The 71243-nt window shown below is 32.8% G+C and overlaps 9 protein-coding genes, 2 long non-coding RNA genes and 1 pseudogene across 13 annotated transcripts in view; 1 reads left to right on the top strand and 11 right to left on the bottom strand.

Annotated features, from left to right (window-relative positions):
- The window catches only part of LOC108826463 (uncharacterized), a 960-nt gene extending 219 nt beyond the window's left edge, over positions 1-741 (bottom strand). The window contains exons 1-2 of the long non-coding RNA XR_001945455.1: positions 635-741; positions 1-556 (exon numbers count right to left, since the gene is read on the bottom strand). The exon at positions 1-556 is cut by the window's left edge and continues 219 nt beyond it. This is a non-coding gene — a long non-coding RNA (uncharacterized LOC108826463). The remainder of the gene's footprint in view (positions 557-634) is intronic.
- Positions 742-3556: 2815 nt separating this feature from the next.
- Positions 3557-4229, bottom strand: LOC130500386 (uncharacterized). The gene has a single exon (XM_056995386.1). The coding sequence runs from the start codon at positions 4149-4151 to the stop codon at positions 3741-3743; it is 411 nt and encodes a 136-aa protein (XP_056851366.1). The 5' UTR covers positions 4152-4229; the 3' UTR covers positions 3557-3740.
- Positions 4230-6234: 2005 nt separating this feature from the next.
- On the bottom strand, positions 6235-7336 carry LOC108825758 (blue copper protein). The gene is made up of 2 exons (XM_018599110.2): positions 7110-7336; positions 6235-6755 (listed from the first exon to the last, which is right to left on the bottom strand). The coding sequence occupies exons 1-2, from the start codon at positions 7264-7266 to the stop codon at positions 6382-6384; spliced, it is 531 nt and encodes a 176-aa protein (XP_018454612.2). The 5' UTR covers positions 7267-7336; the 3' UTR covers positions 6235-6381.
- A 1383-nt stretch (positions 7337-8719) lies between these two features.
- Positions 8720-10081, top strand: LOC108825870 (RING-H2 finger protein ATL54-like). The gene has a single exon (XM_018599225.2). The coding sequence runs from the start codon at positions 8974-8976 to the stop codon at positions 9937-9939; it is 966 nt and encodes a 321-aa protein (XP_018454727.2). The 5' UTR covers positions 8720-8973; the 3' UTR covers positions 9940-10081.
- Positions 10082-12676: 2595 nt separating this feature from the next.
- Positions 12677-15433, bottom strand: LOC130494715 (transcription factor bHLH96-like). 2 transcript variants are annotated; one of them, XM_056995521.1, is made up of 3 exons: positions 14570-15384; positions 13660-14064; positions 12677-12936 (listed from the first exon to the last, which is right to left on the bottom strand). In XM_056995521.1, the coding sequence occupies exons 1-3, from the start codon at positions 15041-15043 to the stop codon at positions 12841-12843; spliced, it is 975 nt and encodes a 324-aa protein (XP_056851501.1). In that variant the 5' UTR covers positions 15044-15384; the 3' UTR covers positions 12677-12840. The 2 variants fall into 2 exon arrangements, with proteins under 2 accessions (XP_056851501.1, XP_056851500.1); XM_056995520.1 differs by lacking the exon at positions 12677-12936 and having other exon boundaries at positions 12961-14064; positions 14570-15433.
- Positions 15434-26338: 10905 nt separating this feature from the next.
- LOC108824551 (receptor protein-tyrosine kinase CEPR2-like) lies at positions 26339-31037 on the bottom strand. 2 transcript variants are annotated; one of them, XM_056993570.1, is made up of 5 exons: positions 30810-31037; positions 30603-30733; positions 27257-29688; positions 26966-27174; positions 26339-26879 (listed from the first exon to the last, which is right to left on the bottom strand). In XM_056993570.1, the coding sequence occupies exons 3-5, from the start codon at positions 29614-29616 to the stop codon at positions 26518-26520; spliced, it is 2931 nt and encodes a 976-aa protein (XP_056849550.1). In that variant the 5' UTR covers positions 29617-29688; positions 30603-30733; positions 30810-31037; the 3' UTR covers positions 26339-26517. The 2 variants fall into 2 exon arrangements, with proteins under 2 accessions (XP_056849550.1, XP_056849549.1); XM_056993569.1 differs by having other exon boundaries at positions 30603-31037.
- Positions 31038-36907: 5870 nt separating this feature from the next.
- Positions 36908-38905, bottom strand: LOC108826121 (uncharacterized). Its single transcript, XR_001945362.2, has 3 exons — positions 38597-38905; positions 38229-38338; positions 36908-38140 (listed from the first exon to the last, which is right to left on the bottom strand). It is a non-coding gene; the product is annotated as an uncharacterized LOC108826121 (long non-coding RNA).
- Positions 38906-42897: 3992 nt separating this feature from the next.
- LOC108824147 (uncharacterized) lies at positions 42898-44655 on the bottom strand. The gene is made up of 5 exons (XM_018597517.2): positions 44446-44655; positions 43533-43732; positions 43368-43469; positions 43219-43270; positions 42898-43138 (listed from the first exon to the last, which is right to left on the bottom strand). Exons 1-5 carry the CDS (start codon positions 44534-44536, stop codon positions 43026-43028), a joined length of 558 nt encoding a protein of 185 aa, XP_018453019.1. The 5' UTR covers positions 44537-44655; the 3' UTR covers positions 42898-43025.
- Positions 44656-44872: 217 nt separating this feature from the next.
- On the bottom strand, positions 44873-46116 carry LOC130500392 (MICOS complex subunit MIC10-like). The gene is made up of 3 exons (XM_056995418.1): positions 45896-46116; positions 45615-45724; positions 44873-45068 (listed from the first exon to the last, which is right to left on the bottom strand). Exons 1-3 carry the CDS (start codon positions 46026-46028, stop codon positions 45054-45056), a joined length of 258 nt encoding a protein of 85 aa, XP_056851398.1. The 5' UTR covers positions 46029-46116; the 3' UTR covers positions 44873-45053.
- Positions 46117-61151: 15035 nt separating this feature from the next.
- LOC130499984 (patellin-1-like) lies at positions 61152-63490 on the bottom strand. Its single transcript, XM_056994642.1, has 4 exons — positions 62251-63490; positions 61966-62093; positions 61737-61872; positions 61152-61650 (listed from the first exon to the last, which is right to left on the bottom strand). Exons 1-4 carry the CDS (start codon positions 63409-63411, stop codon positions 61393-61395), a joined length of 1683 nt encoding a protein of 560 aa, XP_056850622.1. The 5' UTR covers positions 63412-63490; the 3' UTR covers positions 61152-61392.
- Positions 63491-69318: 5828 nt separating this feature from the next.
- Positions 69319-70501, bottom strand: LOC108824550 (protein NRT1/ PTR FAMILY 5.11-like; annotated as a pseudogene).
- A 267-nt stretch (positions 70502-70768) lies between these two features.
- The window catches only part of LOC108827218 (protein NRT1/ PTR FAMILY 5.11-like), a 2125-nt gene continuing 1650 nt past the window's right edge, over positions 70769-71243 (bottom strand). Inside the window, exon 4 of the mRNA XM_018600579.2 lies at positions 70769-71243. This exon is cut by the window's right edge and continues 313 nt beyond it. Coding sequence (XP_018456081.1) covers positions 70791-71243 — 453 coding nt within the window. The 3' untranslated portion in view covers positions 70769-70790.

Raw genomic sequence — 71243 nt, 5'->3', positions numbered from 1 at the left:
TTGGGAGATACGGCGTTGGGGCAAGAGTACTCCTTCTAGGAGCTGGAGCTGGTAGAATACGTTTTGGAGCTGGTAGAATACGTTCTGCAACCGCTCAACCATGTCTGGGTTGTTTTCCTTTTCAATGAGGTCACTATACTTGAGGCCACCGTTACTTATAATCAAAATCACCAACCCTAGCCGTCTGATACAACAAAACCTCCTCTTCGCTGCCAACAACAGCATCAGTCCTCACAGTGCCACCTCCACTGAAAAACTCATCCTTCAAGAAAGCCACATCAGCCACAGTCACACCCTCGCTCGTAGAGCCCGAGTTAATACTTATCACAGGCGTCTTCGTATCTCCAGGTGGAGAAGGCAGCTCGAAGGATGACTCAGGAGACGACAGCGCCTCAAACTCAGTTGAGAATCTGAGCTTCTTAGCAATCTCCGGCGAATCTACGTAACTGCCACGTGGCACATCAGGCGTTTACGCCACAGTTGACTAGATCGGGATCGCTAGATTGCTCCACCTTCGTCAACACAGGGCTTGATTGTTCCATATCAACAACAACATCTACAATGAAATCCAGATATTCGTATTAAACTATAACTATTCCACAATACATAAGCTTCGAGTTCCTGAATGGCTTACCGTTACTCAATTCGTAATATGAATTGAGATCTGTCATTGTCAGAGTCCTTGAGAGCTCGATCACTATTTTTTTTTTTGCGTGTAGAGATTGATGAGTATGAAGAAGAGCTCATTAAACTAAAACTCGTAAAATATATTTTTATGAATAATACTTCCATAATAATAACAACTGATCATGTTCTTAAATTAATAGAACACATGGATTAAATTATTTAATTTTCTTATAAAACAACTGTTTATATTTATTATTTATCTTAATTGATTCATGAACTTTTATTGTATTTGGTCTAAATTTTAATCTGTTTTGAAAGCTATATATTATTAAGTTATATATTTGCTATGATTTTTACTCATGGGCTGTTGGTAGTTATTTATCATGACAATAAAAAAATATTTATAATTATATGTTATAAAGCTAACGATGACAAAAATATTATCAAGTTAATAAATAATATTTATTTTTGTCTAAAACTAACAAAAATATTAAAAGTGGGTTTGTATCTGGGTTGTATAGTTATTTCTATTAATAATTTGTATGTGGAAATCATCATCAAAAGAATATTCCATAAAGTCTATATAATCACATAATCATACCAATGAATAATATTATACCTCTCAATTTTTAATAGTATGATAATATATACTTCATGAAATATCAAAGGCACGTTACAGTAGTTAGTTATACCTCTCACGTATGGTAGTTATTTATCATGATAATATCAAAGGCACATTACGGTTACTTCTAAAAAAGAAAGAATATTACGGTTGCATAAAATTTGTTGTTAGTGGAAGTGGTTAATTTAAATGCAGTTATATTTTAAGTTGGACACAACTAATATCAATAGGTCATACAGCAAAATTAATAGAATATAGATGTACAACTATAAAAACATTTTACAAAATAGATTTTTTTTCCTTTGAATATGGTGTTCAGAATATTTTCAAGATGATTTTTTTTGGATTTTCATAAAAAAAAAAAAGTTTGTCTTTCAATCAAAACCAGATCTTAGAAAACAGAATAGAAGGAATATCGGAAATATGAGAATGATTATTGAATGTTGTAAGAAGGTATAAATCAAGGATAGATTTGTATTGGACTCCAAGCAACATAACTGTCTTATGATAGTATATTTTAAATTTATTTTATTTTAAAAACCTGAAGAATATTGAACAAAAAAATAAAAATAAAAAATAAAATCTGAAAGAATAAACCTTTTTTATCAAAAAGAAAGAAAAGAATAAACCTTATTAGTTTTCAAATCTACGGTTGCATATTTTCTATTCTTCGGAGACCGGTTCCAAGACCGGCACTAAATAGTAAATACCAGTAAAATGTATATGTAGAAACAAAACTAGACAAGGATGGTCTAAATAAAATTAGACTAGTAGGTCGCTTTTAAGAATGTTCATTTAACTTAACATATACGCATATTCTAGAAAACGTATTTGGTTGACTCACATTTATTTTCATTGAATTCATACGTACTTGATTGATAATGTTAATTATGGTTCTTCAGTTGAATATAACTAAAACGCTAGTTAATGATTACTGCTGAATTAGAAATGTATACTAATGTTCAAAGAACTTTCAGCGGACTTCATGGTGATCATATAGTATCTTGGAAGTTCCAAGACGCGCAACACACACATCTATCTGTAAATATATATGATTGTATGCATCAGACATCAGTGGTACGGCTTAATTAATAGTTAGAACAGCTGTATACGATATGAAGTGAATCATATGATATGGAAGTACAACACGTCTTTGTCCTCTTACCGTACATTCTTTCTGGCAACTAGAGTAAAAGTCATGCGCCAGCCTATCATGTCATAACTCTTATTTATTATTCATTTAATTTCCTTAAACATATCCCATAAATGTGCATTACACTGATGAAACGTGAAAGTAATTATTTGGGTTTTTTCCAACTGTTGTTCTGACACATACTGCGTGCTTATGACAAAGATGGCATACAAGTATATAGGAGTATAAATAAGTTATTTTGATGTGTTATTAACCAAGAACCTGTGGCTTAATTGTTTGTTCGAGACTTCGAGTAAATAAAAGACTCGTCACGTAGGTCAAAATCACATACCAGATTACACTCTACGAATATTCTTGTGTATTTTAGACTTCTAGACTTGGAAATGATATTGGACTTTATAGATATATATATATATATATATTTAAATTTTCATTAGTGCTTAGGTTTCAAACTAAAACTATCTTGGGTTATATATATAGAATAAATTTTGACGTGTATATTAATTTCATTATGTGTGAAATATGTCAATAGTGAATTCATTTATATAAAATTCACTAAAAATGCTGACACCATGCATTAATTTTTTATTTTCCAATTAACGATATTCACAGTTCACGCACAATTTTTGGCAGAAAACAGTATGATAATATACTTTTTATGAAAACAATTTAATAATATTTGATCTTAGTATATTATGGTTCCGGATGTAACACCGTATTCGAAGTTAAAAATTGAGAAAAATGAAAAGTAGTTTTAACCACGAAACTTTGTTGTAATTAAACAAAAAAAAAAGCACAATATATTACCACCGACATAGTTTACAACCAGAGACCTGTAAATTTTTGTGGAAGCTCTGCACTTCGTTAATTTACAAGTTTGAATTAACGCAATGTGGTTGATTTATTGCATAGATTTTCAAATTCAATAATGTTTCTATTTCAAAAAGCCTAAAATTCGTTTTTTAAAAGCCTAAATTTCGTTTTTAAAAGAATGATTTGTTGCATAGATTTTCATAAGACATTTCGAATTGGTATATGGAGATTTATAAAACATATAATTATCTGCTGTAAAATCATTTAGGTAAATTTTTAACAATTATAACTTCATAATAATTTAGCATTAGAAAAGATGTGTAAAAATTGCTCAAAAAAAAGATGTGTAAATTTGAACTTCCTTTATTGGGTCACGTACAACAAGACTAAAATATTAAAATCCAATTCTGTAGTTATAAACTTAGGCAACTTTACTGATTCTCTGCATTTTCCTAGTGACCAAGAATGAATACACAAAAGGAATATACTAGTAGTACGAATAAAAAACTGAAAATAAATTAAAAACTAATCTACGATGGATCCAAGCAATAATCTGAACAAGCTGTGTTTCTTTCCATCCTTCTTCTTCTCTCTGTACCGATATTGCAATGGGGACGAACAAGAAGAGACGGAAGAAGATGAGTAACAAGACGAGACCGATGTGGAAGATGATGCTGTTGATGAGCAGTAAGACGCCGCCGTTTGAGCTGCGTTCTTGGTGTAGTCGTAGTACTCTACCTTGGAGAGCCTCTCGGTGAGACATAGGGAACATACTCCAGGAGACTGTCTGTGTTTCGTGTGCTTCTTGCATGAGAAGTTACTGTCCGAGTTAGAATTGGGATTGGAGTTTGATCTCTTTCCTTCATGGTTCTTTGATTTCATTGCTCTTCTTGTTCCTGATCTTGATCCACTGGCGATGAGGAAGATGTTTGCCATTGATTAGAATCTCGTGAGCTCTGTGTGTATTTTAATGTTTCTTGTTACTTTTGTTTTCTCGTCTCGTGATTGTATTTATAGGTGCTCTGTGTAGTTAATGCAAAGCTGGTTTTGATTTTCCGTGAAGTTTCCAAGACCCTTCTCTTCATTTCTTTTAAACTTTTTTCATTTTTAAAGAAGCAAGAAAAAAATGATTTTTTTATTAAAAAGGACTAAAGAAAGAAATGTTTTGGAGAAATCAATGTAGGGTGGCCCCACGTTTTACTTTTTAATTGATTTTTCCGTCTTAATTTTTTTTGTCTTTTTGGTCAAGGATTATTTGTTATGTTTACTAAAGATACATACAATAGTAACGACACTAATAAAAAAAACTTCTTTAAAATCAAATTTGTTTACTAGTCCCCATCAAATGGTTCGAGTTTATAAATAGCTAAAATAACTATAGATTTTTGTTTGTATATGTGAATAAAAAAAGTTGGTAACTTGGTAAGTAGATGCAGACATTATTAATTCTGACCAAACTTTATGTTCTATTGTTGTGTTTGGTTTAGCTATGAGATCTGGAGTGGTTAGAGTGTATTTTCTTAAGATGGACGGCTTTGATGCATTGAAGCAAGCAGCCGGTAGGTCCATCTAAGTAGGTAAGTCGGTGGGCTAATTTTATTGGGCCTTTATAGGAGATCAATGCCCATCTGGCCGTGTCTTTCACGGTGTCGAGAACGTGTGTCATTTGCTCGTGGCACATGTCAATCTTCAGACAATCGTTCGTGATCAAAAGTTCAGCACTTATGTATTCACACTACTAAAATATTATTAGTATTCAGAGGTTCACACTTTGTCTCCAAAAATCATCTATTTATGGAGAGAGACTTAAGTAAATATGTTATATTAAAAAAAGAAAAAAAAAGAAATTTATCTATCTTATTAAAACATTAAAACAGAAACATTACAACTTTTTATAAGTAGATTTTAAAGTTGGATCTTATGTAATTAATGCTATATTAATCTACTTATTATTAGACATGCCTTTTTATAAATAACTAATATCAACATTACCATAATTTTTTATTTCTTACCTTATTATTATATCCACTACGCATGTTTTTTTATATTGCATATATTTTACTATAAGCTATATACATCCACACTAGCATATTATACTATAAAATAGATTATTAATAATACATCTACTAACATATAATACTATACGACAGATTACTAATAATACAATATATTATATGTATTCATTAACTTGCATCTATCAATATTAACAATACTATGAAAACGACTAACTTTATACTTTGAACCTATAAACCATGATATACTAATTTATAACAAAAATAATATTACTGTTACAAATTAGTTTTTATAAAAATTATCTGTAGCAGCAATTTGTTATATAAGATAAATTTAATCAAGATCCAAATTTTTTTTTCCTGTTCAGAAAAAAAAACCTACGAATATATATATATATACCAATAAGTTAACCAAAAACCTTCCGAATAAATAGTAAATCTCACCAACCCTTAAAATGAATTAAAAATATAATAAAAGATATTATGTTTGAAAGTTAGCTCACTGGGTCGGGTATAAATCTGTTCATTTCAGGTATGAGTTCTTCGAGTTCTCAATATTTGGATTTAAGTAGGTATTTGATTTTTTTTGTCCGGGTCGATTTTTTTTGGGTCCGGATCATTCTAATTTTTTATATTATAAATCTTAAATAATATACAACATGTATATAAAATATGTGAATCAAAAAATAAATCCGCGCAGGCGCGCGGATCATGATCTAGTGTTATATTATAAAGCGTACATAAGTACAGACGAAAATATGAAATATCAATGAATTGTGCAAAGTTAATTTCATAATCTGTGGGCCGCAAAATGAAGTTGCACTGTGGCAATTGATTCACGTTTTAAAGTTTTGAATTCCGGGCAAGTGTTAGAGCCCTTTATAAACAAATACTATCTCAGGCAATGTCTTCAGGATCAGTTCACTGCCTTCAACTGCGTAACCGGGAATATATTGCGCCACCTCGCACGAACATGTAACTAATAACTAACTTATAAAGAAATATAATCGTGAGAGAGAAAATGTAAATACGAAACAGAGGAAAAATAACATAGAATAATTAAAGCACAACAATACGCAATAATAGGGCTAACAGCACTGCCTCTAGCCTGACTTTCAAACGAGTCAAACCACACCGAAACACTTAAAAGGTAACTAAGAAAGAGCCAAAGCATATAATAACGCAACTACACAAGTCACAACCAAAGCCTCAAACGGCTTCATCACAGCAGGGGCAGAAGCAGTAGGAGCAGCCTTTCCACCTTCTAAAGTCGGAGAAGGTGTAGTTTTGGCGGTGGCACCGTCCCCACCACCACCGGAAGAGACTACTGCACCTACGTTGACAGAGAGCTTCATGCCACCAGTGCAGTGGCCGGGGATAGCGCAAATGAAGTAGTGAGAACCAGATGTCTTGAGAGCTATGCTTGTGGTTCCACTACTGTCGGAAGAAATTGAGTTCCCCAATGTGCAACTTTTGTAGTCACTTTCACTCACTTCGTCCACCGTATGACCCGCACCGTAGTTGAACACTATATACAACACAATGTACACATACATGCATGATATATCACATTTAACCTTTCAAACAAAAAAAAAATTACAATCTGATTTCATACATATAATAATATAATCAGATTGTAATTTTTTGTTTTGTTTTGTTTGAAAGGTTAAATTTTCCAAATGTCATCAAAGAAATTTATTTCACAGAAAATATAATATCAAGAAACAAGAATACGTGTTGATCAAAAAGAAAAAAACAAGGATACGTTTTATCCTCTTACTCTTAGTGTGAAAGTTTATGATGTTAAATGCATATCAGCACATAATAAGCATAATAAGCATATCAGCAAAAAAGTTACGAGGTTACATATATATATATATACCGATCGTATCGCCAACGGCATAGGGTTTTCCGGTAGCCAAGGAGCTATAGTCATTCCCAAGCGACCATTCCACAGAATGAGTGGCTGAGGAGGCAGGTGCCACATATGTGAAGAAGAAGATGGCAAGGCAACCAACAAGTGCACTCGAGTTTGTCATTCTTGTGTATACAGTTTATTTTAAATGAATTTTTTTTGTGACTTAATTAAAATCCTTGCGAGTTGTTAGTAAATTTATAGGGAGAATGGAACCAAATATATATGTTGGAGTTAGTAGAGTTGGGTCCACTTGCCCTCCAACTAATGTTTTCATCATTTCAGTTTTGAAACCTTTTCATATTTTGGGATAAAGACTTGTTCCTCCTCTCCTCTAGCTTTAAACATACTCAACAAAGGAACACCTCAAGAATATGGGGTCATGGGGTTTGGTGACAGATCATGAACACTCAAAGGGTCTTTTTTGTAAGAAAGATAAATGATGATGCAAACCGAAATAGTCACGATGTGTCATCAAATCCCCTTAATGATTCAATACAATTGACCAAACCAAAAGAAAATGAGGCTTTCCAACAACTGAAATCAAGTATTTGACGTAATTATATTACTTTAATTATTTTCTTAATACTAACAAAAGAAAGTGGATACGTAATAATGTTACCTTAATGTAATCTAGAACGCTTGCTCTACTATAGCTGATTTCTCATAACACTATGTAACAAATATTTAATTAGTATGACAAATAAAACAAAAGATGTTTCTTCTTCCAAAATCAGTTCTATGCAAAACGTGTAATTTTCTTGAAAAATGTATAATAATGCTTCAGTCATACTAAATCTAGAATCTAAGTTACTGAAAACAAAACTTTTCTCACCAGAAAGCTGAAAGACAAAGCATGGATGTGATATGCTAGAGACTCTACAACTAACTCAACTGGCCATCAGACTGCTCACATAAAAGTAATATATCAACCAGACCATGATTTATGATTTGTCTTCTGCTTTTGCCAAAACACTCGATATTTATTTTAGCAGATTCATAGAGGCCTTGCTTCTCTTTTTTCTTTTCTTTTTTTTTTCTGACAGCAAATAGTAGTGGACTATAGGCCTGTATAAACTGTGAGAATAGGTTTAGTTTAGGCCCATGAAACTGTCAAGAGTTTGAAATTGTCAAGTATCTAAAGAAGCTTCCTGAAAAAAAAGAAATCAAGCCAAATCTGAGTAAAACATTTAGTTTTTGGACCAAATTGAAAGTTAAAATTTGTAATCTACAAGTACAACAATTCACACATGTGTTTTCAGACTTGAATCCGCATTATAAAGCAGCCAGACCAGTGCGAACCCTTCTCAATATTTTGTAAGAGAGTAAAACTCGACGGTTCAAAGTGAAAATTCAAATCATATTTAGTTTGTGTTAACTGCTATGTATATCACGTTATGTCACTACTAATCTGTCATATTAAAAAAAAAAGAATTCAGATCTAACATTTATATAAAGTGAATTATACGGAGTATTCATATATTATAATCTGCCGAAGGCCAAAAAAGGATAAACTCTAATTAAATTCTCGAAAGCCAAAGAGTCAAAAGCCATCAAAGGTAAAATATGGTTTTCATGACTAAGACTCTCCACCAATTAAACAATTAGAAGATGCTTCAATTTGGCACAGGAGCAAGTCAATACTAAAGATGAGAAGAACTTTTCATCTTTCTTTCTCTTCTTGAATGTGAAAGAAACCAAACGATAAACTCAAATCTTCTTTCACATTATATAATTCAATTAAACATCTACCCCAACAAATTTCTCTTGATCTGATTCCTTGTAACCCAAGCAACACATACCCTTTCTGGCTTTCTCTCATTGTTCTTTAATGGCTAAGAAGAGACATAGAAAGCTCTTTCCTATTTTAGCATCAGAGACTAACAAGACATTAGATTGTTCACTAGGAATCTGCGACCGGATTTGCCCTTACAATTGCTATCAAGAACAGGATCAATACACCATATCTCCACAGCTACCTCCATGGTCATCTCCACAACCAATCATACCTCCATCTTCATCAATCTATCAACCATCTCAAGACCCTTCGTCTTCTATGGACGCCATAACAATCATCACCGTAACAGGTGCGGTCTTAGCCATCCTTCTCACAGCACTATTTCTTGTAGCTAAATACGTCACAGGGAGCATAAACCGAGCCCACCGTGGAAGATACCAATCCGAGAGAGATGTAAGTGACGACACCGCGGTGAATGAAGAGTTTCAGGACAGGGAGCAGGTGGATCATCCAATCTGGCTGATCAGAACAACAGGTCTTCAGCAATCGATCATCAACTCGATAACGATCTGTAGTTACAAGAGAGGAGATGGGTTGATCGAGAGAACAGATTGTCCTGTCTGTTTAAACGAGTTTCAAGAAGACGAAAGTCTTAGGTTGTTGCCTAAATGTAACCACGCTTTTCACATCACTTGCATTGACACTTGGCTTAGGTCACACACTAGCTGTCCTCTGTGTCGGGCTGGTATAGAGATTAGTCCACGGTGCACTGGTCTGGTCGATGTAGCTCGTTTGGAGAACGATGGAGTTGGATCCGAAACAGAGACGGATGAGCAAGTTAGGGTTTTGGAGGAGGAGGAGTGTACCATTGATTCTCTCTCGTGTGCAAAAACCCACAAGGAAAGTAGAGATTTTGCGGGAGAATCTAGCGAGAATGAGAGCCAGATCGCTACCAGACAAGAGAACAGAGTCATCGGAGATGAAGAAAGCTGCTCGGAAGCTCGAGCTTCGATGTCAACATGCTTCAATGCGAACAAGAGTTCGGTTTTTCCGCTGTAGGAAGTCTTCCTTCTTCTACTACTAAACCCATTTTTTTCGAAGGTATAAAAAGGAAGAAATAACAATGCAGAAATGTTAAAGTGTATGTACATGTAACTCCAAATCCAAACAACAATAAACTGTATCTCTTTTTTTTCCTGAAGTGTTTGCTTTTGTTATTGTTTTCCATATACTCAACACTGTTGAATTTTAGTACTATGTATAAAATAAGATTAGTACTAAAATTTCATCTAAATCGATATTAAAAATTAAAAATCTTAAAACAATACGAAAGATCATATTTCTTAATTTCTTTAGTAACGAAAGAGTAAAGTGTAACGTTCCACGGCTCTGTATGCATAAAGAGCCCAATTCCACAAATGGCCTAACACTATGCTTAGTTGGACCCAATCGGATAATGGGTTTATTAGAAGGCGTCCTTTATCGGTGGGACTAAAGCATGTTACTCTTATGTGTAAGAAACTATTATGATGTGTATTAAGGTTATACAGTTATACTTAGAAAACTCTTATACTTATATGAGAAAGTTTATGGTTTCAGATTTGTCTTTCAGTTTAATCTGAAAGTCTATTTTCATTTAGATCATATTAACTAAGCGTGCGGAAATATATCATTTCAGTCACATCCAAACATATTTACTCTCTATTTACTCATGGGAAAGTTAAGGAAAAAGTTGGTGATTCAAAATTCCAATCATGAAAAAGATGCTAAAATAGAACAGTTAGCTATATATAATAGAGGGAACAATGTTTTATTTTTGTGTAATCACATCAGTAGGCTTTACCTTTTAACTTTTTCTGGCTTTTGGTTTTTAACTTCGAAAGTGAAAAACATAGATTCTTATTAAAGATCTTTGATAGGTCTTCATGATACGACAATCATCATCGTCTTGTTCCATGAATCCCACGTACCGTTAGTTGGGTTAGTTCTGTGCATTCGACGTTTAAAAATATATATTTTCAAGCAAACAATAACTATTTTCTTGTTTTCAAAAGCGTCCAATCATTTTAAGGATAACAATGTATAACACTTGAACTATCTGTTTTAAACAAAATCATCCAATATATAGAAAGAACAAAAATTAACTTCTCATCTAATTAACGATATATCTATATGTAATAATTAATTTTACGTACATCAATCCATGAGACGAATGGCTAAAGGAGCCTAGTGTGGAGATCATCAAATCCGTTAAAGAAAACCTACAGACCTAATATGGGTTGAAAGACTCTGCGGCAAGATTACTATTAGTGATTGGTCTAACAAATATCCAAAAGCTAACTCAAAAATGAAAGATTATCTATATACATATGTTGTCCAAAATTATGTTAATACACGATATGAGACACTAATAAGCTTCCTCGAGATGTGGGTGGAAAACAATCCAATGAAAGTAATCCAATCTCAACATCTCAGGATGTATCATAGTAATATGAACTACTTGTACATACTATATAGGTAGTAAACTGTTTATGTGAAAAATTATACGATGGACTTTCACCATAGGCTATCTAGTGATGGATAGAGATGACAGACGGGTTATACCCACTCAAAATAAAAGATTATCTATACATATATATATTACCCAAAATCATGTTAATACATGATGTGGGACACTGATAATAAACAAAAGTTTTCCAAGGCTAGAAGGAAAAGGTTCCACAACTCCCCTAAGTGTGACCACCCTTAAAACTCAGAGAGAACGAACGGAGATAGTTCGCCAAAAGTGAAAGGAGAGAGAGATCAGAGGATCAAGTAGGTATCAGAAGAGAATGAAAATAAACGCTTTTATGATTCACTCAAATCGGATAGAAATAATAGTATTTACCTCACTTCTCTCACCATGACTATTCAATCGTTTTTAAGGTAAACTAGATTCTGACCCGCCCTTAAAAATGCGTTATATTTTTGTTTTATATTTTTTATAAATTTAATTTTATATTTGTATTTTTAGTCATATATATATATATATATATATATATATATATATATGTTTTTGTATAATATTTTAAAATGATTAATAATTTTTTTAATAATTGTATTAAAATAGTTGGACCACACTTATATCAATAGATCATTAGGTCATAATGGTGTTTTAATAGAATATATATATATAAATAGATAAACAAGATTTTGGTTACTCACCTAGATCGATTTCTAACAAAAAAACTTTAAGAAGCTGAATGTATTCAGTTTTCATATTCTGAGAGGCAGTGTAGCTTGACGCGGTCGGTATGTATATGTAAACGTTTTAGTTATTTCTTCGTGATTTATTTTCCCATACATTTTGTCAGCCGGAGATTGCAACCATTTGTTCAGTAGTAGTAGTACTATACAATTAAGGCCGTCATGAAAAAAACTTGAAATCACTGGAATAAATGAGCACATTGTTTCTTTGATTCTCCTTGACAAAAAAAAATACTCTTTCTTACAAAGCATCATTGTCGGTGAGATTAAAAAGCCTATTCAGCTTGTGTTTGACTGTTTGTGTAAGGAGAAATATTCTAAGAAAAAAACCAAAAGGACATTATAAACCTAATTTTGCTTGATCCACTTAAGGCCATAGTGTAGGCAAACGAACTATGTAAGATCTAATTTTGCGGTGCTCTTGAATTCTGCTACGTTCTTAAACGAAACGGAATTTTGATCAGCGGCTTACCATCGCACCATTACAATTACACAAACTTACCATGAATTTCTCGCTAATTTTGAATGATGGGCAGCTAAATAGGGATAATAAAATCAACGGACGCTTGAAACATCATCATATATCCAAAGTAAAAAACACAAAAAGACCCATGAAAAGTTAAATATCGTTATTTATTTTAATATAGAAAGAGAGTAATTATCACACATGAAAAATTAGAGTTCCTTAAGTGTCATAACTAAAATTCAACTATATCAGCTAAAGGGTGACTCTTCTTCAATCCTCGTGAGGATTTGGTTCACAACTGCTGCAATATCTTCCACTGTATTCAATTGGCTCCCTTCTTCAACCTGAATCAATCCATTTTTCTAATTAGAAATCAAAGAAAACTTAAAAATATAAATTATATAAAAAGGGTTGATACAGTAAGAAAAAGTAGGGCGAACAATAATAAAAGAAAATGTATATATTTGGAGGAAGAAGCTTATGAATATGTACTGAAACAAGTGGCGTCATTTCGTTTCTGCAGTGCACAGAGCATCCACAGTTCTATGACCACAAAAACTTCCACAGTACACATATCTAACACACATGCATAGCATAGGCATATGTCATCTTTTTGGTCCCTGATTCTTACAAGAATCATTATTTTGACACTCGTATATTTTTAATATATAAATAAGAAATGATTATTTTTACCCCTCAATAATTGAGGCCGGCACTAACCAAGTAAAAAACGACGATTTCATTATTGTTCTACAAAACCTTTTTGGCCCAGACATTAAAATCTCAAGACGTACGAATAAGGGACAAATTAATTAAATGTGCGACAAAAAGACACAAATTAATAAAACTTCTGTGATGAGAAAAGAATCTATGTAAACTGATCCAAAACTAGCAATCAGAACAGTGATTATATTAGTGATTCACTAAACCACTTTAATTAGGATTTGCAACACAATATAAAACACTATATACGGTATTATATATGTCACCAACTCTAATTCCGTTATGAAGCTAAATATATTGAAAACAAAAGCAAAACAAAATTCCAAGAAGTAAGAAAATTTTACCTTTAGGCTGATGGAATAGAGGACGGAGCAGTCATGAGTGGTGACATTGAGATGAAGAAGTGTGAGCCGTAGGCTCTGTATCGATGCCACCAGTTTAAGAAGCTGTTTTGGTCTCTTCTTAGCAAGTATCTTCACACTTGCATGGCTCTCCACCATCGTAACCTCTATCTCCGCCGTCCCCTCAGCCACAGATGACGACGAAGGCCGGCTCGAGAATTGAGGAAACGCAAAAAAATCTGAGAACGGTCCGGATGAGCTAGCGGCGATTGTGTTGTTCTTGTCGCCGGCGGCGGCTCCAGCGTCTTCTGTGGCGGTGGTCTTTACGGGAGGCTCCATCGATTGTAATTGATGTTCAAGCTCCTTTAAGTAGTTAATGGCTCCGCCTACTATTGACGCTTGATCTCCCTTTAACCATCACCAACCATATAGGTTAAGCTCATAGAAATTGGAAAACATATTTTTTTTTAAAACAATCGAAGATTTCTATTTCGCATCATTAAAATATTTAAATATTCTCACAATTTTACCATGCATATATAATCTCTATTGTAGTGCAATGATGTTCAAGAATTTATTTGTGCTCCCAACTCCACTACAAAATTTGTATCTATAAAGAGACTACGTGATCTTATATTATGAAAACAATAACGACATTCTTTGTATCAATTATTGAGTCAATATAACGGCTTTCATTCATTCATCCATCAAGTTTATCAAACTTATGTTTAAACATATACACATAGACATGCATATAGCCTAGCCTATGTATGTCCTCATGAAACTAGAAGTCTAGAACATAGGCTTTGGCTTTTTCTTTCTTATCGTTTCTTTACTTCAACGCGTGAAGAAAATATATCACGCGCTCACACACACACATATACATATATAGTTATTGTATGTAGAGACTAACCCTTTGAGAATAAGAAGGTGGCATGAGAGAACGGAGGACGGCGAGGTACTCGTTCATTTGTTTCCGGCGATTTCTCTCGACGGCGATGTGAGTCATCCTCTGGTTCTCGATCTCTTCCTTGTTCTTGCTACTCCGAGTCCTCCTCCTCTTCTTCCTCTCTCCTCCAGTGGCCACATCCAAGGCCGGAGGATGGTTCTTGGTGTTGACAATAGATCCATAAGGAAGCTCGTCTCGTGGCCACTGAAGATCCGCCTGATCGTTGTAACTATAATCATCACTGTTATCTCCGCCTTTACGGTTGTAATTAATACTCGCAAACCCTTGTCTTTTTTCTTGCCCTAGCTTAATGTTATTCTTGGTGTCTGGTGGATCTTGATCTTCTCCTTGTTGAAAGTATAAATCGCGAAACGGAAAATCATTGGAGGAGCTGTAGGACAAAGGATCTTGCGGGTAAACAACAGCCTCTAAGGCCATAATTAGCTACAAATTTAGTGGAAAATAAACTCTAAAAATATGAAAAGGGAGAGAGAAAAGAAAGACAGAAAGTGTTTGTCGTTCTCTTTTTGTCTCGAGAGGTAGGCAAGTCAAAAGGTAAAGACACACTATAGGGAAATTAAACTTGTAATGATATCTCTAAAATAAAAATAAAAAACATTTCTCTAAGAGATTAATTCAGCAAAATTGAAGAAAGAAGAATGGAAAGAGAAAAAGAAACAAGAAGGTCAAACAAAATTGTGGTTTAGATCGATGGAAGAGACGAGAAGCTTGTGAGGGTATTTATATATATTCGTAAAAACAGAATAATTAAGTACAAAAGAAAATCGAATCAATTGAGTTATATGAAAAGTAGAGTTATATATAGAGGGAGAGAGATGTTGTATGTTTTGTTTTGCACGTGAGACTATAAACCGGTCCGCAAACCCAGAGAAAAGATTCTGTGTGTTTGGCAGGCTTTGGGGTTCGTCTAGTTACACTCATGTTCGAGGAGAGAGAGAGATATAACAAGTTAGAAGTCTCAAGGCGATTTCTACTTTATACGTTGCTATGAATTAATGTTTTTTGCCATTTATCATGTGAGTCGCTATAATCAAATGAAAAATAAAATTAATCACGAAAATTAGAAATAAATGAAAACTAAAATCAGTACAAATAGTCTGGAAATTTTGGGAATATAATAATTATTGGTGATTTAGTGGTATTTTACCTTCAGGTGTTCAATTAGTATTTTCCTTCTATGGTGCGTGGGTGGTAATGCGTATAGATAGGGAGATACATAATAGTGAGCTTGACATCCAATTTTTTTTTTTGTTTCTATGTATCAGCCGACGTCAAAGCTTTTATAAGTTCGAAATCTTAGGCTTGTTATACGAGTATTTTTCTTTTTCTTGCGAATCATGCGGAGACGATGACCGCTAATTTATTATTTTTATTAGATCTTTATCGTTTATCACATAACCCTACCCGTAATGGAATAACCTTAAGAACATAAAACCAAACATGGGTCCTAAAGCTTATTGCCTTTATATAGATACAACTATTGCACCTGATGATTTATAGCTTATAGAGTTGAAATTCATTTTCAAACCAACAAGTATGTAAACTAATTTGTAGAATATGTAACCAATTATTAGTAAATTTGGCTTTTTAGAAGTACATAATATTTTTTTCTGTGCTTAATTAGAAGTACATAAACTTAACAACGGAATGAGTATAATTTTGTAGAGAAACATTCATTTAACCTTAGTAAAAGAGACAATTGTCGATTGTGAAAGATCTATTAGTTTAGTACCCTGACTAATAATTTATCAACGTTTCAATGTTAGAAAATTTGGGTTTCAAGTTTCTGAGAAAACGTACTAATAATCATTTATGCATATCAATGGAAATAACATAAGAAAATTTCAGCATAGTACAAATAAAATTATAAAATGGTTTGGATGATGCAGTCAGACATCAAAACATATAATTTTTTTGTAGAATCATTTATGTAAAATTTCATAAATATTATATCATAATCAAACAGCATTAAGAAATAGAACGGATGATTTAGCAACTTCATAAATACTAAACGAACTATCATATATTCCATGTGATCTAGGTGATATATCATCCTTAGAATTTGTAAATCCTTTTTAATTTAATCTATGGGTATTTTAGATCTACAGAAGAGAAATTTTGTAAACTTTTTTACGTTATTCTAAAGATGAACTTTCGTGACAAATGAATAGACAAAACAAATGAATAGACAAAATACAAAAAAAAAAGAAAAAAGCATTCGATAACAAACTTAATGATAAATGAATGGAATGAATTTATTCCATTTTTTCTGTATTTGATTCACTACATTCTTAGGGTTGCATTTTCAGGAACAAAAGATTGTTGCTATGTTTTGGACATTTAAAATGATATGAGAGTCATCGCACATGCATATGTATGTGGCTTCTATAAGCAAATAGTTTGTTGTATTTCGTATGAAGACGCTTTATAGCGTAAACGATACAGTCTCACTGTACAAACATATGTATCATAAATTTTTGGCAAAAAAAAAAACATATGTATCATATATACATTCCGTATGTTAAAACACTGGTATATACCAAACACTGCTAATTTCAAACGCATACAATATAATGTAAATTCGATTAAAAATAACATATATTCACCAATGTTTCGTTCGAACGTTTTGTTTATACATAAGAAAAAAATTAGAGGCCCGAAATAACCCTTTGATATATAATATCATTTTAGAGCATACATTGTTTTTTCAAGTGAATGAGACTAGAAATGCAACTCAATCTCTATAAAAACGGTGGAACAAACACCACAGGACCACCAACGATTTGGAACGTCTTTAATAACAGAAATACTAGCAAAAACAAATTCCTATGAAGCTATAATCAAATCATTTACTCATTTTAAACAACCTACTTGTATAAAAATTAAGAGAAAAACATGAAAAGAGATGAAAGTTACCTTTTAGCCGTTTTCGACTCTCTACTTCTGGCCGCTTCAAGCATTTATTTTTAATTGCTTCAAATACGAACGATTTGGAGTATAAAAGTTTACATGATTAAGGGGTTGACTGGTTTTCCGCTACCACCCGCAAACGCAGCTTTTGTGGTTCATAGCGGTTGTTGGCGTTTCGAAACAATCACAGAAAACGCTACAAATCGCTTCAAACCGCTTTGAATTTCTTAAAATCAAAAGTTGGTTCCAGCTAGCGTTTGCGGTTACGGGCGGTTGCGGGAGGGTAAATTTTTTTTCTTTAAAAATAGAACAAACAAAAATAATACTAAAAGTATCCAATAAAAATTTTAAATTGAAATAATAGAAATTGTAAAATGTATTCATATTATATTTCAATTTATATTATAAAAATTTAAAACCAACATATTTTCTATAAATTTTTAAAATTTAAGAATATGATTTTATAAATATAAATTTTATGTTTATCATATTATTATGATTTTTAATATTTTTATAATTACATAAAATGTAAATATTGTTAAATTATTATTTAACAGACATTACGTTTGATAGTTTACCAGTCATAAGAGTCCCGCAAACGCAACAATTTCTAACAGCTGTACCAGTCGTACAAATCTCTAAAAAACGTTTAAAACTGCAACCACCCGCACCCGCATACTCCCGCAACCGCAACCGCAACCGCTCTGGTTACACCAGTCAGACCCTAATGATAAGCATTCGCACGTTCTGAAAATGATGATCATAGTAGTCCATATCTTTCAAATAAAAACCTGAATCCAGAAATGCCAAGAGTTAACAGTCACATTTGATTTCCATACACGGTCAAAAATCAAAATTAATCATAAAACAAAATTCACGGATAACAATATAGGAATAACATTTCGGCGTGTGGGGTTAATTGCTTTACTAATGTAATCATATCACGTTCAAACAAAGTATTATTGATGTTGACATGTAAACTAAAGAAGATGATAGCAAACTTAATTTGTATACAGTATTTATTAACTGGCTATGTGTGTGTGTGTGTCATATTTCCATTAGTCTGATTTAACCATTGTAGTAATTAGAAATTATCGAACTTTAATCCGGAAGATAAGATGTGAGAATTGGATGGCTATGATACGACTTAGGGTTCCTTTGTAACAAAATTGGTTGTTCACTTAGACCAACCAAACTTAAATGTGATCCAACAAAAAATCATAGAGAACAAAAGGAAACCATTTCATCAGAATTTATCAAAAATCATTTCATCAGAAGAATCCGAAGGATCTCAAAATAAATCTTTAGCTATGATTCTCTTGTCTCCTCCGTGTACCTAGATTTCCAATCTAACTTTTTCTCTACCGAAAAGGATACAATAATTTCAAAACCATCCAAGTAATAAGTATCCTAGTAGGAAAAAAATATTCCACGATTGCAGAGCTCGACAAAATCATTTGTTATTTTTCAAGGTCGTCAAAACTCTAATTAATATAACATGAGACATCTATAAGAGTAAGCACAATGTCAAATTTGAAAAAGGAAACAATCACTAAACGTGGTCAAGATCCTAAAATGTTCAGTTAATCTGCATCACAATTATGTATATAATATATAATATTTATTCATACAACTTATATGATTATTTCATTAACTATAAATTTTTGGTTAGCGCTGCTACACTATCATTCAAAATCTAGCTTCCATAAAAAAATAAATTGGCGGTGTGGTTAAAGAGTAAATTTGAAATAAGAATGAGAGGAGAATGAGCCATGTGAGTGCCTCACACAATCGTCTTTTTTTTGTGCACCAACAACACTCTTCGTCTCTATCTCTCTCTCGTGATAGTCTCAAGCATTGGCTTCTCTCGTTTCCCAAACAAACAATCCAAATTGCTCTTTCTCTCTCTATTTTCGATCAAAAAGTTGAGTAGCTTTGACCAAAAAAAAAGTTGAGTAGCTTTCTGCAGCAGTTCCATTTCCAATGTCTTTGTTTCCCGTCAAGCTTTTTTTTTTTTTCCGCCAATAGATTATATTAAATAAACGGGCCAAGCCCAAACAAACGGCCGAAGCCCAGTTACACTAAAATCCGCTACAGAACTCAAAAGCCAACGGGCTACACTAAAACAAGAGCAACAAGCCCACAGCCCAAGCAGTGCACAGAGAATCTAAAAACGGCCCACGGCCCAACCTTGAAACCCGCCCGACCCAGACCAGAAAGCGCGTCGAGGAGGTAACTCGCCACGTGGGGAGCTCTGCACCAAAAACGCGACACGCGTCTTCATCTCCTCAACTCGACCGCTTCAGTCTCACCGGCGCCGGAACCAACACTTTCACATCACCCGTTCGTCGGAGCTCGGAAAACGCCAGAGCCTCCACCCGAAACCATTACATCTCTTCACCGCGTTGTCATCACGCCGATAAGATCAATCGACATCCCGATATCTTCATCGACTTTGTAACACTTGAAACCCTTGACACGCACTCGAAGAAGCCAACCCCTTTTCCACGGATTCGTCATCTTACCGGAGATCTCTCGTCTACCGGAGTGACTCCTTCCGCCGTAACCGCAAACAACCAAACTAAAAAAACGACAGAACGAACCTAACCCAAAAGACCCGGGTTCCTGAGCGGCAGCGCAGATCTTTAGTAGCCTCCGCACTCCGAAGACCAAAGCCGGCGAAGACAGATCTGAGGGAGATCTTCTTCCCGGAAGCTTGAACCGGCGTTTGTGAATCTGAAGAAGCCTCCACCACCCGGAGAACACACCGCTTGACGAAGCTGACCGCTCCCTCTCCACTGAAACCTTCCGACGGACGCGTCGTTACTCCATTCCCGAGACCACCGACAGAGATGGGGGCGGAACCAGAGCTCAGACAAGGCCTCCGCTGCCAGCTCTAGGAAGAAGGAGCCAAGAGGAGCAAAACAATAGAACAGAAGGGAACTCCGGCGTCGGCACGGACGCTCACACGCCGGCCGAACGCCGGAGATCTAGAAACTCTAGAAACTCTCTCTTCTCTCTCTTCTCTCTCTTCTCTCTCTCTGGATGATGCTGCTACTCTTTGTTGTTTCCCGTCAAGCTTGATCTCAACCTTTTTTTAACTATACTTATGAAATCCACGATGAGTCAATCTCTTTTCCTATATCAAATGGGTTAAGTTATTAGTTGACATAGTGATCTCCAAAGATTGATGTCTTCTCACGTTTATTTCAAAAATATATATGAACCTTCACATAATACATTAAGATTTAGTAATATAATCATGCATTTCTTTAAGAATAGTAGTGGATTCAAAATGCATTATAAATATTTTGTTGTCTAAACTCCCTATCCGTAACTAGTATACTATACACCAAAACTAGTTGATTCAGCCCGACAGCGTGAATATATAATAAATACGAATACTTCATATCTAAATGGTTTTCTATCGGCTCAATAAAATTTAAAATTTCGATAATGACCCTAACTTCCAGCAAGACATTCCATACGGTTTTTTGGTTTCTGATGGTTTGTAATATTAATATTTAGATACAATATGTCAAATATCTAAGCACCTTTTTTTTTACTAAACCGAAGAGTTTTTTCTTGGGAGGTGTGATAATTCCTGTAAATAACATCACTTTTTTTTTCGATAATTCCTGTTAATAACATCACTTATTCATGTGATTTTATCAGATTCCTATCCCAGTGACAAAAAAAAAGTCAGATTCCTATCCAACTTGAATTAAAGTATGATTGAACTCAAAATAATCTAGGGCACAACTGTAACAACGATTTTGTAATTCTAAATTTACTTGGGGACATATACTCAAATAATACGTCGCAAGTATTCCTTTGTCGTATGCAGTTAGATGCACGCTCCTCTATATTTCTCATGTCCTTATTAGTTAAACGTCTTTATTTTTATCAATCAAACTTAACAACGTAATTATTTAGTCTAACTTTTCATACATTATTCGCACTGTCGTGGCCATATCTTCCTTAGATTATGGCACGTATATATTAAATGATTTTTAATTGATTTATCAGTCTTATTCTACCTTTTACTAACGGTATATATATATTACCGCACTCTGTACAATGATCGATAAAGTTTTAGTTTCACACTAACAAAATATTTCACAACAGAAAGAAACAATAAAAAAAAGAAAAGTGTTTTGCTAGTATCTTTTTTCTTTGTTAAAGGGTTTAGCTAGTATCTCATAGATATTTAGATCTTGATTTATATAATCTTAATCTACATTTTAAAATAATTCGCTGAGATTAGCATGTGGTTTAAGCGGAAACTCCGCTACCTGAAATTCCAACCCGAGGACTGTACTTGTCCGAATCATGTGTTAGATGCTTTATATGTCAATATATATGGGGTACAACAGTACGTATTTTTGGGCTCAAGTGAATAACTTCATCAGTCATCACATGCAATTATAAATCCATGGAACCCCCATGATTTGATGGTTGACTAGTATTGATCTTAGTTCCATTCAAAACTATAGAAAATGAATTATAGGGATCATATATAAACCTGTATGCATAATAGTTATACATCATGGGAGTTTTAGCTAGCTGTAAAGACAGTGTGAAAGTCATTCTTAATAGTATAAATTTCCCTAGAGACAGTTCATCTGTAGTCAACTATACAAATAGATTGCAGGGTTTGGATTTTCTTTAGCTAACAGGTCATCTAAACTATTAAAACAGAAATACATTTAGTATTTAACTCTAATTTTTTTCTAATACTCCCTCTGTTTTTAAAGATGTATGTTTTAGGAATTTTTTTTGTTTCAAAAAGATGTATTTTTCATATTTTCAATGTAATTTTTGTCAACTAATTATGAATAATTGTGAATCTCAAAAACATTAATTGCATTTTTTGAAATTTTATTGGTTTAGAAATATAGGAAATATAAAATAACAAAAAACTATGCACTAACAAGTAAATTTTAATATGTTTTATTAAAAAGTGTGAAAATCTCAAAACATGTATTATTTAAAAACAGAGGGAGTAATTACAATCAAATGTTATTGGCACTAAAACTATTCCTTTAAGACATCATTAAATCATTAAAAGGCCTTCTACTACAATTACAGCCAATGACCAGCCCTTAATCTTTTTATTATTTTGTACAGACTACATTTGACTGGTTCTCCAGATAAATTGATACTACAATTATATTCAATTAACTGATACACTAAGAACAATCATAAACCTGACCTTTTTAATCCAGTCATAAACCTGACTAAATGCAATTGACTATAATAATTGTCTTCAAACCCAGTAATAAAGCAACTAAAACCAATCAGTAAACCAGACATTTTAAAAAGAGTTAGTTATAATCCTTACTCATTCCATTATCCATTTTTCATATGCTAAATTTCAAAAATAGTTTGGACATTGTCAAAATCCAAATATTGAACTGAATCAAACATATCAATAAAATTAAACTGAAACAAATACACTATTAAAATTTGGTTATGTTTAACGAATTTGGAAGTAATATATTCAAATCAATATGTGAAGATCAACTTCTGTATTGATAAATAGTATATTCAAAGGATACATGAAGATGGTGTCACAAATGTTACCAATAATAACTTAAAAAAATTACTTACAAAATATTATAAAAATCCTAACAAAGAATCAAATTACTTATATTACACCAAACTTTAGCAAAAAGCTATTTATATTATATTTATAATTGATCTTATAAATCACATGTAATCCTTATTTTCCATTTCTAACTCCAATACTATATATTTTTAAGATTTAACTCTCTTTTTTAGTGTGGTAAATGTGGATTTATTTGTTATATAAAAAAAGTGGTTATATACCTTATCAGTCATATCACATATCACATGCTATTATAAATCGCAAGCTATGTCATGTAATAAAAAACCTCATATTTAGTAGTTATTTAATTACTAGAATCTCATCATAACAACTACTAAACTCTTAATACAAAACACAATGAGATTGTCAGCCAGATCGACCTCTGTGTATTGTGTTTGTACTTTTGCATGATTTAAGACCTTGAGAACACCTGCACTCCGCACCTCACATTATATTCACCATCTATATTCAGATGTGCCAATATGGCAAATACCACCGTTGTGCCAATGCCACAATCTTTATAAATATACATTATATATAAGCGTAGAATTAATGAGACAGCTGATACACAATCAACATGCACTATATCAGCATTATAATTCCTTGTCAAAAAAAAAATCTTTATTTCCTTATTTGCATTAACTACTACGGATAAAGCTAGGACAACTTCGTTAGCAACCTTTGGTATTTTTACGTTATGAATTAGGATTGATTATGATATTTGCACTAAGAGTTTTGATGATTTTCCCTTTTATCACTGGTTTAATGTTTTCTATATTAGGTTTAGGCATTTTTCTTTCTACCATTAAATTATATAAATACTGAGAATAGGTTTGGACATTTTATCCGGATCCGAGGACCCTACCCGGAACCGACCCGAAAATACCCAATCCGTTACCGATCAAAAAATTAATTTACAAGTATCTTTTGGGTCTTAAATTTCTTTTACCCAAAAGAACCAAAACCGAAAAGAACCGATCCGAATAGATCCGGACCCAAAAAGAACCGATTTGAATAGACCTGACCAGATAAGAACCGATTTGTACCGATTGAAAACATATATATTCAAAACTATTATTTTTATGTTTTATATATATATATATATATATATATATATATAGTTGAAATATCTTTTGCAGACAATATTTGTTATTATTTTGTAATATTTTTAAGTAACATGAAGTTTTAAAATTTAAAGTTTAAAAATATTTTTTTAATTATTAATTGTTTATTTTAAGTTATTTAAAAAAAATTAGATATATATGACAAATATTAACTAAATATAGTATATATGTCATGTCTTTTTAGATCCTAAATACCCGAATCCAATTCGGACCCGATATGGACACAAAATATTATTGTGTATTTTTTAGGTATTAGAAATAAAAACCTGAACCCATCCGAATCCGATCTGAAAAATTGTAGATACCTATATGGATCTAAATTTTCAGGATTCGAGAGACCCGACCCGAACCCGAACCCGACTTGAGGACCCGGATGCCCATACCTAACCGAGAATACATGTTTGACTGGATCACTTTGAACCACCCTATGAAATTTTTGTTCGATGATCATGCTGAAAATTTCTTGTAATTTTTTTATCCATAATCTTCATAATTTGTATTTTCTGGAATTTGACCGTAAATTTCATAGTGTATAAGTATTAATGAACCTGTAATCAAATCACTATACCGATGAGGCTTTCCCAAAAAAAAATCATTAATAGTAAATCAAATTTCAAAAATAAAACTTTAATTTTTGAGATGCTCTTGGATTAAGAGGAAGCTTAGGCTAAACAGTCTTGGCCTTTCTCACGCAAAACATGCTCATAGTCACATCATCTATTATATTAAAAATAAATCATGATTTATTTTATGTGCGATATTTTAAAATAGACTGTCTCCTAAAAAATCATTAATTAAAATATACTTATCATTTAATTTTATATTATATCTATGTAACTACTTTAATCATAATATCTTTTGATATTTTTCCATTTTAGATATATATATATATATATATATTTTTTTTTTTTTTGGGCAAAAAAAAAAATATATATGTATTAAAAGAAACTTCCAACAAATTTTCTGAAAAATATTTTAACAAGATTCCAGTGCTTAAAATTTGATGTAAAAATATGTCAACATTATATTAAATTGATATATTAATATATTTTATTTTCATAAATATAAATACTTATGTTAAAATAATATAGTATGTTAGTAAACAGGTTTCACATAAAAATTATATAATACATGTCTAAAATTACATATTTTAAACTTACATATATATAATATATTATCTAAATACCAATTTTTATTTAACATAATTAAATGCAAATTAGTTTCAAATATTTTGTTCCATGTAAAATTTGAATCCTTTAATAATAAATGCAAATTTAATATGATAAATATATAATAAAATTGATTACTATAGAGAAATTGCCAAAAATACAATTTCCATAGTACCACTTTCATGTTTACACTAACCACTTTTACCACTACTTTTAATGAAGGGTCTAGATTTAAAGGTTTAGGATTTAGGGTTCAGATTTGATGTTTAGGGTTTAAGGTATATAGTTTAGGGTTTAGAGTTTAAGATTTAGGGTTTAGAGTTAAGGATTTAGGGTTTATAGTTTAGACTTTAGGGTTTAGGGTTTAGGATATTGAATTTAGGGTATATAGTTTAGGGTTTAAGGTTTAGAGTTGAAGATTTTGGGTTTAGGGTTTAGAATTGGAGGTTTAGAAATTAGAATTTGGGATTAGAATTTTGAAAAACATATAAAAACAAAGATATAAGAGTCTTTACCATTTTAATAAATAAGGTATTATTGAAAATGTGTCTTTAGTGGTGGTAAAAATGAATAATGGTACCTTGAAAGTGGTATTTTTGAAAATTCCCCATTACTATATATGACGGTTTGAAGAAATTGATTAATGACAACATACAAATTATAAAATTATTGTATTTGAAATAATTATATAAATATTTAAAAATATAATTAACATCAATGTATATCACTAATGATGTGAAAGAAATATCTATCTATAAATATATATAAATGAAATGAAACGAAACATCCGTGCAACTAGTCATATTTATTTATGATGTTGCTTGACAAGAACCATGTTTACCGTTTACTTCGTATTTACTTTGTTCACATATTGAATTATTGCTTGACAAGAACCATATTTACAGTATACTTTTGTATTTATTTAGCATTGTTTATGTTTACTGGATAAATAACTCTCGACTTTTCGCTGCAAATTGAACAGATACGAAAAACTAGTCTCTCGTAGTTGTGAACAAACCGACACTTTTGTAACTAGTCTCACCAAAACAGGTAATCAACTTAACCCAACTCATTAACCTATACTGTAATCTTTCCGGTTCTGTCTAGAGAATTGGAGACGCATGGATCAGCGTCCTCAAGCTTTCTCACGACATCTCTCATGCTTGGTCTGAGACTCGGGAGCTTTGTAGTACAGAGAAGACCCATTTTCAGAACCTTAATCATGCTTTCTTCTACATAAGTTGACAAAACTTGCTTGTCCAAGACTTTTCCAAGGTTCCTCCGATCTTGTTGAATCTTAAAGAAGACATAGTCAACAATGTCTTTTCCCTCTCCAAACTCGTCTTCCACTGGCCGAAGACCGGTAGCTAACTCTAGAAGAACCACGCCAAAGCTGTACACATCACTTTTCTCGGTTGCCTTGAAGGAGTAAGCCAGCTCTGTAATCATCATATGATAATCACAACTCAGTTTAAAGTAAAAGTATACCAAAGTGATGGTTAAGTTGAAGGTCCAGAAAACTCACCGGGCGCCATATAGCCATGAGTTCCAGCAACACAGCTCCATTCATATCCCTTGTCAGCAACTTTTGCAACTCCAAAATCCGCAATTTTCGACTCATAATCTCCATCAAGTAAAATATTACTAGACTTTATATCTCTGTGAATGATCGGAGGACAGCAATCATGATGCAAATAAGCGATTCCTTTAGCCGCCCCTACCGCGATTTTATACCTGTATCAACAAAAGAGAACATTATTCAAAAGTGTTATATGTTTATTAATTGAATTTGTTTCATCTAGAGAACAAACAGTACCTCTTGTGCCAATCCAGTTCAGGTAATCCACCTTTAATACTCCGGCGAAGAGCTTGATATAAGTTCCCATTCTCCATGAACTCAAACACCAAGTAACTAGAACCTCTTCCGACAAGACAAGCGTAGAGCTTCAACACGTTTCTATGTCTGATTTTCCCAAGAATCTCCATTTCTGCAACAGAGACCTCTGTTCCGTTGCTTTCTTCTCCTCCTCCTCCTCCTCTCCTCAGCCACTTAACCGCCACTGTCCCACCACCTTTTTTCAGATCAACCCTATACACTTTCCCCGCACTTCCAGCTCCAATCACATGATCTTCCTCCAATCTACAAATCTCCTCAGCGTCAAGCTCCATCTGATGAAAAGACGCGATCTTCCACTTCGCATCCACCTTGTTTACATCTTTATTTTCCTCACGTATCTTCACTACTCTGTAACGCAACGAGAAAAGACCAGTGACTAGCACCACTAGGGCTATCGCAAGAGACAAGAACAAGAGAGTCCCGTCTAGTGATCGGTTCTTGTGCACGTGTCGGTCATCATCAGTACATAAGCTCAGCACATGTTTCTCGCTTTCTTTGACGTCATGGTTGTCCACGCAAAGCTTCTCGTTCCGTGAGAACGCGGTGACTCCTCCCACCGCTAAAAGATCCGGTGGTATTCTTCCCGTGAGCTGATTCTCAGACAAATCTATAAAACTCAGCTTCAACTTCACTAGGTTCACCGGTATCTCCCCCGTTAGCCTGTTCCCTGAGAGATCCAGCGAGTTCAAAGAACCGATATGAGACAAATCATTAGGGATCTCTCCGGTCAACGCGTTCTCAGCGAGATTCAGATCAACAAGCCTCACGCAGTTCGTCAACCCTAATGGGATAAAACCTGTTAATGAATTGTTTTCAAGATGGAGAGAAGACAGCTGTTTCAAACCCCCAAGCTCTGTCGGAATCTCGCCGGAAAAACTGTTGTTGCTCAGATAAATCCTCTCTATATTCCTCAGTTTCTCTATCTCCCTCGGAATCTCGCCGGAGAATCTGTTGTTCTGCAATATCAGCTGACTCAGCTCCGTCGAGTGTCCGATCTGAGGAGAGATCTCTCCAGTGAGACGGTTATCGCTGAGATCGATCATCTTAGCTAGCGGCAGAGACCAGAAGCCTTCGGGAACTTGACCGGTAAACCGGTTCTGGTTAATCCTGAGTCTCATAAGAGACTTGCAACCGGCGTAAGGCCCCGGAATCTCGCCGGCGAAATCGTTCTGTAACGCGAGCAAGAACTGTAGCTTATTGTTTTGGCATAGGAAACGAGGGAACGGACCTGCGAACATGTTCTCGGATATGTCCACCGTGTCCAACGGCGAGAACCGGCCGGTGTTCGCCGGAAAGATACCGGAGAAGTTGTTTCTGTAGATCGATAAGGAAGAGAGGAAGCGCATCTCTCCGAAACCGGGAGGGAAGTCTCCGGTGAAGTTGTTTTGGTGGCAGTGGAAGACTCTCAGCTCCTCGAGAGCTCCGAGCTCTCGAGGCAGCGCGCCGCTGAGCTGATTCAGAGAGACGTCGAGCTCTCGGAGACGAGTCAGGTTCCTGATCTCCGGGGGGATTTCGCCGGAGAGTCTGTTGTCGTACAGCTCGATTTTGGTGAGGTTCGCCAGTCTCGTGATCGAGACTGGGAACTCACCGGAGATCGAGTTTCTGGAGATGTCGAAAGTGTCGAGATAGTTTAGACCGAAGATGGAGTCCGGAACGGTTCCGGTTAAGTTGGATCGGGCTAAGTAGAGCCACGTCAGCTTCTTTAAATTGCTGAGGCTCTCGGGGATCTCACCTTGTTCGTAGTTGTTGTTGCCTAGACCGAGGGAGAGGAGCTGAGTCAAGTTCCCGATCCAGCTCTGGAACTCTCCCGTGAGGAAGTTCACTGAGACGTCGAGGACTTCGAGGTTATTCAGAGGGGAGAAGTCCAGGATCGCACCGGAGAGACGGTTCGAGGTGAGGTTGAGTACTCTGAGGCTCGTGCAGTTGAGTATCTCCTGCGGGATTACGCCCGAGATTAGATTGAAGGGGAGAGATAGAGTGGAGAGCTTCGAGAGAGAGGAGATCGCGGGGGAGATGGAGCCGGAGAGGTTCGCGTTTTCTAAGGTGATGCCGGTGACTTCGCCGGAGAGTGGGTGGCACGTGACGCCGTGGAAGGTGCAGGGAGAGTCGGAGGGTTTCCATGAGCGGAGAACGTCGTGAGGGTCGTTGAGACGGTTCTTGAAGCGGAACAGAGCTTGTTTCTCAACGGTCGCAACGATATTTGGCGGGAAGAGCGAGAGGAGAATCGTGGCGGTTACGGTGGCGAGTATGCCACGTCGGATGTTAGGTGTTCTCGTCATTTGCGGTTGATATTCAAGGGCAAATTATTAAGCTTAGGTCTTCTTCATGGTGGACGCACTCGTTGCCCGCCCCTACGTTTGAAAAAAGATATGAAATCAACAAACCAACCACTACAAAGTTTCATAATATTGTATTTAACTTGGTATGAAAAGTTGCGTTTATTATAAATTTATAATATCACAATTAACCATGTCTACGTGGATGGTCATGATATTATCCCCTACATAAATATTAAAATATATGGATATTTTAGCAAATGAGTTTAATCATAATAAAGAGTTTTTGTTTTGTCAAAAGAGGGTTCATGTGATTCTTACCATGTTTTAAATAATTAATAAATTAATTGTAATAGATACGTCAGGTACACTACAAGTCTACAACCAGTTATTTATATGCAAATAATGAGTTTTTTTGTGGTCAGATACTATAAACTGAGGGGGTATACTAAAAACATGAAGTTGAAGAACAAAATTTATATGTAAATGGACATATAAAGCTTGCTTGTGTGCTAAACATAAACAAACTCTATAAGTGAGCTTTAAAGGTACTCATTACAGTGCAGAAAGGTTATTTTCCTCTACTAAATGATTATAGTTTGATCATTTGTTTTGAAAGTTAAGCAAATGATTAAATTTTTAGTGAAAAAGAATCAATATTGAAGATTTAGTGTATATTAAGGATTAATGATTAAACTACATAAAGAATCAAGAGATCACAGATCAAAAAATTAGTGGATAAAGTAACTATTTGTTAATTACTAGAGTTAGGTACCCTCCAATGTACAGTGACAAAAAAAAAGGTACCCTCCAATGTTAAATTCTTTTGAAATTTATAGTTACAAGATCTCCAGCTTCTTCATTGAATCTATACTTCAAATCTTTATAAAATAACCATAGAATGAGTTAAGTATGGAATGAGAGGCTTAAAGGTTCAAAACGTAACCAAGAAATCAACTAACTAAACAAAAGCCAATGAAGAATTGTACCTGAAAGAAAAGAAACAAACCAAGAATCTCAGGTTGGTGAGCGATTCTTCTTAAATCTGTTGAAGGTAATTTCGAGAGAACGTAGTCAAAAACAAAAGAGTGTATTGAGAAGATTTTTGATTTGTGGTTTCCTGAAAAAAAATGGAAAAAACATTTTAGTGACTTTTTTTGGCCACTTTCTAAGATAATCTCTGGGAAACAACAAACAGAAGTTCTGATTTCGAGTGGGGGTTCTTGAATACACCAGATCAGCTGATCCTCAAGAAGTTAATAAATTATTAGGAGTATTTTTTCTTAGTTCATCACAAAAGATAGAAGTTTGTGAAGAAGAGATACAAAGAAGGATATATCCAAGGAATATGAGAACTATATATTTTGAAGATGGGGAGAAGAGAGAGAAGAGACAAGAGTCGAGAGAAGCTTGTCGTGAGGAAAGGAGCCAAAAAGGCTAACTCATTTATCTTAAATCGACTAACCATATATTTTGTGGAAATCATTATTATTTTTAAATAAAATTGGACACAAATCATCTACGTATACTGATTTTGACATATGGTAAAAATAAAATTGGACACAAATCATCTACATATACTGATTTTGACATATGGTGGGTGTGTGATGCTCTTTTCATTCTACAGTTACTGTCACTTTCAGATCATTATAGAATCCAACGGTGCTCATATTTTTTTAATGTAATCAATTTCTGAAAATGTAAGTAAAATAGTTTAATCGCTGTAAACATTAATAATCTTTCATTTTACGGGTTTTATTCGTTTTTCTTTCTAACAAGTACTTGATTCTTCACTCTATTTCATTCTTCAATCGGTTTTTACTTTTTAGTGTGTAACAAAAGTAAGAGAACTATTCTATCTTTACATACTAATCAGGTTCTAAAACCGTCCAAGTTGTCTAGACAAATCTATTATATTAAAACAGTAACATGATTTATGGGTAAATGTTATGTCCAATGTATTTCATTTATTTAAGGAATTATTTTATCAAATTAAATTAATATTAAACACAAATATGATTACAAAAGAAAGCTTAAATCTATTTTATTAAACCAGGAACATGATATATTAATTATTTAAGAGATTATTCTATCAAATTAAATTTAATATCAAACAAAATTATAATTACAAAAAAACTAAAATATAAAAATCAAAATTTTCAAAAAAAAAACAAAATTTCGCATAAATTAGTAGTAAAAGAATTTGAAGAACGGATCAAAATCTAGTGAGTATTTATAGAAAACTACATATATTCTTACATATTAATAATGTTCCTAATCCTAAGCAGTCCCACTTGTTCATATAAATGGGTAGTAAAAGAATTTGAAGAAATTTATATGTCATAAAACCATATTAAATGATAATAACAACAGATGCCAACAGAAAATAAAAGATACAAAATGATACGAGAGAAAGGGAACTTGTCTTCATTGAAATAAATCAACTTCTCAATCTGAAGAGATTAATACTGAATATCAATTCGTATCTTTTAATTTCATGCATAATTTCATTTGATAAACTTTATTAAAATCTTGATGATCACAATCGGTCATTCAGAATATGCATTTATAAAAAATATTCAAAGCAGAAAATTATAGATACATAGAAAATTATAGATACATGATAAAGTTTTTATTGTCAAACATTGTAGCTTCAAAAAGGTATCGAAGGATATGTAAAAAATGTTTCATTTTTGCTTATATTTTACTCATACATTTCTTTATATTTTGTCGATCCATATTTTTATGTATTTATAAAATTATTATCAGAAATAAACTATTAGATATTTAATTAAAATTATTTCAGAATTTCGTTTCAACGATTTCTAAAATATTAGATATGATTATATTAATTTTATGGAGTTTATATTATTAAGTTTAGTATTGGAAGGATAAAATTAAAATTAAATTCTGTTTTAGACCTTTTTGGATGGAGTCTACCACTCTTGGTTATAAGCAAAATGTTTACTGACTTTCTATCTCTATGAATTATCGAAAGCATCAACATTAGTTATAAACTTTGATAAACATGTATTCATTCAAACAAAAAGGTAAAAATAATATCTTGTAATTCACCATCAAATAATTTATACAGATAGAGATTATGTCTTTCTTCCTTCACTTGAACAGAATCTGATGGTTTCTCCTAAGTTGCACTCCCATGGTTGAAAAGATTCGTAGATGTACATATGGCTGGAGATCATATACCAGTAAACACTTCAATGCCATCACTTTTCATAGCCAGTGATTTTGAAACAACTAACTTGTCAAGTCCCACACATCTCTCTTCTTCTCGTTGTGAGATAGATACCACACCAACTTCAGTTTCTGAAATTGAAAATCGTTTAGCAAAAAAAAAATTTAATTGAAAATCGTTTAGCAAAAAAAAAAAACTTCAGTTTCTGAAATAATTAGTTTCTGTGTGTGATCAGTCTGATCATTTGAGGAAATTAAAATAAAATTCTGATTTAGACCTTTTTGGTTGGAGTCTACCATTTTTGGTTGGAGTCTACCATTTTTGGTTAAAATCAAAATGTTCACTGACTTTATATCTCTATGATTTATCGAAAGTAACAACATTTTTTATGGATTTTGATAAACATGTATTTGTTCAAACAAAAAGAAAAAAACGATATGCAGTTATCCACCATCAAATAATTTATACAAGTAATTATACTGACGTAATAACTTAATTATCAATTAAAGAGATAAACATATTTTTCTAGGAGTTCGTACATAAAATTTTAAGTACCATATATACATGCTTATATTATAACATACTTTTTCATACGTGAAATTCAGCTACAATTCTTATTAGTTGGTCTCTGTAAAAATTGCAACTTCCTTGGGATTTTTAACCTTCCAAATCTTTTTCATTTGACGCAATGACTTGTATTCGCTTCTGGTCCATTGTTGTCATATTCTGTACAATATATAGAAAATATGCACTATTTGTCTTCATTCAATATAGACCACCCTACACGGTCGCCATGACACCGCATGGATGATCCAAAAACGTCTTCACTAAGTAAGATCCAGACTACTACTATATTGCATTTCTGGATTGTAAACCATAAGTTTTGGCTTTGGATGTCTGTGATTTTGAACCGTTATCATATTCTTTCAGCCTCCAATCGGCTTACGTGCCACAATTTGGCAGTATTGAAAATAGCATGCACATGTCCACATATGAAGTACACCGTTCCAGGTAGCTATTATACTCTTTATAATTGGTTATGTCCTTGAGCCAAATTTTTCACCGTAGAAAAATGTTGTTTCAATTTTTTTTTTCAATTTGAAGAAACTGAACTTTTAAAGAGAGAAATGAAAATCAACCATTAAAAATGTTCAGAAGAGATTAGTATTGAAACTATTCATATCTTTTAATTTCATGCATAAATTCAGTTGATGAACTTCATTAAATCTTGAGGATTACAACCGCCATTCAGAATATGCATGTACATCAACAAGTACTTAAAGCAGAAAATTATGGATACATGATAAGGTATTGAAAGCTATGTGAAAATGTTTCATTTTTTTGCTTATAATTTGCTTATACGTTTCTTATTATTTTGTAAGTCAATTTTATATATTTTAAAAATTATAATTAGAAATCAACTCATCATTAAAGTTAATTCAGAATATATTTTAACATTTTCAAAATATTATATATGATTATATAAAATTTATGGAATTATTATTATTATTATTATTATTATTATCATCAAAATTTAATATTGCAACAGTAAAAAGAGAGTATATAAGTTTTAATTTTGTTTTAGACCTTTTGGGTGAAGTCTACCATTCTTGGTTATAAATCCAAATTCTTCTCGACTATAGATTTCATGAATTATCGAAAGCAAGATGCAATCTTTTAGCCGATTCATTGAATTATATACCTAGTTTGATAAAATTGACAAAATAGTTGTTTTGTGTAATATTAGAAATATATATACTTAAACCTTTAAAATCGTCTGCAAGGAAACCCAATCTTTGAAATCAGCCTTTGATATTTTTAACAAAAAAAGGGTCTACTCTCCTATAATTCAAACACCAATTAAAGGACTGTCATTTTTTAGACTATGTTATCTTAATTACAATGAATTAGTTGTATTTCGAAAACTATACTTCAAGTGATTTTACAATTACAAAATAGCATACAGATAACCTCCATTTAGCAGTTATAGTTTTTAGATTAAATATGATAAAATTATTATTACAATGTTGGAAATTTTGCCTAGTTTAACAGAATCTACAGAATATGGCCTTTTAATAACAAGACAATAGTTCAGTTGAAACATAACGGTATTTAAATGATGTTAACAAAAATAAAATCAAGCAAAACATTAACGCATTAGTTATTACTTATGACGTTGTTGAAAACATATGAAGGTTATTAGAGTTACTAGAGGCTATCCCGGGCTACGCCCGGGTATTATTCTATAATTTTAGAATTTATAACTTAATATTTGTATCATAAATTACAAAATAATAGAAAAATCTAAATTTATTTTATGTATTCATTGTTTTTTAAATGAATTCAAAATGGTTAAAACTCACAACTGTTGTCTTTTTTTTACGTTGGAAATTGTATATAGTATGGTCAAAAAAATGGACTGGCGGTTATTAATCTTTAGTAATGTTCAGAAATCTATAGAAATCATCTTTAGTAATGTTCAGATATCTATTTTATTTCTATTTTAGTAATGTTCATAAATCTACTTTATTATTTTTTTGTCACTGTCTATTCTATTAATTTATACGCAAGAAATTCATATAAATTTCCTAATGTAAAACAATTGTTGCATAATACTTAACTACGCAGACACGTTGATTACATCATTACCTAACTCCAAGACCACTAATCCATTTCAGCTAGCCATATGCTCGATTTGACTTGCAACTTCACTTACAAACGTGGTTTATTATAATTTGCTAAAACTTTCTACATTTGAAACAATTAGTCAGTAAACACTTGTACATGGTTTTCTCGAAGAATCAGATCACATACAATATAACATAGAACAACAATTGAAATTTCATACTACACATGTCTCTCTACACACTACACTACATTCCAAAAATACTAAATTAAAACCGTAAACAATTTATAATCTTTATCTTTAGCAACTAATCTACATAGTTCTTCTCACAATAAAAAACATCAGCCAAGGTAGCCCTTAAAAGCTCCGACTAAAGAGACTCACAATAGCCAATTGGTCTTCTTGGGATCATTCTAAAAAACTCTGCATACAGATACTTTAACGCAATCACCACTGTCGTTATCAACAGTCTCTCCTTCCAACAAAGCAAATACCAAAAAAACATTAGCCAACAATATAAAATTTTTGAAGATCCAATCTTTATTTTGTCACCTTGAGAGTAGAAGGAAACATAGTCACTCCACCGGTAAAGGAAATGTATATTGTATAGCCTAACCATAGCCAAGTGAGACATCCTTGAAAAAATGCAAACAAATTGAGTGTTGCTTTAAGCAAACGAATTGCAGTATTGATGTTCCTTGAGAATTTTCTACATCATTTAAATGTGTCAAAAACATGTATCACTGAAGAGACATACATTGGTGGAGTTATAAATGTCAACATCATTCAAAAAAAAATGTTAATGCTTGGCGAAGAAACTGTAGCCATATGTACGTCGTTTTAATGTTTAGTTAATGTTAATTATTGGCATTGCTTAAGCTGCTATATTTTATTTTACATTTCATTCCACTATTTTTGTGTACTTAACATTTGAGCCCCTTTTTTATTTATATTTGACTCGTCGTTTTGTTAAATAAAGTGGTAACAATTGTTATTTTATTGGAGGTGTTTTCTTTCATATATATCCTAATAGTACAATTGTCCATGCTCAACAAAATTACATGCTCGGTAATTTAAGCTATCGTGCTGGACGTAATGTTGTTGTTAAGGGTGGAACTGATATTTTGTTGGTAGTCGTCCTCACCTTTTTTGCGGAACTTACTTTTGTCCTCACCTTTATATTACTGTTAAACAGATTTCGAAATTATTATTTCAGTTTGAGGTACTATTAGGTGAAGTTGATTAATAATATTTTTTTTTGTAGGTAACGGTGTTTCTTTAAATATTGTTTTGTAACTTTGTAGACAACTTGATAATAATTGAAATTATAATACAACCTAGTCATATGGTCGTAATATAGATTTACCATTTGTCTTTTTCATGATATTTAGATCATTGTGAATGTGAAATTCTCATTCATGTATTCATATATCTTAGCTTATGTTTCTTATCTAGTAAAAGCATATGGAAAATGATGGTGAAGTTCACATACGCAAACAACTATAAAACATAACACATCAAGTCATGCCACTGCAGCACACAAAAGCAGCCTATATAACATACTCACTGACATCATGCCATTGCAGCACACAAAAACAAAAAAGCAGCAAAGAAGAGTTGGTCTTAAATTAAACATATTCCAGCAAACAGAATTTATCATGTTGGAACAACAATCTTTGACTGTGGCAGAAACAGAAAACTAAAATGCCAAGGTGAATGATGCTATTAATCAAGGGTATTGGTCTCTTTCAGCTGCAAGATCTTCTGAGGTAGAAACTCTTCAGATTGTGCTGTCAACTATGACCCCACCATCCTCTTCTAATGGCACAGATCGCTACCTTTGGCGTAATGGAGAGCGCAAGTTTGTTCCTAAATTCTCTACTAAAGGAACTTGGAATCTACTAAGGGAACCTTCTACACAAATGCAATGGTGCTCTTTGGTCTGTTTTAAGGGGGAAATACCTAGATGCTCATTTTTTTTTTTGGAATATAGATGCTCATTTATCATGTGGCTGCCTGTTCTGGAAAGGTTACCCACAAGAGATCGCCTCCGATCATGGGGGATGTATGTTCCGACAGCTTATACCCTATGTTCTTCAGGTTCTGAGTCCCATACTAATTTGTTCTTTGAATGCCCCTTCTCTATTTCCATATGGACTCATTTCTGTGGAAGTTTTATATCGGCTCCTCCGCAATCCATTATATCTATCTCCGATGTACTACGGCAGCATGTCTACTCTTCTTCTCCTGGCCTTAGCTCGGTGTTAAAGCTTCTTCTGCATGTAATTGTTTATTGCTTGTGGAGGGAGAGGAACTCACGCATCTTCCGGTTAACATCATCCTCAGAAGCTACGCTCATCGCCAAGGTTGATTGATTGGTTAGGGACAGGCTGCTATCCTTCATGCGACGTCTGTTAACTGTCCATCATTACTGCATCTTTTTTTCTCTTTTCCTTATTATGTATAATGCCCTTCTTCCCTCTTTCAAATAAGTGGCCATCCACAACTCTGTAAAACAAAAAGCTTGGTTGAATCTTAACATATTTCACCAAAAAAGAAAAACAGAAAACTAAAAGGAGAGTCTAACAAAACAAGATGTGTTTTAGTATTGAAATAACCAACAGACACGGTCATTGTTACTCCTCGTTGCCTCTCATCAGCTCTCTCTCATCCAATGCCAACATATATGCAAAGGAGCTTTTCCCCTGGCCGGATTAGGAACACAATGTCAGCAAACAGTGCAGAATTATGTATTTTACAGTTTCCACAATTAAGAAAAAAATAACATGTTACCTGCAACTTTGTTTATTTCTCAAACTTATGCATTTGCTTTAGAGATGTTCTTTCCAGTAGATGCAGCAGTCTGCCTAAAAGTGTTGAGTTATCGAATCAACACGTCCAGCCTACAATAAGATTACAAATATCAGTAAACAGCATAAAAAAAACAGTTATTAGTCGCCAGATTGACATAGGATATCTGAATCTTTATCAATAAGCAGCCACTCTTCTAGCTTGTGGTTTAATTGATAGATCATTATGAACCATAACTGGAACCAAATTATGCAATCGCTAAGATCAAATCATAAGGATTTTCATACAAAAACATAAGCCCCAGCAAAAAAAAAAAAGAATTGTATCCACAAAATTAGAGAAGACCAAACCTTCAGTTCCATTTGAAAGCGATTTGAAAGCGATTTCGACAAAAAGCCCCCAATCACATATCACTAAGATGCGTTTCTACAGCCAATATTTTGGGTAGATTTAGGTTTAGACGCACTTTATATAGGAGGAGGATAAATGGGAGGTGAAACGAAACAATCAAGGACAAACAACGAAGAATAGTTTAAATCATCATTGTTGATAAGTAGTGTCCAAGGTAACTGTAAATTCTGAGTTTGGAGACGAACAGGAAGTGAAAGAGTCGTCGACTCTCAAATATTCAGAGAGAAAATAATGTTTAGCTACGTGGACTTAGTTATGGGCTGAATTAAAATGTTTATGTCAACTCACACGAAAGGCCCAGTTTTACTCTAAAAAGCGATAGTGACGTGGCGAAAATCAAGGTTCCTCATTGGCTGATTAAATTAAATGATGTGGACACTCTATCTATGAAGCTTATTTACCTTTTAATATAGTATTGATTATGAACAAGGAATCGAATAGCTTCCGAGTAGTTAGGCAGATACAAAGAACAATTTTTTCTGTACAGTTGATATTCGCTTACAGTCTGGAAAAGAACATAAAAAGAAGGAAAACTAAAATGTTGTTGCGTGGATTACCCTTTTAAGCGAAGTATGATAAGAATCGTTTAACCTCCTCTCATTGTCCTTTTCTTTCTACATCCATTGCTCCAGTGTTATCCCTTTGATCGGAATCTAATTCTTGTTTATATCAAATTTTATATCCACCCATTTATTATCAAAACTTACAATTGGTCACTCTTTCTGATGCATGTCAAAGAGTAAATGTTATCCCTCTATAACATTGTTTAGCCGTTAAACACACAAGTTAAAGAGTTACTTGTGGGGTTATTATCTATCAAGTAACATCTGATAACAACTAACGCATCTTACAAGTAACCTTATCGTGTACTAAATTACTTTTTTTTTACTAAAGAAATACTTTCTCTATTAAAAGAAATATTTTTCTCTTCTCTTGTGCATACACAACAAGAAGCAGTGACAATAACATTAACGCAACATTATTGTTTTTTCTACATATTTTCTTGTATAGTCTAGTTTTATATCAATACAATTAAAACAGCATCTTTTTTTTTAATATTCCCTTAGTTTTTAAAAATATTTACAGGAATGCCACTGATATTTAATTTTAATTAAAAATTGTGAAAATTAATTATAACAACCTAATAACTAACTGATAAAAAATAGGAAAATTATGGGACCTATCTTATTTACCATCGAAAATATATGGTAAGCAAAACATATCAAATTCAACGTTTTGTAATATGTTAAATTTTGTGCTTAATGTCCACCTCACAATACATTATATCAAATATTCTCGATATGTAATCCTAATTACATGAATAATTGAATACATATTTCTTTGAATATAATAATATTTCTATAATTGTAGACTTATTTGATATAATATTTACCAAACATTTAAAATAATTTTAATTTATTATTATGTTCTTAGTAATAGTATTATCCAAATAAAAAGAAAACAAAATCAACACCAAATTAATATTTATAAATATCTGAAGAGTTCCTATATATTGGGGACAGAAAAAAAAACTAAATCAAATCAGAGCTAAAGTTAGAAACCGAATTCCAAATATTCAAAATACAGTATATATACTTTAAATATTAATTATTTTAATTTTAAAATAATCAAGTATTCTAAAACTATTACCTATAAACCGAACTACCCAAAAATGGATTACCCTACTATTTTTATCCAAATTATTTAAAATTATTTTAATTTTATGCTATAATAAAATCACCTGAATATTTTTTATCCAAAATATCTATATTTATCTCCAAAATTTTGAAAATATCATTTTACCCCAATTACTCTAAATTTTCCAAAAGAAAAAAAATTGGACCATAGTTGAATTGAACTCGAAATTTTAATGGGTTCCTAACGTTGTTATCCGAACCAAACCAAAAATCAAATCCAAATTCCTAAATAATCGAACGGTTCCTATATTTATTGAACCGAAAAATGAAAACCATATTTTCATGTTTTGGTAACAATTATATTTTTCTATAGATATTTTTTCTGCACTAATTTAGAAAAGGAATATTATATATAGAAGTTTTGTATCAAAAATATTTTACTAATTTATCACATAAACGAATAAAAATATATCCACTTTATATGTTTAGAAATTTTTTATGGACAATATAATTGGTAAATCTAAAATCTTGCACAAGTACAAATTTCAGGTAACAAACAAATTTTAGCTTATTTAAAATCATAAAACGGTTGTGTGAGACATCATAAAATTAAAATTGGTCATACTGCAACGCACTATAACATTTATGTTTCGTTTCTTATTCTATATAAGCAAACCATATTACTTATTTACAGTTTATAGAAATAATCAACAATTCATATACTCACATTTTTATATAATTAAGTAACAAAAAAACATAGTTGTGTAATTGAACTTGATCACATGACAATTTAAATAATCAAACGCAGGTCAAGAGGTCAAGAATCTAGTTCTCTTTGTAAGTTGATTCTATTATAATTTAGTTTTGTTCCATTAATTTTCCCTATATCTATTAATTAATATCTTTTAATTGGGAATAGATACGGTTTAGATTATGTGAGAAATGAAATCCGAATCAAAGAAAGATCTTGGATGCTGACCCCCAGCTGTATCCACTTCCCTTTCCACATTGGCTATCTTTTTCATGTCGTTTTCCATATTGGAGCCCTGTAGTAGAAACACATTCAAGAAACAACTCTTCTGATACTTTTTTTTTCCCCTAAGAGCAGAGATTGATAGATCCGTTAGAGAAATCAAAGTTAACAACGTAAGAGACAAACCTTATGTTATTATAACTATTCATTTCTTACTAGGTATCATTTATAAATTAGATATTTGTTGGAGATTACTCAAATGAATCGATGATATAAGTTGATAAATTTTAAAACGATATCAATATACAGAAAAATAGAGTCCTTTGATTCTTATAGACTTTACTATAATTTTGTTTTCAAGATCTTATGTGCTTAACATAACATATCAAGAATGAGATTCCATTATGTAAAGACATTATTGGAAGGAAAAGATCAGTAAGTGTGCTGATATTATATAAAATAGAAGTTATAGAACACGAAATAAATGAGGTGCAGTAAGAAGAAAATAGCTAGCCAAATAGTGATAGTAGGGCCGAGGTTAGCTAACGTTATAAACTTATACAATAATGTAAATGTGATGGGTGTCTACCGTCTATAATTCGTAGAGTAGGACCGTCCAATAATTATAATAATATTGATCGAGAGAAGCAGATAAAGAAGAGCATATCTGTCTCCATACCTCCAATAACACAGCGTCACGTTATTACAAATACACTTGTTTACAAGACATAACTATGCAACTTCATTGGCAGCTCTTTAAATTACTATGCGTATATTTGTTTATGTAATAGGCATTATAAGTGAATATTGATCATATAGTTCTATTCTATGTGCTTGCCTTAAATTACAATCTCGCTGAATTATGAAGATATGTTTTGCTGCGAATGCATTTAATTTAGATGGAGTCCAGAATAGAGGAGACAAGTTTTAAAGATGGGTTTTAGTTTTAGGCGGTGAGTCCAGTGGAGCAACGTCACTTTCAGTACATGCACATTAAAAAGATGAGTTTTTCACGCGTATGTGTTTCTGAGTGTTACATGTGAACACAATCCTCTCGACCTATGTCTATGCACGTGTGACCATGTCGAGACAAAAAATGGTGGCTCTATCTTGTGGTCCACTCATCTACCGTGACACACCGTGTTGTCTCTATGACTGGTAGAAACTTTTCAACCCTTTGAGATTAATGGGAAACCCACTTTTTGCTTTTTCGCATATTCACCATAAAAGATCCATTTGTAATAACCTAGTTTTGCTCTACCGTTGATATCTTCAGGATGGATCACCAGCTGCCCATGGATGACTTTTCAACAGTCACTGAGATGATAAACTCATCAAAGTTTCTAGAAGAGGACCACTCAATGTAAATGATTTCACTTTAGCTACGAATACTGATGCTTGTAAAAGATAATTGATCAGTGGCTTAAGTGAAAGTGAACATACAAGTTCATGTTCTTATCCTATGAACCCATCAATCTCACAGTTTCTTCAGTCAAACCGCAAGTGACACTTGAGTGATGAGTGGGATGGTCAAAAAGACTGATCCGTAGGTTTCAGGAACGATGATGCGCATATAACCTAGAAGAATATTGATTTGTGGTCCAGGGCTTTTTGTTTTATGGTCCTATCATCCTCACTGATCTAAGTTTCCATAGTCAAAACAGAATGATCGTGTCTACACAAGGTTAAGTGATCAAAGACAAAGACGGAAGGTAAGCACATTTCTCAGTTCTTGAATTGTCACAAACATTCATTGGTTCAAGAACCGGCATGGCGGAAATAGAGAACCGAGCGGTAGAGAGCAGCAACATGGAGGAAACAAATCAAGGCTATGAGTAGATCATCAAGCAAACCGACAACCCCCAGAACTCCTATGAGAACATTGATTTGTGAGAAGACAATGAGATAAAGATATAATGATTAGTAAGATAAAGAAAAAAAAATGAATTACCTTCTGGAATGATATCTATTGGACTGACTATGTAAACAGCACTGAGAATCATCTGCATCCAATGTAAAGAATATGTGTTAACTTAATGCAGAACATGACTGAATTGTTGTGTAATAACAAAGAGATCAAAATTCAAGTCGGAGCTTAACTGCGATATAAACTCGAGCTCTGATGACAAGTGGAAGTGTTCTTTGTGGATCCATCATTTCCCGCAACAATCTCCGAAGTAAGAACGGAAGGTCTTGCATCCTCTGGCAAGAAGAAAAAGCCCAGTAAGAGAAATTTGACTTAATAGTTAAGATTGCACGCATTACCTGAATTAAACTAGTTGATTGTCCACCAAAGCGTCGGTTGTAGGTTTCAAGATCAGCAAGAACCTCGGTAACTGTAGGATCATTACGGTCTCTGATAGTGTCCTCTGTAGGGACGAGCAAACTTATGGGACGACGACACAAGGGGCATTTGCATGGCTGTAATATAGATCCATGCCTCCACACAAGCATGATGCAATTTCCTATTTAGAACATTAAAGAAAAGGAGTTAAAGAGATTGTGCAATCTGAACAAGTCAGCAAATGGTAATCAAGCAAACTTCATACTAGAGCTGCGAACATACAAAACAAACTAAACTCACAAACCGATCTCTGAGTCAACACAAAAAGACCTAAATAACGAAGATGAATGACACTAGGAGCTTTCTATTAGGTACAACACCAGTTCAAAGCATATTAGAACGGAACTCGCTGAGAGAGAACAAGACGCAAACTAAAGGCTATAGTTGCAAAGATTAATAGAGTAACAATGGTCTTGAAGACATTAGTATGAAGAAAAGAAGAAGGTCCATTCTACTAGTAAAAGAAACTCATTGAAGCTAGGAAGACATCCTATACAAGAAACTATAATCATGAAATCTTCAGAAACATACTAAACAACAACACTGTCCGAATAAGAACATGTCACAAAAAAAAGTCAAAGAACAAAAAGGGGAGCCTAACATCGTTTATTCAGAAATCTGAACTTGAGAGAGTTTAAATGAAACACCAATCACACTCATAAAAGAAAGTCATTATTAGCAGCAAAAGATCGGAGAGAGCACGTAAACGAAGTGGGTTTCCATTTCGGGAAATGAATGGAAAAAGTCAAATCCGATCTCATCGAGGAACAAAACCGAATCAAGATGGCAAAAGAAAGGTAAGACCAGAGGGGGAGAGAGAGAGAGAGAAGTAACCGCAGAACCAATGAGAGCAATTGGCTTGGCAAGGAGCAGTAAAGTGGGAATGACATATCGAGCAAAGATCGTTCTCCGGCGGCCCATTCATCTCCTCCTTCGCCGTTCTCTGTTTTTCTTTTCTTGTCTCAAATTCGTTACAAAAGAATTAAATATTTTTACTCAATTCATTACAAGATGGCCTGCTGGTTTAAAGTCGGTGACTATGGCGGTTCATCGGAACACGGATTGGTTTGGTCTTGTTATTTTATTTGTGGGGCCTACTCGCTGTCGACGAAAAATATGCTTTCGGTTATTCCCGGTTTGCTCATTGACATCTGCGGAATTGACTAAATTAAAAAAAAAAGTTCCCCAAAGTGAGGTTTGAGGATTTGTTGGCTTTTTTTATTGCAACTAGAATGCGCTGATATAACATTTTAGAGGTTAATTTGTTCAAAACGATTAACATAAGAAAGAAAGACAGAAGAGAAGGTTTTACATTTGGGCATTAACCTCAAAGTACTTGTCCATTTGACCAAAAAAAAGGAAACAATTCAAAATCATATGAGTGTTTTCTGAATACCCTGCTGATCTTCGCATGGGTTCACTTACTGCTTTATCATCCTTCTCTACTCTTCTGCCGCCTACAACAACAACAATAGGGTTACAAGAAAGAAAAGAAAAGATTTAAATAAACCTCATATTCCTCTACTTTGCCATGGATCATTTTTTTCACATGGTAAAAACCCCCCAAAAATGATACTACATATTACAATTTCATGGACAATCAAGACGTATGGATTAGAATTGTTACTTGTATTACTCTACTTAATCGCACATTACAAATAAGCAAAGCTGCAAATGCAAGATGGAACTTGCCTTCAACCTTGCAAGTACCAATCATCACTATATGAATTGATATACATACATGTAAAACTCTATATATGGTAGTAGCAAACACTACAAATACAACACAAACAAGCCAGATACTTGGTTTTCAACCACTAACACTAAGACACATTCCTAGCAAGGAAGGATGCATGCATCAAGAGATGTAATACCAAATTACAAAGTTTGGCACAAAACAAGTTTACTATAACTAGTTAAACCATCCATATATAGTAATACCCTTCAGCTACACTAAGAAACCTTTCTAATCTCAGACAATCTCTCAGCAAATCCAGACTAACCTGAGATACAGAAGTGTCTGCATCAAAAGCACGAGAGCAATCAGTGTATGCAGAGCCAATACCGATTCCAGCACCAAAGGCAATAGACGCCCATCTTGTAACAGGACTCCCTACAGTAATCAAGAAACATTTAAAAAAAAAAACCTAATTTCACAATCGTGTGTTTCTTCAATTCGCTTCTAAGATCCAAAGTCGCTAAGTATCTATCATCAATTGAACTACAAGTAATCATTAAATTAAAAAAAAAAACGAAACGAGGATCGAATTGAAGAACACGGAACTGAAGAAGAGAAGACCGGCGAAGGCGCCGCCGAGGGAGGAGTAGACGAAACGGCGCGTCGTGAGATCGATGCACGCATCCCACTTAGCGTTCACGTCGTATTCCGGTGCCACCATCTCCTTCTTCTCTCCCATTTTCTTTCTTCCGAAATTGACTTTTACCTCTCTCCGATTTGATTCTTCTGAGTTGAGTTTGGTGCTTCCGTTGTTCCGTGATTCCCTTTCTCGGATTCGCTGCACACTAGAAAACAATGGGCTCCAAATTGGGCCTAATTGAATATACTATCAGGCCGACGGCCTCTTTTGTTTTTTTTTTTTTTTTATAACTTCATTCTTATTAATCATATAGAAGAGTTAACATAATCTTCATGAAGAAGATTTGTAATCGTCTGTGGTACATAATTATGAAAAATAAAACCACTACTAGGTAGATTAACTTTTGCAAGTTTATCTGCAGCTTTGTTTGTATCCCTTGAGACCCAAGAAAACTTAACATCTTCAAATCTTCTACTCCACCATTTGATGTCTCTGATCCAATTATATCCCGAGAAATACAGTGTCTTGTCTGTTAAGATATCAATAGCTTTTTTACTATCACTTTCCACCATAATACGTCTATAGCCTTTCAACCAGAGATGTTGAATTGCCATTAAGATAGCTTGAAGTTCTCCATCTAGCGCACATACAACTTTGTGACCCACTGCCTGTGATGCTCCCCTGTATATACCTTTATCATCCCTTATAACCCATCCAGAAGAACTTGGAGTTTCTGAATTTATAAAAGACGCATCAACATTACATTTTATAACACCCCCTGGAGGTCGTTTCCAGTTTTTATTTATATCAGAACCACTTCCTTGTGCTGATCTTCTTCCATGAGAAACTAATAAACCAACATCTGTCCATTCCTTTGCATCACTCTTAGCATACGCAAGACACGTTTTCCAATGGGAAAGTTTTTGTTGAAAAATGAGTCTATTTCGACTCTTCCAAATCCTCCATAGGATCCATATTGGCAAATCTTTGTAATGTTGTAATCTTGCCGATGAACTGACTAACAAACATGCTTCAATTTTATCTTCAAAAGACGCCTGAGGATTGTCTATAGTTGTATTTGCAATACCAGAAGCTCTCCAAACTTGCTTTGCATAAGTACATTCAAAGAATAGATGTTTCTCTGTTTCATCCTCGAGGCAACATCTCTGACAAGTAGCATCTTGAGTAATATGTCTTCTTTTCAAATTATTACCAGTAGCCAAACTGCGAGAAAGCATTCTCCACAAGAAATGTTGTAACTTTGATGGCATCTTTGTTTTCCACACTCTCTGCTTGAGAAGTTGGTTTCCAAAAGTCGGATTCACAAAGTTGTGCTCTGGTAGATGAGTAGCTACCCAATAGCCAGATTTAGCTGTGTAAATACCATCATCAGTGTAGTGCCAGCCTATCAGATCTTGCTTCGCAACTGGACTGATTTTAAGTTTTAAAATCATCTCATAGTCATCAGGATGAACTGTTTGATGTAGCTTATCCAAATCCCATTGTGACTGTACGTTGTTAAAGTACACATTGACCTTTTCTTCTTCATCGATTGCTCTGATTGCTTGTGGCACCCTCGGAGGATGTGTAGGTAGCCACTTATCTGTCCACATATTTGTAAATGTACCATCCCCAATAACATGTCGCATTCCTTTAGTTATCAACTCCTTTCCATACATGATAGACTTCCATGCATACGATGCTTTCTTCTTTACTGATGCCCCTAAGATATCTCCATCTGGAAAGTAACGAGCCTGTAGAATTCGTGCCATCAAACAAGTAGGATGTTGCAAGATTCTCCAGACTTGCTTTGCAAGTAAAGCTTGATTGAAAGCTTCTAAATCCTTGAATCCCAAACCACCTTCCTTCTTAGGTAAGCACACTCTGTCTCAAGAATACCAATGAAGTCCTTTATTTTCTCCTGATCCCCACCAGAAGCGAGCTATGATCCCATTTATTTCTTCACATATAGCTTTCGGCAGTTTAAAAACATTCATTGAGAATATTGGCATTGCCAATGCTACAGCTTTCAACAAAATCTCTTTTCCTCCATGAGACAAATGCTTCTGCTTCCATCCTTGAGTTACTTTCTTTACTTTATCAATGATATAAGTAAACATCTCACTCTTTTTAGATCCAAACTGCTCTGGTAATCCCAAGTACTTGCCAATGCCTCCAACATTGGTGATACCAAGCAGATTCCGCATGAGAGTTTGTGTTGCAGATGATACCTTGCTACCAAAAGTAATAGAAGATTTACTGTAATTAATGGCTTGTCCTGAGGCTTCCTCATACTTACTAAAGATATGTTTTAGTTTCCTTGCAGCCTGAGGATTTGCTAATGCGAAGAACAGAGAGTCATCAGCAAATAATAAGTGATTCACAGCAGGAGCACGAAGAGCTATCTTGATTCCCATCAGAGTTCTTGCCTCCATAGCTCTTGACATCATATGTGACAATACTTCTGCACAGAGAATAAAGAGGTAAGGTGACAAAGGATCACCTTGTCTGAGTCCTCTTTCAGGTGCAAAATATCCTTCTGGTGTTCCATTGATGAGAACCGAATAACTAACTGTTGAGATACAAGCCATAATCCATGAGATCCATTGACTATCAAACCCCATTTGTTGCATTGTTTCTCTTAAAAATCCCCATTCTAATCGGTCATATGCTTTGGTAATGTCAGTCTTGACTGCAATATATGAAGTAGCTTGCCTTTTTCGAGCTTTGAGACTATGAAAAATCTCATGTGCAATCACTATATTGTCAGAGATAAGTCTGCCTGGAATAAAAGCATTCTGATTCTCTGAGATGATGTTCGGTAGATGTTTCTTCAGACGATTTACCAGCACTTTCGATATTATCTTGTAAGAAACATTACATAACGCTATGGGTCTGAAATCCTTCATGCTTGTAGGAGGATAAATCTTTGGGATTAAGCATAAGTTTGTATGATTATATTATTGTTTTCTCTTTTTGTTTACAGTAACGTTTTATTTCTGATATTGTACGATCTAAACGAATTATATCAGACTTTTTAAGTTTTAACCGAGACAAGTTATTACAGAGAGATAGATACGTTGAGGTAGTGAAGGAGTCAGATGTGTCGGAAGAAACATAAGAAAAGAACCAAACGAATATAGTACCAAAAAATATTGTTTTCAGATGGATCTGTTTTTTTTTTCAAAATTAGAAAGACCAACAAAAGGTATTCGTCGATTATCATGGGATTGTTTGAAATTGATGATTTGGAATTGATGCAAAAACTTAGAAAGTTAATTAATATTTTAATTTACCATGGACTTTTACTACTTAGAAATTTAATAACATACTAGACGGACAAATACTGAAATTAATATCTAGCGCTACCCTGAACCAAACCTAATAAATAAATCTATTCTATCTATTCTATTAAAACATAAGTACAAAATTAGATTAACTCTTAGTTTTTCATTATATTTACATTGTCATGCCACTGAGGTATTAAATGAAGATATATTTAAGTATGATTGTCTTTTCCTAATTTAAATAATAGATTAAAGCATTTAATATTTTTTCCTAATTTAAATAACAGATTTCCTTAACAAAATCTTAACCAAAATATATTTCCTAATATATAACATATAATCAATTTATATAACATAAAAATAAAATATAATTTTTATATATTATTAGCATAATACTTCCTATATAAGTCCAATTAGTTATAAATATAAGATTTGTTTATATGATACACTATGATCTAATAGACGATTAAATCACAAAATATAATTATTTAAAACTAATAAATAAAATCGTTATGTTTTAAAATGTTATATTAAAAATTATGTAATACATTTTAATTTACAAATATATATAGTGTACCATTAGTACATAGAAAAAAATTAAAGTGAAATAAAATATTTATACGGTCACGAGTCAAGCTCTAGAAATAAACAAAAACAGCGCAACATTATTTTCTTTAACAAATTTATTTTAGTAGAAAGTATAGTCCCAAATATGGTTATATGTTTTATGTATTTATAATTTTATTTTCTTTGTTTTTGAGGGATGCTAAGATTTTTGAATTGAAAAAAATTATGACCCAACTCTATATTATTTTAATTAGAAAATTTTAAATTTATATCAGAATATTTTATTAAATTTTTAATTTTAATTTTTATTATAACTGCAAAGATAAATTTCCAATCTAAATTTATATTTAAATATTACAAATACATCATTTAATATTAAAAGAAAAATTAAAAACATAAAATAAATACCCGCCCGGTCGGGCGGGTCAAGATCTAGTTGGTCTTAAATCCCTAAAATTTTTGAAAAAAAGATTACACAAACAAAAGCTCCAAAAGAAATTTTAGTTAAAATTTTCAAAATATCGTCTATAATCCCTTAAATTGCATGGCCAGTTTGTATAAGTTCGGGGGTTTGTTTCTTGTTATTGGGAATAATATACAACACCAACCATGCTCGTTTTTTACCTTTGGTATAAACATCAAGATTCAACAAAGATTAACGAGTATTTGAAAACGATGTGCACATGCAGAGCTTTATCATTAGTAAGTATAGTCGCCTGTCGCTAATATCCTAACACGGTGAAACGAACCGACCTATAACACATGTATACTTGCAAACACTTTCACAAACACACACATAACCTCTCCATTTATGGAAGTGAAATGATCAACAAATCTTGATTGTTGTGCAATTCAGTTGTGTGAAAGTGAGGACCTTTTATTATTTCTTTGTGAATTTAATATATGGAAAAGCAAAAAGGAAGGCGGACGAGGAATTGATGAAGAAGCACATGCGACGACTATGGCCAGTAGTGAATGTGCTCAAATTTCATTCATGGCTGTTTGTGTTGTGTCGGTCCACGCATGTCACTCCCTTTTCCATTGGTTTACTATTTTATGCGTTTTTCTTATAAGCTCCCAACTGTCATCGGACCCGACATTATGATCACTTCAGTTCTCATGCAAGTTTAATCATTTAAGTGACCATTTGTCCATTAGAAATTTATGTTTTGTACTAAAAGCATTTCAAATTTTAAAAGAGGGTTCGATCCCAGGTAAATTGGTGGCGGTTCTTAATGGACTCATAGGTTACTAAACCGTTGTTATTTCTCAAAATTAGACTCAAATTTATCTGCTCTCAAATTAACATTCTCACATTCCTTGAACTTTCAATATTCTTAAGATGTCCAGATTCTAAAATTTGATTCATTTTAGGCTAGACTTGCGACATTTGGTGTTGTTGAAAAACTGGAATGAACATGTGGCTTTGTAGAACTTAGAAATAACATATGATTTGTGGTTAGGTAACAATCTACTTTTATGTAGAACTTAGAAATACTTTCTTTTTAACTACGGTAAATAATACATGGCCAGTTAAGTTCTGAAATTAGTATCAAATACGATTTTGAATGGGATTCCCGTCTCATCTGGCACATTCGCACCTAATTTTCAAAAATTATAGTACTGTCTTTTTCAAAATGAATGACGTAAGTTGATGAATGAAACAAGGACATGAATATCTTCATATTACAATTTAAGATTTCTTAATTTTAAGACGAATAGATGTTATGATCATCATAAGGCCGTAGTTTTATATATTTGATATTTTGGTAATCATGCGGGTTAGACTTGAACTTTGGACTTGTTTTATTTATGAGTAGGCCATAACAATTAGTCATGATTAGTTTAAATAACCTAAATAATTGAAATAACCTAAATTATACTAAAAATATTTAATTATATAACTTTAATACGGAGTATAATTTAGATAATGTTGTTAAACTAATTGGGGAAACGTGTTTCTTGTTATTAATCTTGACCAGGGGTCTTACATATATATATATATACATCAGGTCGTGTTTATCTTAATTGGATAAGTACAACAGTCGATAAGCATTATCTTCTGTGATCCGTACGGTCCTGGTCGGTCCGGTTATGTCGATCACAATCTGGTACATAACACTCCTCCTTAATCGACACATCCGGTACTGGTTCGTTGCATGATTAATGTTGCCTCATTAAAACCTCTCCTGGAAAAACCCAAAACCAATGTGGCAAAATGGGAACATGGACAGGAAAAAGAGTACAACACATGAACTCCCCCTGATGAATGCATCACTGTAGATCTTTGGACGATGCATTCTTATCTGGTCGATGAGCTTCTTGTAATATTTTGTAATTTTGCCGGCCTTCTGGAACTTCATTTGGACATGATCAAGACGTGCTCCTTTGATGCTGACCACTTGACAATGTCTCCATGTTCTGGTCGGATGGATGATGCTCAATCAGTACTCGGATAGTACTCGACCAGTACTTGGATGTACCTTTATCCTGCGATTAAATCTTTTTTGCAGGTCCTCTCATGTCCCATGGTTCCTCTAGTCTCATGGCTTTGCCATACCGTGGACACTTTCATTTTATTATTGACTCAGACATTGTTCTGGTCACTATCTCTGGATGATGTCTCATGACTTCTTTCATTTTGTCGTAGACAATGTTATGTTTTCGAAAACATACATGTTAAGTCATAGACCTTGTCATCACACGCCAATATACTCATATATGGCTAAGGTTTCTAGTCCCATCATATTCTGTCCAAAATCAATTGATAACTTGTATCTTTGAAATCATTGAACCATTGAACCTCTCTTTAGGTTGGTTTGGTATAAACATAAACACAAGGAATTATAATATCCTCTATAAGGATCTATGGACTGATTGTACTAAGTATTTTCTTAGTCTATCATTTGCAGCTGCCTTGTTTCAGTGCATGAATAGCTTAGGAACAAAACTATTCTATGAGAATTTCTTTTCTCATCTTTTTGATACTTTTATCATTTCTTTATCCAGTGATCAATCATGCTGCTTACTACATTTCTCTTTTCTTATATCCAGACCTTTATCATTTTCGAATTTATAGTAGCATCCACCACATAGGAGTACATCTCCTTATAATCTGTTACTTGGTCTCTGTGAGTATCCTTGTGTAATCAAGCCATTCCTTGAATGCTTTAAATAGTAATATGAACACCTTAGTCCATGTCTCACGGTTTCTTTTCCTTTCCCACACATGACCTATTTTTCACTGGTTTTATCTTATCAGATGGTGTTTCTATATATGGCCAATATACACATCTCTTTTATAGATTCTTTGAATCTTTCTTTGAACCCCCACGGTTTCCTTTAGTCTATGAATGCATTCTTGTATTCTCGTGGGTTCTGATCCTCGCTTATATCTTTTAAACTCAAGTGCTATTTTCTTATGCATCTTTATCTTTTATGTGTCGACACTTCTTTTATAGTGTTCCATTGTGTTCCATGAACTAATCGATTAGAGATTTCATTCTTACTAAGAACCTTCATTTACCTTGCAGTTTGGCGTCCCAAACTACATGGTCTGGTACCTTAGATGTTAGCTGCGCAGCCTTATCTCAATGTCTAGTCTGGTTTCCCTTATGACCTTGGATATGTCATTTATATGCACCTTTCTTTTCATTTCCGAGGTTCCTTATCTTATGGAACATATTGGTCTATCTTTAGACTCTATAGCAACTTGATTATGTCTCTTCTAGGACATTAATTTCGTGGTGCTTAAGCTGGTATGACTTAGTCATTCTTTTTCTTTTCTTTTCGGGTCTAATCTGTCTGGCATTCTTTTAGCTAGCTTTGTATGATCTTTTTTTGGACGTCTTAAATCATATTCTCTGGTCCGAGGATCTTGCCAAGACAAGGATGGTTAATACCATTCCATTTCTTTATACTTGTACCAGCTTATTTCTTTCTCCCCCTGATGTTGGATAGTCGGATTTAATCATGCAATCCGTAAACCTGGCCTTAATCTGATCACCCATATTTGGCTCAAAGTTTCTTATAAAATCGTGGGAGAAAACATTCTCATATCCAACATATATTCCCAATCTTATCTCATCTTCTTATGAGGTTTCATCCTAGACGGCACATATTATTGTGGTGGTCTATACATAATCTCTTAGGATGGTCTATGTCTGGATCATGACCCTTTATCATTCTTAGATGGGAATATCTATGCTCACTTAATATGGCCTGATGCATATTTTTATTACATGTAAATCCATGTGTTCCCAAACATTAGCTAGTGATCTTTGTATCACAAAGAATTCGGCCAAGTTCTATCATAGTCATAGACCATGTCACTCGGATTTTTAGTGTTGTTCATGGACCACGGGAGTGTCATTTCTCCCCCTCATGAACATGCTATAAATCTGTTTAGATGCTTGGAACATTATAGCCTATTGAGTTTCCCTTGTGTACATGTTACACAACGTGAGATTCTATGAGATAACTCTTTTGTGCCTTTTTTTATATCAATCTTTGCATATAAAGACCTGGATGGCTAGTCCAATCATGCCATAAAGTGTATAAAATTTTGTGGTCAACCTATCTGGTTACCTAGGCCTTTTGCCTTTATCATACTGATCTTTTAGCATAGTTTAGATCAGTTGGGAGTACAGTTTCGACCATTTTTATGCTTTGGGCGATTTTTACTTTCTTTATAATCTTAAGGAACTTATATTTCCTTTGCCCATTGGTTCAATGTGGAAACCATTCATTTTTCAAAATTTTATAACTCAAATGGAACTTTTATTTGGGTGAATAATTCATGCCCCTTTTAAGCAATGCCTTTGGTCGGATGATTTTTAATTACTATACTCATTTTTAAATTTTCATTTGTCATTTATCAATCAAAAAATTATCAAGCAAGTCAAACATCTCTATAATATTATTTGAGAAGTCAGTTTCCTATGTGTCGCGCTCACGTTGATTCTCATAATGGTTGATTACACGAATACCTTTAATGAATTAATTTTAGTTATACCTATTACTAAAAATTGTTTAGTTTCCTTTTTATTAATAAAACTTCAATTATCTTTTTATTATAGTTTATTTATCTTATAAACCCATATATAATAAAAAGGAAATATCTATAAAAATATATAGATTTTTATATACAAAACGAATTTATTTTTTCTTACTTTATATTTTCCCTAAAAACATAAATAAGTGAATATCTAATAATTTTCAAAATATATAGGTGTATACATATAATTTAAAAAAGAAAATAGTTAAGACAATTTTTTAAGAAAACATATTTTAAAATGATTATATTTTGATTAAATGATTTAAAGAAAATTAATTTCAAACAACGTAAAGTGATCATCTAATATCATTAAGAAAATTTATAAATTAAAATTAAAATTTACCTAATTTTTATTGATAAAATTATAAAATGTATCCACAATTAACAAGTGATGATTTACCAATTATTAGGATTTACTTGTTTTATAAATATTCATATATGTACATGAATTTTAAATATTATAAAACATGTTCATGAATGCAACTACAACATTTCTGTGTGTTTCTATATTTTTTTTAAAAATAAACTTACCAAATTTTATAAGATTTATAAAATATACTTAGAAATATAAAAAGATGAACTGAACTAAATTAAGCTAAAATTGTAATTCAATTTTAATCTTATTAAAGTAAAAAAAAACAGGTGTTCAGTTTGAAATAATAGATGCGAAAATATACCCAACAATGAACACTTGAACTGTCCAAAATATTATGTTTGAAATAAGATAACTAATTAAAATGAAAACATATGTATAAATACAATCTTTTGAATTTCTGGGTGTAACTATCTTATGAATTCGAAATTAATCAATGAATTGAAATATTTCTGAATTGGTTTGCTTATTCAATTCTTAATCTATTAGCACATTAATTTATTTTATATAATTTTATCCAAAATAAGATATATTAAAAATTAAATATTAGAAGTATTTTTATTAACGCAATTTCAGCTTTATATTTCTTTTTCTCAGAAAACATATATACAATTATAAAAACTTGTATAAATACATTTACAAATCTAATAGAATAAACCAAACTAAATAAAATTAAAATAAAAATTTAATTGTAACTTAATTAAAAATTGTTGTTTACTTTGAAACCAAATATAAACCTCAACGATACCATACATGAATTGATCCAAATTACTATACATAGAATTGCATATCTAATTAAGATGAGAACATAATGATATTTAATATTATTTTTATGATATAAATTAAAATAACTTAAAAATTATGAACAAATATATAGATTTTTATATCCATATAATGATACCTAATACAATTCTCTTTATTCATCATAAATATAAGTAATAAAATTACTTAAAATTATAAAAAACATATGTAAATTTTTAACAATTATTATGATTTGATTATTTTATAAGTATTTATTCCCGTGCATGAGCACGGGAGAATCACCTAGTGATAATATAAAACTAAAACAACTCTTATTATATAAAAAAAATCATAAATGACAAAAAATCAAAACATAAAATCAGAATGTCGAAATCTCGATTCTTAAGCAATGTATATGCTGGCCACTCCTTTTATTATTCTGTACATGGCTTCTTTGGATTCATCCTTGTTCTCTCCAGCCTTATTGGCTTCAGGAAGTCTCATCTCACTGGTTTCGCTTTAGTATCTCATTATTCTTCTCAGCTTGTAATAGATACAAAATCAAATCTCTATAATATTATTTGAGAAGTCAGTTTCCTATGTGTCGCGCTCACGTTAATTTTTAAGATGGTTGATTACATTGATACCCTTAATGAATTAAAATATTACATTTAATAATAATTATTTTTTTAATTTTCCTTTTGAAAATTTCCATATAACATATATATTAAAAAGGAAAATTTATAAATTATAAAAATTGAATTTAAAAACGAAAAAATATATATGTATATATAATATGATTTCATTAAAAAGGAAATTTCACTAGATAGTAGTATTCTATTTTAAAAATATTTTTAAATAACATAAATTATAATTTTGAAGTAATAAATACTCACTTTATATCTATTGTTTCTTAGATGAAATATATATATTTGTATATAATGTGATTTCATAAATACAAAATTCCAGAAAGGTAATTTTGATATTAGAAAAATAAATATTATTTATTTTTAAAATAATTTTAAACAATATAAATATATATATTTTCAAAGTAATATAAATATTTTGATATATCTATCTAATTTCTTAGATGATTACATAAAATAATTAAGTATATAAACTTATCAACCTTATATCTAAGATAATAGAATATATTAAAATTAAGGAAGACAACAACCAACCAAAATGAAAATAAGAAAATTAATCAAAATTTTAATATATTTAGAATAAAAATATTATAGTTGAATTCAGATAAATAAATGTAATCCAATATACCTAAATGATAACTAAATCGACTAGATATAACATATCTAAAATGATATGTCTAATTAAAGTAATATAATATTATTAATATAAATTATGCATAAAATTTTAAAATTAAAGTATATAGCAATCAAATATTATAGTATATTTTGTAAATATTTACATCCGTGCATGAGCACGGGAAAATCACCTAGTTCGTATAAGTGGTGAAACCCTTTTTCTGTAGGTATATTGTAACAATAGATCCCTTGGATCAACTGTGAGGAATGTCTTTTCCAGTAAATTTTCCTCTGTTACCTCTTCACCACATAGTTTCAATTTAGAAACGATTTTGATTAGAGCTGAGTTATATTCATCTACGGACTTAAAGTCCTGAAATCTGAGATTTATCCACTCATACCTAGCCTTTGGTAATAACACTATTGTGTATCTGGATTGTAACTCTGTCCAAAGGTCTAGAGGGTTTGCAATATTTAGATACTGATCTCTGAGATCCTCAGTGAGATGTTGGCGAATAATTGTTACTGCCCCATATTTTTCATTTTCTGTTGCATACTCGCCTTTGATGATACATATGTCAAGTCCTCTTATCTTCAGGACAATTGCAGTGTTCATGGCCCATTTTAAATAATTATCTCCAGAGAGATTAAGGGCTGGATAATCCAAATTCGACATCTAAAAATATAGATTTTAGAGTCTTATTATTTGACTTATAATCGGATTCGAACAATGCATTTTGGGTTTCTTTCAACCTTGTAATTATGCAATGTGATTTGGTTTTTTTCAACCTCTAAATTATATAATTCAATCTGATTTATTTTTAGTCAATATAGCAATGCAACTTTGGTTTCTTTTAACCTTTGAATTTATGCAATGCAATCCGATTTTCCATTCAATCTAGCAATCCGATTTTCTCATTGTCTACATGATCAAGATGAGCTAAAAAAAATTTAAATTCAGATCAAACTATTGATTCTAGATGATTTAAAAGTAATCGGATTCTAGAGAGAGAAAATAGGGTTTAGGGTTTCGAAAATATGGGGTTCCACTTTTTTAATCTGAATAGTCATTTTCGAAACCATTGATCTGAATAGTCATTATATGACTTAAAAAAATCAGATCAATCTTAACAATTATAGCATTTTTCTAATCTTTCAAAAGAAAAATGGAAAGTTTCCAGCAACTTATAAAAGACATTTTCTTAAAGAACGGAAGTTTTTAGAAAAGTTAATTTTGCATTCTAGCAATCTGGAAACATTCAATTATGGTTTTAAAACAAGTTTTAGCAATCTTCCATTATTCTAAAACTAATATGGAAATTTTCAGAAACCATAAAAGTCAATTTTCACAAAACCGGAAAGTTTTAGAAAAAGTAAAATTTTCAATTTAGCAATCTGGAAAAATCCGAATTTTTCTAGCAATCTCCAATAATTCAACCAAAAGAATGAGATCCTAACAATCATTTCTAGGTGATTCAAACACTTCAAACAATCACACACTTTTTATGCAGTTTTTTCGGTATGAAAAATTTACACTATGCCTATGTGATTAAAAACGAATTTGATGAAACTACTTATAGGGTTTCTTAGTTAGGATTTATCATGAGTTTTGGTGAATTTTAATTAATTTTTCGGAATTTATTTGAAGAGGTCAATTTCTGACCAGAAACCGAAAAATCATTTTCCACATAGTTCCAGACCAATGGGTCGGATTCTGATGATGGAAAACAAACTTTGGAGATTTTTAGGAGATTATCATGAATTTTAATTAATTTTTAGACCATAATACATAGTAGGTCATATTTATGGTTTTAGTTACTTTATAGATCAATAGATCAGACTGTGAGATTCAAAACCATTAGGGTTTCGAGTTTAATTGTTAGAAACAATCTCTGTTGAACTTAAAAGTTCCAACTTACTTAAAGGGTTTTGGGATCTATTATCTTAGGATTTGAGATTTTGCAAATTTTAGTGGTCTTAAACCTTTATCAATCAACCAAATTCAGTATGGGTTCTCTTTTAGGTTTCAGAATTTTAATTACCTAAACTTTGATGTTTGTAGAACCGGACCACCGAGAGCAGAAATGAGTCGGGTCGCGAACTGCATGACCGGAACGGATCAGGAGTTGGTCGCCTCTTCTTAACATCCAATTGGTTTGAATGGTATTTATGAATCAAGTATTTGATCTTGGTTAAACCTTAAACACAAGAGTTAAAAACAAGTTAGAATAATGATCAAACACAAATTGTAAAAAAAAGAAGAGATTAGGATTTTATGGCAGTTGACGGTGCCGGTTATAATGGAGCGTGAGGGCGCGTTTGATATCGGATTGATACAAGGTTTGCGGCGATGGATTCGTCTCGGCCAGAGCTTCAATTTGATATATTACTTGTCGTCTGGATCCTTACGGTTTGAGAGAACGAACGGTTTGAAGTCGTCGGATGAGTTTTAGAATTTCAGGGTTTTAGGTCACTTGACGGCGCATCTTAGAATAGAGCGTGAGGGCGCGTCCAGAGTCAGCTTGAGGCGAGGCCGACGGCGTTGGATTCGTCTCGTCAAGGGCTTTAATTGGATATATTAATCGTCATCTGGATCTTTACGGTTTGAGAGAACGAGCTGTTTGAAGTGGGGCCGTCAATTAGGGTTTTTGAGGTAGCTCGGAATTTCAGAGTCTCGTGCTGATAACGTGTTGTTAAACTAATTGGGGAAACGTGTTTCTTGTTATTAATCTTGACCAGGGGTCTTACATATATATATATATATTATATATATATATATATATATATAAGTACAACAGTCGATAAGCATTATCTTCTGTGATCGGTACGGTCCTGGTCGGTCCGGTTATGTCGATGACAATCTGGTACATAACAGATTACATATAGTTACAATTACCCAGATAACTCGGTTTAGTCCTTTAGAGTAAGACAGTGTATCCACACTACATAAGTCATAACTGGTTGTGATCGACTTGCCAAAACTACGGAACTACATATTTTTCCAACAATTTTATAACACTTAAAATATATTGTTTTTGGTTAAACACTTAAAATAGATTATCTTTGGTCTTTGCAATTGCAATTGCATTCCAAAAAATAATAATCTGCTGAAATATAACGCAACTAAATTTTATAGAGTTTACAGTTATATATTTTCTTAGTGTCAAATATAATGATGATGTGTGCTTTGATTTCGTCTCTTATCCACTAATTATATTTGTCCATATTTCAACAATAGGGTCCATTATAACTTAATGTCTCATTCAGTGTTATAATTTGATAGATTATACAAAGAGGAACTTTTTCATATTTATCTTCATACCTCTATCAATATTGATATAACGAGAAGTCTAAAACCAGTCTTGACACGTCTCTTTTCCTTATCTTATTAAGTCATATGTATCCATTGAACATTACTTTCATGTATAGTTATTTGAGTTATGATAATATTTATAATTTAACACTTGTTACTCTTTTAACTGCTCAACGGGCATACACTACGGGTCTAACTGGTAACCATCTCGGGAATACTAGGAACAAATAGAAAATGAATAGATGGGAATAAAATTATGGGAATAATGAGGAATGGTTATTCCATATCAAATTTAGTGAGGAACAAATTTATTCTTTAATTCTCTACAATAAAGGAATGAAGAGGAATGAAAAAGAATAACTATTCCTTGTGAATGGTAAAATTTGTTAGGAACATTAAGGAATGCATTATTCCTCTTCATTCCTTGGTCACCAGTTAGATCTATTTTCGAATGCTTTACCTTTGTTTCAGAATAATTTTATGAACAAGAAGCAAAGACTAAAAGGTAGAGAAAGACAGATACAAATATTAAATACATTAATGGGTTTATCAAAAAAAATTAAATACATTAAGATTTACACAGATTGTACAATAAAAAGGGTAAAAGAAAGTGAAAGGTAAAGTAATGAAACAAAGTTTATTTTTCTTTTGCTTTTGGATTTTAATCACATATTCTCCACACTCAAAACAATCCCAATACTGAAAACAAAGCAAACAATTCCAGCAAACACACAACCAGCTTTGAGATTTCAAAATTACATATCAAATAAGAAACTAATTAAATTAATTAAAAATTTGTTCTCCCAAAAAACTTCCTCGTTAGATTTGGGTTGTGGCAAGTGATATATGGTCTCGGATATGATTTCAAAGATCAGACCTTGGTTGCGTTTTGAACCTGTAAAGCACTTTCTTCTTCTTGGAAGTCTGGTTATCGATTGTGATCACAATTTTCCCTGGTTCACCCACCTTAAATGAATCGGTTATCACCGGCTCATCAGTTAACCCAATCTTACGGTTTTTAGAAACAATCACAACATAGCTTCCCTCTGCGGTCGGTTCAAACTGAGCCCCATAGCTCACATCTGCACCCAAAACCCTAAGCTCCCACGAGAGTGTGCAAGCCTGCCACAATCCACATAAATCTTCTTAATTAGCAACAATTTAAATCATAAACTTTATTACTAATCAAATTCTAAATGTAAACATACCTCAGAAGCAGGCAACTCTATGGTGTATTTAGCTGCTGGTTTAACAATGGCTTCGGTGACAGTGTCGCCAGTGGTTAAAGAAAGATCATTGCTAAGTCCGCCATACTTAACCGGGACTTGTTCAGGAGAGATGTATCTGTCGCAACCAACAAACATATGAGCTTAGCGACAAAAAAAGAGAAAAATATTTTAGTTATGCAATGCCAAAGTACTTATAACGGCTAATTACTTGAAAATGGTGTCAACAGACTTGGATGGACCAGCAAGGACCATCTTGCTTCTAGTCCTTGGCGATGTGATGATAGATCCGAATGTTTTGTAATAAGGAATGTACCACCATGGGACATTAATGAACAACTGCAAAACAAACCAAATAACATTTTATAAATCTTGTAAAACGGTAAATTAAAGAATAATCACTAGCAGTTTCGGCGTGACTAATATGGATTATAAATATCTTAAAATTTAATTCTAATTATATGTAATGAAAACACTGCATGCAACTATTACATACCTCTCTAGTGGCGAACTCGGGATAGTTGTCTTCGAACTGCTTGACGGCACGTCTGATGAACTGCCACAGGGCTCTCTTGCCGAGTCCAGGAGCGTTCCTGAAGTCACTGACGAACACGAACGAAGATTTAGCGTCAGGGCTGCTGAAATCAAGAGCTCTCACACACTTCTCTTGTAGCTGAATCCTCCAGTTAAGGAACTTGTTAAGCTTCTCCTTGTCGGAGAATAGCTCCTTGTTCTGAAACTCCCCGTATGAGCTGTAGATCACGACGTGACCTTCCTTGTCCACGCCGTGAGCGAACACCATCTTCTCGAACTCGCTGGCCTCTTCTCCCGCGGCTTCGACGACGAGCTCGTCGATTTTGTTTTCCTTGCGCCACTGGACTGTGTTTTTCAGCATCGTCAAGGCTTCCTTGACCTTGAAGTCTCTCGCCCGGAGGAACTTCAGGAGGATCACGTCGGATCTCTCGTCTTGGAGGAGGGGAACTCCGTATATGGAGACTTCCTCTGGCTCCACAGGCTCCGCCTCGGCGACCACGACGGTGGTCTCTACGACGACAGGTGCGGCGGATTCTTGAGGAGTGACGGAGACGATGGACTCTTCGATTGCTTCCACGGTCTTGGTTCCGTCTTCTTCAGCACCAGAGGCTTTCTCGGTGGTTACTGGCACAGCTTCTTTCTCCTCCGGCTTGGTCTCAGCCGGAGCCGCCGCCGCGGGTTCTGATGGTTTCTCCTCGGTCTTGACGGCTTCTTCTTCCTTCTTCTCCTCTGTTTTCTCTTCTTCTTTAGATTCCTCCGCCGGTTTCTTCTCCTCTGGTTTCTCTTCTTTCACCTGAGTCGGCGCGGGAGCAGTGAATTCACGTTTGTTCAAAGCCTCCCTCACGAGCTCCTTGAACTCCTCAAGCGCCTTCTTCTCAAGCTCCTCAGGGGTAGGAACAACCACTTTCTCAGCTACAACCGTCTCTTCTTCTTCTTTCACAGGAGCAGGTTTCTCTGCCTCAGCCTCTACGGTCACCTTCTCATCCTTCTCCTCAGAAGCAACAGGAGGAGTCACCTCCTTCTCAGGCACTGGAGCAGGAACCGTAACCTCCTTATCAGTCATTGGTTTCTCCGTTGAGACAACCACAACATCAGCTGATTTCTGCGCCTCCTCTTGAGCCATTTCTTAGTTCTTGAATTTCAAGAAAAGAAAGCAGAGAGAGAGAGAGAATATGTGTTTTGTGGGGAGAGAGAGAGAGGAGAGGAAGAGAGGTTTTATAAAACCAAAGGCAGAAGGGAACACAGACTGGTCGGAGCTGTTTCTTGACAGCTCATTCTAACGCTTTCTCAGTGGGTCCGTTTCTTTTTTTCTTTCCTCCAACGGCCGTCTTTTGCTTCATGAATTAAACCACTTCCTATTTTTAATCATTAACTAAATCACATTTTATTTACTTTCCTAGTGTTTTAGTTCAAAAAAAAAAAAAACCTTTCCTAGCGTTTATAACTTTATATACAGTGCATAAGTAACAACTAGATTATTTACTATATCTATATATTCCTCTAAACAAATTTATATATCCCTCTTATAAACGATACTTTTATGGATATATATATTTGTAGAATCTGATGATTTTAATAGTTGATATTTTGTTGATATCTCCTTCGTTTTATTGAAGATATTGTACCAGGTTTTCTAGTTTTGAAGATTCTTTCTATGTGCCCTAAGTTATGTTTTAGTTATTACAGTACTTAAATATCAAATATGCACTGTTCAAGAATATAATTTCAAACTAGATATAAAAGAACTAATGTTTGAGTCGAGAAAAATGGTGGAATCATTTTGACTTTTCAGAAACGGGAAGAAAGGGGGTGGTACTGGTGTAGCATGCTAGTCTTGTTTTTAATAATGTTTATTTTAAAGTGTGTTTGAAATCATGACACCATGTTATTTCCTCACGCAAACTATTATATAATATATATATACATCACCAGTAAAAGTTTTATAAACTCTCTTTTTAATGTAGTTACACAAAACAATAATTTTAAGTTTAAATAAATCAAATTTTTATCTTATATATATATATATATATATAGTAAACGTACACAATTTTGGATGTCAATATGTCATGAATATCGAATATCGAATATCTGCTAGATATTATTTGAAAAATAATTTTGTTACACGGGTTTTTTACAATCACTTTCACAATAGAAATACAATATAACTACAAAAATAGATGATATTGCTTATGATAAAATACGTCATGAAAAATTATATTTAATATTAATTTATATTTTAGATAAATTTTTAAAATATGGAGATAATTCATATATTACATTTAGTGTTGATATTTATTTTGATAAATTTTTTAAAATATAGTAATAACTCATATATTATCAACTAATTAAATATATTCAAATATGAAATTACAAAGTTTAAAATATTATTAGTTTTTATAATAATAAAAATTTATTACTAAAATTTTCAAAAATTTCTATAATTTTTGTTAAATATATTCAAATATGACATTACAAATTTCAAAATATTATTTCTAATTATACCATTTTTGTTACTAAAATTTTGAAAATTTTCTATATTCTTTTTAAAAATATAATTTTAACCATAAAATCAGTAGTTTCTTACATATCTACAAATTTTATAAACATTGTTTAGTTTTGATTTTTCGATAGTTATATAGTTTTATAACAATATTTTATTGATTGATTGTATATCTATTGATTTAATATATTTAACCAAAATAAATAGATAAAAAATCTATCTAAAATTATTACTTTAAATATATGTATTTTAAAATAGGATTTTAAATAAATAAAATTATTTTTATATTATTTATATTTAATTAAATAAAATTTATATTAAAATATTGATAAAAATAATAAAATATATAATATTGAAAATTTGTTTTAAAATATAATTTAAATTTGAAAAAATTATTGATGCACATTGTTCAGAAAAAACATCTAGTTGAATTGCAATTACATAGTAACAGGAGCGACAATCCGCATAAAATGTACAGTCATCGAAATATCAACAAAACTAATTAATATGACTGATTAGCGGCGTTCTTTGTTTTTCTCGGCAGAGATTAGCGGCGTTAATAACATGCATGTCTTTTTTTTTTTGCAAGTGTTACGTCCAAAGGATAATGTCAATCCAAACAAATATTTTTATTCCTTTTTCATGTTGTTGACGTATGCAAACGTTGGACCTCGTCTTACCTATATTTGTGAATGAGGTCCTGAGATATATAAATTCTTTTTAAGTATTCGTTTTGCTTATTCTGTTAAGAAATTATTGGCTTTGGGGGAAGAAAGATAATATAATGATCGAACAGTTTTGATTTGCAAAAGTCTCACAGTTCAACTCCGTTCCGTTGGCTAGCACCCACAGAAATAGCTAGCTAGAACAACAGAGACGAACTAGCACGCAAAGAAATCCTCAAATAATGGTATCTGTACAATTAAAATCTACAATGTATATCGGAACCATTGTTGATGCGTCGTTGTGATTTTTTTTTTTTTGTTTAACCTGGGGGTATCCCAGGCCCAGAAGGCCCAGACTAATCCCCAAGGGGAAGGAATGCCCACGGATAGACGCCCCTCCCAGTTTTTCAAATGGGCCGAAAGCATGGTCCATATCCGTGTGGGTGACAAGAGCGTTGCAAGGTAGTTCCCTCCGGCGTGGATCGAACCCCCTACCTGGGTGCAGGCGGGGACCCGTCCTAACCATTGGGCTACAACGTCTTGTCAAAATTGTGGATTTACAACTTGTGGATTATTGATTCTAAATTGATTGCGAAATCAGATCACAAGGGAAAAATTCCAATAGGTGTTAGAGCTGTCAACCCTAGGTTGGCATTTAACCAATTAAATTCATTAAACATTATTTAACTTCATGTCATGTATTGCACATATATTATTGTTGATCAGCCTTTCTATGCCACCTATTATGAATTCATGAATATCCTGTATATAACAATTATATAATTCTGCAAATATATTTCAACCTATTAGAAATGATTGATAGAATTTTCGTGATATTACATGTATATAGTGTATATTTCGCGTTATGTACATTGTCTTCCAAAAATGCAACCTTTTTAACATGTACCACATAAGAAATCAACTTATATGAGTTGAGTAGTGCATTTACAAGAAAAAAAGTCTGCACAATTTTTTTTTTAAAAGTCTGCACAATTACTAGAAATACTGATAAAAATAAAAATAACAACTAATTAATGAGAAGCGTATTTAACTTCAAAAACTATTTGAAAAAGTAAAGTTGGTAGACCCCGGAGTGATCCTTTAAAATCCCCTCATCTGTTGCTTTTGTCAAAAGAAAAAGAAGAATTAAGCTGTTTGGTTGGTTTATTCATCGCTGGTGACATCTTATCATTATACATTCTTGCATTGTATTTAGCTGTTTTCCCTTTTTCTTCTTTTATAAATAACCCACTTACTTATTATATATATAATTGTAACAAATGATTGATCGCAGTATGCATTAGACAGATTAAGAAGCTATTATATACTACAATTTTGATGGGGCAGATAGTTAAACTATTTTGATTCTTAGATGCTAAGATCATCGTATCTGACTTTTCTTATATTATTTGCGCATTCTTTATATTCTCCTTTAATTTCCATTATATATATATATGTTGTTGTTTAAGCAATCATGGAGAAGCTAGAAACTAGGGGCAAAAGGGCAAATAGCCTATTGGGAAAATGGTATCCGACAATTATACGTTAAGTAACTGTAATTTTTTTTTTTGCTAAAAAAGTAACTGTAATTTGGAGAAGAAAAAAAATTTGGAGAGGAAGAACGCTTCTTGTTCTTGACTAACTTGTTTGTGAAGACACCATTGACATTACTCCAAGATCGGAAGCATCAATAACGGCAACGATAACGCCAGCGAAGACGGCGATCTATGCATTTTTGACTGTTCATTTTTTTTTGTAACACTACTTGCATTGGCAATAGGGCAAGAAAGAAGTAAAGAACTAGTAGTTTTTGTCAAAAAAAAAAAGAAAAAAGAAAAAAGACACCATAGTTATTGTCCATCGTACTTCCATGACGGTGCATCTGCATTATTTGCAGCTTGCTTGAGTACAACTAGTAACAAACTGAAAAGCTCAAATGTATTTATATAAATTTGAGCTAAGAGTGAATCTTATCATAGGTTTGCGTGATATAAATATGTATTATCTTTTTTTTTTTGAAACACTAAATATGTATTATCTATTTTATTAAAACAGAAACATTACAACTTCTCATAGGTGGATTTTTAAATTGGACATCACATTATTATTCATACCTTAACCTTTCATTTAAATATTTCCTTAAATAACTATATATCAACCAACTATGTAACATCTTACACTTGATGTATAATAATTTAACTCTATTGACACTATACATTATATTATACATCTATTCGTAAACAAAAAAAAAATCCATTTTTTATACATCGAATGCGAGTACAAATTTAAATTTTGTTCGTAAACAACTATAATTTTTATACATTATATTATACATTTGTTCGTAAACAACTATAATTTTTGCATACATTATACATTATATCATACTTCTGGACATTATATTATACATCTGTTCGTAAACAACTATATTTTTTATACATTATATTATACTTGTGGACATTGTATTATACATCTATTCGTAAACAGCTATAATTTTTTGCATTATATTATACATCCTCTTTAGTCGACTGGGAGTCATTAACAAATCATTAGCCAGTTATTGATTAATATTTAGATTTTAAATTGCTGGATATAGATATCAGAATATATATATATATTCTTGATACTCAAATAATATAAGTATAACATAGAACATTCTATAATTTAAAGGGACGGATTTGCCTTAGATATGCAATAACTAGAATATATTTCCGTATCTATATAGCAAAGAAAAGGACAATAAGATATAACATCTTTCATTTTTTCCTGTACAATTGTTGTTACGGGTTGTTAATTACATATCAAAACATGGATATTTACAATAAAATTTTACTTTATGGACCATAATATTTATATTGTGAATAAGTATAAAACAGAAAATATTGTAAGCATTTAACTTTATAAAAAAACACATTAGTCATTTTCTTATTGAACTTTTTACTTATATATTCAAAATACTATTTTATTAATAAAAACAAATTGAAACTATTTTTTTGGATTAGTACAGTTTCGTTTAAATTATTTAACCAAATATAAAACATTTATATATCAGCACGGTTAATCTTTGTTGGTTTTTTGCATAAATATTTTTTATTTGTCTATTGTATAAATTATAACTATTTTATTAATATCCTAAGAAAGATTTCAGTTATGTTAGTCTAAATTTTATTGGTTAATATTTAGATTATTGTTTTCACCTTTACATCTATACTACGAAGCAGAGAAACTCACAATTATATTAAACTACACAGTATTGAATTGGACATACTCAAAATTATTTAAAACTACAAAATATAAAATTAGACAAACTCCAATTTATATTAACTACTATAGAATATGGATTATATGTTAAAACAAAAATAGAATCCATGCGGGCGCGCGGGTCATGATCTAGTATATTTATATAAGGAAATCTCGGAATTAAAGATCACTTCAAATAGATGTTTTTATAATTTTTAGAAATTTTAATACTGAATTTATGTATCAAATTAACTTTTATTCAGTATATAAAATTTTGGTAGAGAAAATTGTAAATTTTATTTAAATAATTTTAAGAGAATCAATAAAGCTAAAAGAAATATTACATTTCTAAGGGTTTTCCCAAATCTATTGACCTATATTATGAATTTAAATTTGTATTAGAACAGGCCGTTTCAATACAGCGTTAGGATACAATACAACTAAGTTTTAGTGTGTCACAGTATATATATATATATATATATATATATTTTTTTTTTTTTGATTCTTGAATAGGGAGTGTGGTCATTGACACATGGTGAGTAGTATGCATGGCTTTTTTTCAGAATCAAAAGATGTACAATCTTATAATGATGAACAAATTCAAAATATGTTTGGTTCCATTTTATGACCATAATGGGAGTAGACTATGACATGACGTGAGGATCCTGCAAAGATATGAATCCTGTATGGATGAACATTTCGTTACTATATCCGGTACAATTGTTAAAACTACAACTGAAAATTCACTATTTACGCATTAAGTTTAGGACTGACAAGAACAGAAGTAAGGGAGAAAATCTTCCAATCGTATCGCCTCGCCTATAAAAGAGTGGGTAGAGAAAACTCTTCTTTTCGGTACATCACTTTAATTATATAACTCCAAATTTTTTTTGGCTACTTATCAACTTAATGCTATTTGATGGTATTATCAATTCGTTTTCCCTAATATGTGAGAATCCTGATTACGATATCAAGATACCTAGATGTTTGGTATGAAGCGCATATCAGAAATGCAAAAAGCCCAATAAAGTTAAAAGACCATCACACTATGTTTTTTCAGAACGTGGTTGGTCTATTGCATGTACACATACGACTTGGCGAACCACAAGTAGGAGGTGAAACAAATGGAGCTGAAAAAAGCGAGTAGCCAGTAATCTAAATGAGCCTTGTTCAGGTCGTTATCGAACCAACTCGTTTGACAAGACTGGCTTGTAACTTTCTCGATGACTGATATCATGAAGCTGCTTAGGAAATGGCCGACCCCCGTATATGCTTATATTCAGAGCCATACCAATGCTTCTAAGCTCGCCAGGGACTTGGTCGTAGAAGAACTCATGCAAACCAATCACTGTGAACACGTACAAGATACCGAATATAGCATACTGTGGAGCCAACCACCACACACTCATCATGACATCATCTTGAGCGGTTTGGAGCCTTTTGGTCTCGACCAAAGCGGAAACCACCATAGCAAGAATGGAGAGAAAGATGACTGTGCCAGTCCTCTGAAGCACTGTGATTCCTAAATGGTTTCGAGTAAAAGATCTTGCGATTGGGACGAGCAGACAGTCGTAGACTGGGATAAATACAATCACTGTTAGGCTTGTGACGCATTGGAGCGTAGCAGCAGGCACTATGAGTCCTGGTGAGATTGATCTGTTCGTTGTGGATCCTTGCTTTGTGAAAAAAGTATATGGCTGTGAACATACAATGGCATAAACCAAGCAATTCATCCATATGGGAACAAGCTTAAGCAATGCTTTTGCTTCTTCAATTTCAACCAAATCACATGAAATCGCCGCTCTGTCAAGGAATCAGCCATAGCACCATGCACGAACCGTTAACTGTATACGTCTGTATGTATCTATAATTAAGAGCCATAGAAAGTCTGAATTAATTTTCATCAGAATAATTTTATATTATAACTCATAAGTCTAACTACAATCCTTCACAACAGTGAGGTTATTTACAAAGCTTGATTCTACAGAGGAGTCAGAAAGGTCAATAACATAATTTAAAAATAAAATGCCGAGTTATTTGGTATAAAGAGCATATCAGAAATGCAAAAAACCAAAATGAAGTTAAAAACCACAAAATGTTTTATAACGTGTTTGGTCTACTGTAGACATACGACCTGGCAAACCACAAGTAAGAAGCTAAACCAATGGAGCTGAGACAAGCGAGTAGCCAGTAAAAGTAATCTAAGTGAGCCTTGTTCAGGTCGTTATCGAACCAGCTTGTTTGACCAGACTGGCTTGTGATCTTATCAATTAGTGATATCATGAAGCTGCTTGCAAAGTTGCCAACACCGTAAATACTTAAGTTCAAAGCCATACCAACGCTCCTAAGCTCACAAGGGACTTGGTCATAGAAGAATTCTTGCAAACCTACTATTGTGAACACATCCGCAACTCCATAGATAAGGTACTGCGGAACCAACCACCACACGCTCATCAGTATAGTGGCGTCATCTCGAGCGGTTTGGAGTCTTTTAGACTCGACCAAGGCGGCTACTACCATAGCAAGAACAGAGAGAAACAGGCCTGTTCCTAT

The sequence above is a fragment of the Raphanus sativus genome, chromosome 9 (genome assembly GCF_000801105.2).
Source record: "Raphanus sativus cultivar WK10039 chromosome 9, ASM80110v3, whole genome shotgun sequence".
Classification (NCBI taxonomy): domain Eukaryota; kingdom Viridiplantae; phylum Streptophyta; class Magnoliopsida; order Brassicales; family Brassicaceae; genus Raphanus; species Raphanus sativus.
This window is presented reverse-complemented; position numbering and strand designations above follow the sequence as displayed.

What these genes read in the sequence shown, in the direction of transcription:
- LOC108824551 (XM_056993569.1), bottom strand. Translation starts at nt 29,616, where the DNA reads ATGACGAGAACACCTAACATCCGACGTGGCATACTCGCCACCGTAACC. An exon ending in GAACTGGATTGGCACAAGAG is followed by an intron (nt 27,175 to 27,256) that starts GTACTGTTTGTT and finishes TTGTTGATACAG; the next exon opens with GTATAAAATCGCGGTAGGGG. An exon ending in TCATGGCTATATGGCGCCCG is followed by an intron (nt 26,880 to 26,965) that starts GTGAGTTTTCTG and finishes TGATGATTACAG; the next exon opens with AGCTGGCTTACTCCTTCAAG.
- LOC130494715 (XM_056995520.1), bottom strand. Translation starts at nt 15,043, where the DNA reads ATGGCCTTAGAGGCTGTTGTTTACCCGCAAGATCCTTTGTCCTACAGC. An exon ending in CACCTTCTTATTCTCAAAGG is followed by an intron (nt 14,065 to 14,569) that starts GTTAGTCTCTAC and finishes TGATGGTTAAAG; the next exon opens with GGAGATCAAGCGTCAATAGT.
- LOC108824147 (XM_018597517.2), bottom strand. Translation starts at nt 44,536, where the DNA reads ATGAATGGGCCGCCGGAGAACGATCTTTGCTCGATATGTCATTCCCAC. An exon ending in TTGCTCTCATTGGTTCTGCG is followed by an intron (nt 43,733 to 44,445) that starts GTTACTTCTCTC and finishes TGTTCTAAATAG; the next exon opens with GAAATTGCATCATGCTTGTG. An exon ending in GAGCTCGAGTTTATATCGCA is followed by an intron (nt 43,271 to 43,367) that starts GTTAAGCTCCGA and finishes CATTGGATGCAG; the next exon opens with ATGATTCTCAGTGCTGTTTA.
- LOC108825758 (XM_018599110.2), bottom strand. Translation starts at nt 7,266, where the DNA reads ATGACAAACTCGAGTGCACTTGTTGGTTGCCTTGCCATCTTCTTCTTC. An exon ending in TGCCGTTGGCGATACGATCG is followed by an intron (nt 6,756 to 7,109) that starts GTATATATATAT and finishes TGTTGTATATAG; the next exon opens with TGTTCAACTACGGTGCGGGT.
- LOC130500392 (XM_056995418.1), bottom strand. Translation starts at nt 46,028, where the DNA reads ATGGGAGAGAAGAAGGAGATGGTGGCACCGGAATACGACGTGAACGCT. An exon ending in CGCCGGTCTTCTCTTCTTCA is followed by an intron (nt 45,725 to 45,895) that starts GTTCCGTGTTCT and finishes TGATTACTGTAG; the next exon opens with GGAGTCCTGTTACAAGATGG.
- LOC130500386 (XM_056995386.1), bottom strand. Translation starts at nt 4,151, where the DNA reads ATGGCAAACATCTTCCTCATCGCCAGTGGATCAAGATCAGGAACAAGA.
- LOC108825870 (XM_018599225.2), top strand. Translation starts at nt 8,974, where the DNA reads ATGGCTAAGAAGAGACATAGAAAGCTCTTTCCTATTTTAGCATCAGAG.
- LOC130499984 (XM_056994642.1), bottom strand. Translation starts at nt 63,411, where the DNA reads ATGGCTCAAGAGGAGGCGCAGAAATCAGCTGATGTTGTGGTTGTCTCA. An exon ending in TCTGTTGACACCATTTTCAA is followed by an intron (nt 61,873 to 61,965) that starts GTAATTAGCCGT and finishes TGGTTGCGACAG; the next exon opens with ATACATCTCTCCTGAACAAG. An exon ending in TAGAGTTGCCTGCTTCTGAG is followed by an intron (nt 61,651 to 61,736) that starts GTATGTTTACAT and finishes GGATTGTGGCAG; the next exon opens with GCTTGCACACTCTCGTGGGA.